Below are 60,948 nucleotides of genomic sequence, written 5' to 3' on the forward strand. Positions count from 1 at the left end.
TGTTTTCCCAATGCATGTGCCTCGGGTGTGTGGCCTCGGCCCTGGGGTGGGCGATCACCGGCCCCGAGGCGTCCTCTCCTCCTCCTCCTAGGAGCGTCGGGCTGCTCATCGATGCCCCAGGCGCCATCTCCCCGACATTAGGGAGATGGTCTAGGGGACCCCGCCCCTACTCGCTCTCATCATCTCCATTCAAAGCATCTGTCGACAGTGACAGCGATGGAGACGACTCCACCAGGAGACAGTCCTGCCTCTGCTGCCGGTGGCGCTTCTCCAGTCCCTCATGCGCAAGGATCTTCCTCGTACGCTTTGCCTCCTTGGCATCCTTCTGCCTCTTCTGTGCCTCGGCGCGCGCCTGGTTCACCGCCCGCTGTGCTACGTCCTCGGGAACAGGTAGTGGGGAGGCTTGCACATCCCTCATCCTCTACAAGAATGGCGAACATGGGTAAGGGAACAGGAAATGGTGAGGAATAGGGAGGCCTCAGGGGCTGCAGCGGCGCATGACTTACCAGGGAGAGGTACCCCACGACGGGCGCATCACAATGGGGGTCAGGCCACCACTCCTCAGCTTTGCCTCCACCATCTCCCTCACCCGACAAAGAATCTCCTCATCAGAGAGGGCAGAGGTAGACATCTGGATGCCCTCGATCGACTCATTCGGTCTCATCTCGAACAGGCACCACTGCCAAGCCATCAATGGCAGCACCCTCCGGTGGTGGAAGGCAGCCACGACCATAACCGCCATAAGGTAGTAGCTCCGTAGCCTCTCTAGCCCCTCTAGGAGTGGCTGTAGCTTGGGCTAATCCTCCTTCAGGACCCCATACTTCCACTTCTTCGGACAGCTCTCCATGATCCGCCCGGTGTAGGGGGGAAGTCCACCGTCATCATTACAGAGATAGAACCAGCTGGTGTACCAGCAGCGATTGGTTGACGCGAGCTAGGCTGGGATGTAAAGGTGCTGACGGTCCTAGCGCACTTGGAGAGTACAGCCGCTGGCCCTCACCGCCTTCCTCGTGCCCGATGTGCCTGTCGGCTTGGTGGTATGCCCCGCCCGGAAGAGGTGAAGCCATAGCTCCCAATGGGCAGCAATCCCCAGATACCCCTCATAGACGGCAACAAAGATGGCCGCCTGCATGATGGAGTTGGGGTTGAAGTTGTGGAGCTCCATGCCATAGTAGTGCAGGAGCGCCCGCATAAACCGGTCCGCCGGTAGGCCGAGGCCACGCTCATGAAAGGATACGAAGCTCACAACATAGCCGTCGCGTGGCCTCAGCTTTGGCTTGCCTGACGGAGCAATCCACTCCGGCCTGTTGGGGTCGGTAACCAGACGGAGAAGGCTGTCGTCAATGAGCGACTAGAGTGTCTCCACGGATACGTCGGACTAGCCCCAAGGGTTCGCCTCAATGACAACAGCGCCGGCCATGAGTGTGATGGAGAATACGACTACGGCGGTAAGCCTCCCTCGCTCCCTCTCTTTGCCTCGCCCTTCTCCCTTCTTCTCCCCGGTGCTCTCTGTTCTAACAATGGCTCAAGGGCGGCAAAGGCGAATGTAGGCAAGGTAAGGAGGGGAGGGATGAGGCTCGTTGCGTATTTATGCAGGAAGGAGGCAAAATGGGCGGGCGACGAAATCAAGAAAGTTTCCCTTAGATCTAGCACAATTAATCCAGATCTGATTTTACCGCCCACGTACCCACCTTTTCCTCATTAATCGCGTGAACAGTTATGTTCCATCCGCTGACACAACGTCGTGTCCGACCATAGCAGCGGTAGGCGCCATTCCACCTCCCCAAGAAAACTGCCTCAAAAGGCACGCCTGCCATTGTCAAACCAATGGGGAGGGGAATATCCCCACCCGATTCCTTTCAGACGAAGGAACTAGGCACCGAGCCTGTTACGGTCTAGGGGTTCGAAGGCTGGGCCTCCAAAGGTTTTGACAGCCGCCTCAGGGCAACAAAGTCAGGGACGACTATGAGCGAGCCCATATGGGGCCAAGCCCCAAGCAAGCGAAATGCTTGGGATGCCCCAAGTCATGTCCGAGACCAACAGGGAGGTCTCCGAATGGGATCCCACCGTAGGGAGGCACCAAGCCACCGAGGCCCATCGAATGGCCCTGGCACCCACTAGAGAAGCCCTCTAGTACTCTTGGAGTGCGTCTCTAGACTGCTAGCTAACCCCTATCGAATGGGGCACGGGCCTCCACTTGGACTTACCCGATAATAGCTCACCGGAAGTGTCACCGCTCGCGCCCACTGAGGGTAGCCTGGCATATTCCACCCCTCCTTCCAAACGAAAAGGATGCGCGAGGGTTGTACAAAAAGCTAGGGGAACCCCTAATGGCCCTCTTGCTCCATGCAGAGGCTAGGGGGCTCTTCCTGCAACCTTGCCAAGACCCAGCGACCTAGGCTCGCACTCGAGGGGGCTCGGCAAACAACCCCTCCTTCCGAACGAAAAGGATGCGCGAGGGTCGCACAAAAAGCCAAGAGAACCCCTGACAGTCCTCTCGCTCCATGCAGAGGCTAGGGGGCTCTTCCTGCAACCTTGCCGAGACCCAGCGACCTAGGATTGCACTCGAGGGGGCTCGGCAAACAAACCCTCCGTCTGAATGAAAAGGATGCGCGAGGGTTGCACAAAAAGCAAGGGGAACCCCTGACTGCCCTCTCACTCCATGCGGAGGCTCAGGGGCTCTTCCTGCACCTAGGACGAAGACAAGGGACCCAAGCTCGCACTTGAAGATTTAGAAAAACGCGATAAAGGGCATCGAGCCCGTTACGGTCCAGGGGTTCGAAGGCTGGGCCCCCAAGGGTTTCAATAGCCGCCCTAGGGCAGCAGAGTCAGGGACAACTATGGGTGAGCCCGCGCATGGCCAAGGCCTGAGCAAATGATTGCTCGGGATGCCCTAAGTCATGTCCAAGACCGGCGGGGAGGTCTCTGAATGGGATCCCACCGTTGGGAGGCATCGAGCCACCAGGGCCCATCAAACGGCCTTGACACCCACTAGAGAAGCCCTCTAGTACTTTTAGAGTGTGTCTCTAGACCGCTAGCTGACCCCTATCGAACAGGACACGGGCCTCCACTCGGACTTACCCGATAACAGCTCACCGGAGATGTCACTGCTCGCGCCCATCGAGGGTAGCATGGCACCCTCCACCCCTCCTTCCGAATGAAAAGGATGTGTGAGGGCCATACAAAAAGCCAGGGGAACCTCTGACGGCCCACTCGCTCCATGCAGAGGCTAGGGGGCTCTTCCTGCAACCTTGTTGAGGCTCAGCGACCTGAACTCACACTCATGGGCTCGGCAAACGCAATAAAACCCCTCTCATGACGTAAGAAAAGCCCCTGGAGGAATAGATCCACTCCTCCAGGCCATTGGGGGCTACACCCGGCGGGTGCGCTCGCGCGCACCCACCGAGGCCTCGAATACAAAACACCATCCCGCCAGGAGCTGCTGTGAGCCGAGTCTCATCAAAACCTCAAGGAGAGCGCTCACACTCTCCCTGAGGCTCGGGGGCTACTGTCGGGTACCACGAGAAGGGGTCCCCTAAGCAATAATAAAAAAATCGCTTAGACCCCATCAAAATCAAGGCCAAGAGACAACTATTGGCTAAACCCCGGCCTCATCCAAGGCCACCTACTCTCTGCTTCGCTAGAGGCCTCGCACAAGAGGCCTCGAATGGCCTACCGAATCTCTACCTCGCTCGAGGTCTTGCACGAAAGGCCTTGGCCGAGGAACCGATTCTCCGTCTCGCCCGAGGCCCCACGCGTACAGCCTCGGACGAGACGCCGAATCTCTGTCTTGCTCAAAGCCAGCTCGACAATAACCCCATCGCCTCTGCCTTGATCGATCTCCCCAATAGAGCGTCGCATCCAATTAATGAGACCAACCACTCCCGCGTTGTTAGACGGACGACAGCTCGACAAGGCAGAGCAGCTGACAAGACGAGAAGTCGCATCAGCACCATATCGTCTAGGACAGGATAGGGCAGGGGTTACCGACCACTGTGCTCGGTACTATACCCATGACCAGCGCCTGTACTACACTGTGCTACCTAACCCCTGCTCCAGGAACAACGTGGCATGCAGAGTTAAGTCTGGGTTACTATAGCCTCAGAATCAGTGTACAAGACCAACTGCTCCCTCCACGCCTCGGCAGTCTTCTTCAGGGTCTCGGCAACCTCAGGATTCGTGCCTGCCAAGCCCCCCATGATGGCTCAGCCTCGGCACCAACTGAGCCTCGGTTGTTCACGCGGTCAACACACAGCAACGAGCACGTCGCTTGCTAGGCCCTGCATCAAGCCATCACTAGAGCTCCCACATCGCACAGGATCGAATGTGACCGATGCGTTGCTCTAGCACTTCAAGGGCAGGACCACTCCATCAACCATGCCACCATAGTGACGGGCTATAGGGCTCGAACATGCCACCTCTGTTCGCACGACGCCACGTAGCTAACACATGTATCACCCCTATCCCCCCTTCAACTATAAAAGGGAGGGATCGGGGCCGTTTCTAAAAGGCCCCAAGCACACGAGATAGATGAACACGTATAGGAGGATAGACTCACTCTCATGCTCACACACACCTAGGCATAGACGAGTTCACAAGGTAGACGAACACACGCTCAACACTCTGTAACGCGCACGCTTCCCCACCACCTGAGATCAACATCTCAAGCAATCCATGCCACTCCGCGCAACGACCTAGGACTAGCTCCCTCTCTCGCCCTACTTGTAACCCCCTACTACGAGCACTTTGGTGCAAGGAATACAAGATCGATCTCTCAGACTGGATGTAGGGCACCTATTGCCTGAACCAGTATAAACCTTGTGTCTCTTTGCATCACCATTCGGGATTAGGGGCACGCAGTACATTTTTACTAGTTGGTTGAGGGCCCACCGGTCCAAAACACCAACAAATACCCCTCCAGCTGGATAGGAATCGATTCGAATCACCATCTCTCCCGGATACTGAGAACTTGACTGAGCAACGACAACGTAGATTCACTAAATTTAAAGATATGGTTAAATGATGATGATAATGAGCCATGAAATACCTGATATGGTTATTATTGTTTGCAACTTAATCAAGTGATTGATTAATACATGTGCTAATATAGATGGTAGGAAATGGCTAAAAGTCACTGCTAGTATAGGTTAATAATGCTAATGATTACTCAAGCTTTTATGCAAAGAGGTTGTCCAGCAAGATCCACTGATAAAGCCTTGCATAATCCTTGGTGTCACTTTATTTCTAGTTTATGACGGATAAGTCTAGCTAAGTACATTCGAGTACTCAGGGTTTATCCCACCATGTTGCAGGTGAAGTTCTCGACCTGTTGAAGATGGTGGCTAACCGTTGATGGGCTCGGTGATTCTATATTTACTTCTCATCTATATGCTTTTGTTATAGGATGTCACTTATGCTAGCAATGTATTTGGAACTTATATTAATGTAATCATTTGAAAGCTATGTTGTTTTCAATAATCGGTTTTGAAACCCAAACTTGTACTATTATTTGTGAACCCATTTGTAATATTATTTCCGCTGCAACTTTGTGTATGTGATGTGTATTTGCTTAATCATATGATCTTGGTTGTGATGTTGATTTACTGAGGTCCTTCATGACACTTGGTGGACTACCGGGTTTATATAAGTGAAAGTATGTGCATGTCAACGTGCTAAATGGGGACAGCCGTACTTGATCTTGTATAAATTGGGCGGTTCTGTCACATTACCAACTTGTTTGCCAGCTTAATAAGAGCTACAAAGCTTATGTTTTTCAAACACAACATCTTTCAAGCCTCTAACCAAGTCATGCTTAACTAATCTATTCAATTGTTTCATTCCAACATGACCAAGCCTTCTATGCCATAACCAATCCATACTAGACTAAGTGAACAAGCATATTGACAATTTGAGCTTCACTCGCATTGAAATCAACCAAGTATAGATTCTCATATCTAAAGCTTTTGAATATCAAGTTAGAGTCATCTACACTTATAATTTCTACATCATCTACCCCAAATATGCATTTGAATCTAAGATCACACAATTGAGCCATAGATAGCAAATTGAAGTTCAAGCACTCAACAAGCAACACATTGGAAATGCTCATGTCATTGAATATTGCAATCTTACCAAGCCCTTTGACCTTGCCTTTGCCATTGTCACCAAATGTGATACTATCATAGCCATTACTATCATTGGTGTTGATTGAGGTAAACATTGTTGCATCACCGGCCATGTGTTGATTGCACCCACTATCAAGAACTCAATGCCTTCGTCTGGCTTTTTAATTGACCTATAAAAGAAGATCAATTCTTTTTAGGTACCCAAACTTGCTTGGGTCCTTCAAGGTTAGTGACCAAGCTCTTTGGCATCCATATAGCTTTCTTCTTTGAGCTCATCCATGGTGCACCAATGAACTTAGACTTCACACCATTTGTACCCTTTGTAAGCATATAGAAAGAATCAAGCTTAATTGAGGATACATTAGCATTCTTGTTCTTGGTCTTGCAAGCATGCTCTTTATGACCAACTTGCTTGCAACTAGTGCAAAACCAACCATTGCTCTTCACAAAACTAGTCTTGTGAGGAGGAAAGACCGCCTTGCCTTTATTGGGGGTATAGCCCAATCCCTCTTTATAGAGAGAAGCTCTTTGGCTACCCAAGCACATAAGCAAGCGGTCCTCACCACCATAGGCTTTGCCAAGGCCTGAGTGAGCTCATTAACCTCCTCCTTGAAGGTCTCATTCTCAACCATTAGTGAGACATCACAAGTGAAACCATCACTACTAGATGAGATAGAAGTGGATGTGCTACAAGAAGGGTTAGTGGGAGCAACAATGATAGGCTTATAGAATGATTCATCAATTATATCACAAGTTAAGCCTACATCACATGTTACAACATGCTCTTTCACATTTTGCTCATCAACTATAGAGGAATGAGCTTTTTCAAGCTTCTTATGAGCCTTGACGAGTTTCTCATGGGCTTCCTCTATCCTCTTATGAGATGCATTGAGCTCATCAAAGGCTTGCTTAAGGGCTTTTAGTTCCTTACATAAGTCTTTGTGTTCCTTTCTCTTAATATCAAAGTGTTCCTTAGCATCATCTAACATGTCAAGTAGTTCATCTTTAGCTGATTCATCATCATAACTTTCATTTTCATTTTCATTATCATGTTCCTCATCACATCCACCATCACAAGTTTGTACCTTAGTGTCCTTTGCCATGAAGCAAGATGGAGTGTCGAAGAGAGAAGGCTTCTCATTGATGGTAATGCTTACAAGAGTCTTCTTCTTGGTGGTCTTGTCATCATCACTATTATCATTATCACTTGAGGAAGCATCACTATCCCAAGTGACCACATATGAATCACCCTTCTTCTTCTTGAAGGTTATTTTGTCCTTCTTCTCCTTATTGTCCTTCTTCTTGCTCTTCTTGTCATCATCATCATTGTCGCTATTGTATGGGCATTGAGCAACAAGATGATCCTTGCTTCCACACTTGAAGCACCTTCTTGACTCTTCCCTGTTCTTGGATGAAGACTTCTTTCTTCTAGCATGGTAGCCCTTCTTCACCATGAACTTGCCAAATCTCTTGACAAAGAGAGCCATCTTCTCATCATCCATCTCATCAAAGCTCAAGTCTTCATCTTTACTTGAGGATTTTTGTTTTGCCTTGCTCTTGGATAATGTGGCCTTGAATGCCACACTCTTCTTCTTCTTCTTCTCATCCTTCTTCTCCTTCTTTTCTTCCTTCTCATCATCATCTCTATATAAGTCATCGGTCATCAGATCTCCTAATACTTAGTTTGGTGTCATGGTGTCCAAACCACTCCTCACTAGAATAGTGACCAATGTGCCAAATCCCAAAGGTAAGCATCTCAAGAACTTATGGGAGAAGTCCTTGTCCTTTACCTCTTCTCCAAGTGATTTAAGATCATTGGCAAGCACTTGAAGCCTATGGAATATCTCTGGCACACTCTCATCTTCCTTTATCTTGAAGCTTGCAAACTTCTCCTTGAGAATGTATGCCTTGGCACCCTTCATGGCTTGAGTGCCCTCAAATGACTCCTCCAACTTCTTCCATGCCTCATGAGCCCTCTCAATGTTCTTGATTTACTCAAATGTTCTCTCATCCAAAGCATCATGAATGGCACTAAGAGCAATATCATTGTTTTAGAGTAGCACTTCTTCGGTGACGGTGGGAGCCTCCTCATTGGCAATCTCAATCTTGGTCACCACCACCTTCTATACCTTTCTATTGATTGACTTGATATATGTTATTATCTTAGCCTTCCAATAAGGATAGTTGGAACCATCAAATTGGGGTAGCTTCTTGGTGTTGTTGATTTGAGCTATTTTGACACCAAAGGTTGTTAAGCCTCAATTCTTGGTGACCATGGCTTTGATACCACTTGAATGGTCCTAATGGCTAGAGGGGGTGAATAGCCTATTGAAAATTTCTACAACAACACTTAGCAAAGATGTTAGACAATTAAATGGTGAAGCGAGTGTTGCGCTATCCTACTAAAAAGGCAAGCCACCTACTACAATTCTAGTGACTATGATCTCTAAGCACACAATGGCTATGTTACTACATTAAGTTAGTGTGCTCTCAAAGACTAACTAAAGAGCCACACCAACCACTAGACCCAACACAAGCTTGCTCTCAAAACAAATTACACTAAAGAGCAAAGCAACACTAGAAAAGTAAATGCACAAGAGAGGGTGGTGATGGTTATACCGCCATGTCGAGGAATTGAGTCAATCACGACATGATTACAATCAATCATAATGAATACCAAGAAATAGTCAGACAAGATGACACACGATTTTTTACCGAGGTTCACTTGCTTGCCAGCAAGCTAGTCCTTGTTGTGGCGATTCACTCAGTAGGAGGTTCATGCGCTAATTAGCATCACACGCCAAACCTACAATCGGGTGCCGCACAACCAACACAAGATGAGGATCACACAAGTCATGAGCAATCCACCAGAGTACCTATTGGCTCTCCATTGGGGAAAGGTCAAGAACCCCTCACAATCACCATGATCAGAGCCTGAGACAATCACCTTCCTCTGCTCGATGATCCTCATTGCTCCAAGCCATCTAGGCGGTGGCAACCACCAAGAGAAGAAAGCAAATCCCGTAGTGAAACATGAACACCAAGTGCCTCTAGATGCAATCACTCAAGCAATGCACTTGGATTCACTCCCAATCTCACAAAGATGAAGAATCAATGATGGAGATGAGTGGGAGGGCTTTGGCTAAGCTCACAAGGTTGCTATGTCAATGCAAATGGCCAAGAGCATGAGCTTGAGCCGGCCAAGGGGCTTAAATAGAGAGCCCCCATGAAAAGAGTCGTTGGACTCCTCACTGCACACCTCTTAGGGCGACTGGACGCACTGGTCGCGCTGACTGGACACCCAGCCCCAACGTCCGATCGCTGCTAGCCATCCATGTGTCCCCCATGTTTGATGTCATCCATGTGATTCCAATGGCTAGTTAGCCTCGTGCCACATGATAAGTCACGACTAAACGTGTTGTACCGAAGACCGGACACGTCGGTGCCGAGTTAGCTCAGCGTTCGCCTGCGCCAAACAACCAGCGACTGGACATGCTGGTGCCCACGGCAACCTAGCATTAGGTCACTTCCCAGAGAGCTCCCTGAGCAACAAAACAAAGATTAGACAAGTCTGATTAGAAGCGACCAGACATGCCCAACATCAGGTCCTCTTCTCGCTCGCTCAACTACTTGCGTCAGCATACGTCAGACGTGACCAGACGCACAAGCGTCGTGTCAGGTCACAAGTTGCACCTGTGTCTGGTCAGACACAGCACCGAGCCTGAGTGCGCCACCTTTCTTAAAATTGACCGAACACTAAAGACCCTGAGTCCGGTCACTTCACCACCTACGTCCAGTCATTTCGCCACCTGCGTCCTGTCACTGATTTTTAGTGAAAATCACCTTCTTCACTTCACCAACTTTCCCACCCTTGCTCAAATGTGCCAACCACCAAGTGTATCACCTTGTGCACATGTGTTAGCATATTTTCACAAACATTTTCAAGGGTGTTAGCACTCACTAGAATCTAAATGCATACGCAATGAGTTAGAACATCTAGTGGCACTTTGATAACCATATTTCGATACGAGTTTCACCCCTCTTAATAGTATGGCTACCGATCCTAAATGTGAATCACACTAGCTAAGTGTCTTGATCACCAAACCAAAAAGCTCCTATCAAGTTTCACCTTTGCCTTGAGCTTTTTGTTTTTCTCTTTCTTCTTTTCCAAGCTGAGCACTTGATCACCATATCCACACCATCATTATGATCTTCACCAATTGCTCCATCTCTTGGAATAGTGCTACCTATCTTATGATCACTTTGATAAACTAGATTAGCACATTAGGGTTTCATCAATTCACCAAAACCAAACTAGAGCTTTTAGCGGTCCTCTCCACCATAGGCTTTCCCTAAGGCAAGAGGGAGCTCATTGACCCCCTTCTTCAATGTCTCATTTTCAACCATAAGTGTGGCATCACAAGTGAAACCATCACTCATAGGTGAAGTGCAAGTGGATGATGAGCTACATGAAGGGTTAATGAGAGCAACAACAATAGGCTTATAGAAAGATTCATCAATTATATCACAAGTTAAGCCTTTGTCACATGTTACAACATGCCCCTTCTCATTTTGCTCATTAAGTAGAGAGGAATGAGCTTTTTCAAGCTTCTTATGAGCCTTGCCAAGCTCCTCATGGTCTTCCTTTAGACCCTCATGATATGCATTGAGATCATCAAAGGCTTGCTTAAGGGCTTTTAGTTTCTTATGCAAGTCTTTGCATTCCCTTCTCTTAATGTCAAAATATTCTTTAGCATCTTCCAACATGTCAATTAGTTCATCGTCAATTAGTTCATCATCATCATCACTTTTACTTTCATTATCATGTTCCTCATCACATCCATTATCACAAGTTTGTACCTTAATGGCCTTAGCCATGAACCAAGTTGATGGATTGTTGAAGAGAGAAGGCTTCTCATTTATGGCAATGCTTGCAAGAGCCTTCTTCTTGGTGATCTTGTCATCATCACTATCATCATCATCACTTGAGGAAGCATCACTATCCCAAGTGACCACATATGAACCACCCTTCTTCTTCTTCTTGAAGGTCATCTTGTCCTTCTTCTCCTTCTTGTCCTTCTTCTTGCTCTTCTTGTCATCATCATCATTGTCGCTATTGTATGGGCATTGAGCAACAAGATGATCCTTGCTTCCACACTTAAATCACCTTCTTGTCTCTTACTTGTTCTTGGATGAAGACTTCTTCCTTCTAGCACGATAGCCATTCTTCACCATGAACTTGCCAGACCTCTTCACAAAGAGAGCCATCTTCTCATCATCCCTATCATCAAAGCTTCAATTATCATCTCCACTTGATGTATCTTGCTTGTCCTTGCCCTTTGATGATGATGTGGCTTTGAATGCCACACTCTTCTTCTAATCCTTCTTCTCATCTTTCTTCTTCTTCTTTTCTTCCTTCTCATCATCATCTCTATATATGTCATCGGTCATCACATCTCCCAACACTTGGTTTGGTGTCATGGTGTCCAAACCACTCCTCACTAGAATAGTGACCAATGTGCCTAAATCTCGAAGGTAAGCATCTCAAGAACTTGTGGGAGAAGTCCTTGTCCTTTACCTCTTCTCCAAGTGCTTTGAGATCATTCACATGCACTTGAAGCCTATGGAACATCTTCGGCACACTCTCATCTTCCATCTTGAAGCTTGCAAACTTCTCCTTGAGAATGTATGTCTTGGCAATGACTCCTCCAACATCTTCCATGCCTCATGAGCCCTCTCAATGTTCTTAATTTGCTCAAATGTTCTCTCATCCAAAGCATCATGAATGGCACTAAGAGCAATGTCATTGTTTTGGAGTAGCACTTCTTCGGCGGTGGTGGGAGCCTCCTCATTGGCAATCTCAATCTTGGTCTCCACCACCTTCCATACCTTTCTATTGATTTACTTGATATATGTTGTCATCTTAGCCTTCCAATAAGGATAGTTGGAGCCATCAAATTGGGGTGTCTTCTTGGTGTTGTTGATTTAAGCCATTTTGACACTGAAGGATGTTAAGCTTCAAATCAAGGTGACCACGACTATGATACCACTTGAAAGGTCCTAATGGCTAGAGGGGGTGAATAGCCTATTAAAAATCTACAAGAACACTAAGCCAAGTGGTTAGATAAAAATAAAGCGAAGCAAATGTTGTGCTAGCCTACTAAAAATACAAGCCACCTATCGACAATTCTAGTCAATTATGATCACTAAGCACTCAAGGGTTATGTCACTACTTTCTACACTAGTTGAGCTAGGTACAAACTAAAACACCTAAGAAGCTAAGCTACACAACTAGTTACAACTACCACAAGCTCTACACAAAGTAAGGCAAGAGAGTGGTAGAGGTGATATACCGTTGTGGCAAGTGATCAATCAATGAAAGCCAAAGAATACCAAGGAGACAATGATGACACAATCAATTTTTTCCTCCGAGGTTCACTTGCTTGCCGGCAAGCTAGTCCCCGTTGTGGTGATTCACTCACTTGGAGGTTCATGCGCTAATAGGCATCACATGCCTAACCCTGCAACCAGGTGCCACACAACCAACATAAGATGAGGATACACAAGCCACGCGCAATCCACTAGAGTTGTCTTTGGCGCTCCGCCAGGGAAGGCACAAGAACCCCTCACAATCACAATGATCAGAGCCAGAGACAATCACCTTCCTCCTCTCGATGATCCACCAATCACCAAGCGGTCTAGGTGTCGGCAAACACCAAGAGTAACAAAATCTTCACCAGCCCAAATTACCCAATTAGTGCCACAAGATGCTAGAACACTAAACAATGCACTAGAGGCTCTCCAATCTCACTCAAGATGAGGAACTCAAGTGTGCAAGTGAGTGGAGTGGTGTGCTTAGCTCCCAAAGGGTGTATGCAGCTATTACAAGTGCCAAGAGAGTGGCCAAGGCTAGCCACCACCTATATTTATAAGCCCACAAGAAAATAGAGCCGTTACCCCTTAGAGCCAGCTTCTATGAGGTCACAGGACATGGCAGTGGTGGCATCGCTCTAGGGGTGCCGGTGCCCCCTAACGGTCGATTCCAATGGCTAGTTTGACTAGCCATGATCACCGGACAGGGTGGCGATGGCACCACCCTTGGGGTGGCAGTGACCACCCAACCAACCCCCTAAAAAACCACCTCTCTAGAAAAAAGTGGCGGTGCCCACGGCGGTGACCAACCCAATTTCCCTCGCTCTCGGGTGAAAAGTGACAGTGGCATCGCCCCTCTAGTGGCAGTGACTAGGTGGTGCACTGCCCTCACTACGGCGGTGTACACCGGTCGCACCGATGCCCGCACTCACTCTATTGCTGCTCAGCCAAGTCTAGGTGGGCACTGCCCTAGGGGTGGCGGTGCCACCAGACAGGGTGGCAGTGCCCCACCAGAACACCTCCTTCTCGGCCTCTCTAGCCAGTCACTGCCACAGGGGTGGTGGTGCACCCGACAGGGCATGGCGGTGCCCCCGTGGCAACACCCCGAGCCCTGCAATGCCTCCTTTTCTTCACCTTTTTCACCACCTTTGCAAATGTGCTAACACTCCAAGTGTTTCACCATCACGTGTAAGTGTGTTAGCATTTTCACAGTCATTTTTCAAAGGTTAATCACTTTCTCACTGAACGTGCACGAGGCCTAAAATGTATATGCAAGTTTTCCAACACCTAGTGGCACTAGATGATCGAGTTGTCCAATAAGAGCTCTCCTCTTTATACTACGACCATCTATCCTAAATGTGATCACACTCTCTATAGTGTCTCGATCATGGAAAACAAAAGCTCCTATCAAGTTTCACCTTTGCCTTGAGCCTTTTGTTTTTCTCTTTCTTCTTTTCCAAGCCTGAGCACTTGATCATCACCATGCCATCACTATCATCATGATCTTCATATGCTCCATCACTTGGAATGTGCCACCTATCTCATAATCACTAGAGCAATAGGTTAGCACTTAGGGTTTCATCAATTCACCAAAACCAAACTAGAGCTTTCAGCAAGTAGTAAGGACTCACTTGTTCCTAAATTGCCACTCCACTTGGTTGTTGGCATTCAATTTGGACAACACAACCTGCCCATTTGTTGCATGCCTCATGAATTGTGGACCTATTGGTGCTGAAGTGAACCAATTCATCTATTAGTAGATACCTTTATGTTGTGATGAAAATGGTCACTGATGCGCTTCCAATAGGTGTTGTTTCGGTCAATTCCAATAGCAGCATCAAGAGTCACCTTGCTATTGCTTTTTTCTCAATCCGGTGGAGATGCTTTAATTCCAATATCATGATCATTCCTTAAAGTGAACACTCTAATCTGACACCCTCTGTGAGCCACCTAACCCTGCTACCGATGAAAGGACGTGTGGTCTAGTGTGGCCCCCCTTGATTCCCTGTGCTCTCTCTCTCTCTTCCTCCTTTTGTTTTTATTTTCTTTACTTTACTCATTTTTTCATTTTTCATAATAATTAACCATTTTTGTTTTTCATTAAGAAGTTTGTTTGGAATAAATTATGCAAAATAATGTGCTAGATAAGTTGTATATAAATTTGTTGAAATAGGTTGAATAATAAAAACTTATATGTATAAGTTACGTTACTAATAAAATTTACTATATAAAAATTATGCGAGAAAACTATGTAGACAGAGTGGAATGGTCCTTCTTATGGAAAATTTTGGGCAAGATGTGATTCATAGATAGGTGGATTGACCTCATAAGGGAATGTGTTACCTCAGTGTCTTTCAAGGTGACAGTAAATGGTGAATTGTCCAGGAGCTTTACACCAGACAGATGGCTCAGACAAGGAAACCCTTATCCCCCATATCTATTCTTGTTGTGTGCGGAGGGATTTTCAGCGCTGTTCAATAAAGCCAAGGAAGAAGGCTGCATCTCTGGAATAAAGATATGTCAAGCGACACCCAGCATTTCTCACATTTTGTTGGTCGATGACTCTCTGATCTTGGTTCATGCAAATAGGGAGGTGGCTGTGCAGCTGCAATCTATTCTGGAGTTGTTTGAAAGATGCCTGGTCAAATGATAAATAGAGCTAAATCTATGGTCATGTATAGCACCAATACAAGGGTCATGGATAGAGAAGATGTGCAGGGTATTTAAAATATTACATAGGAGACAACAAATGAGAAGTACCTAGGTCTACCGATACATGTTGGGCAGTCAAAAACTGATGTGTTTGCATATTTAAACAATCGTGTATGGAATAGAATCCAAAGCTGGAAGGAGAAATTTCTATCATGGACCATGGGCCAGGAAGGAGGTTTTGATCAAGGTAGTCGCATAGGCGATCCCAACATTTGCCATGGGATGTTTTGATCTAACAAAGGATCTTTGTGATCAAGTAAGTGCCATGGTGTTTAGTTACTGGTGGAATCAATAAGGACAACACAAGGTGCACTGGCTGAGTTGGGAGAAGATGATGAAACCAAAGAAGGAAGGATTAGAGGGTTGTGTTTTCATGACATACATGCTTTCAACCTTGCAATGTTAGCTAACACAAGGTTGGCGGTTGATGCACAACCCTAAGTCCCTCTATGCAAAAGTCTTACAGGTAAAGTACCATCGGGGAATGACCTATTTGCAAGACAAGCCAAGGAACAAAATATCATACACATGGTGAAGTATCTTGCGAGGCATTTAGTTAGTCAGGAAGGGGATGATTTGGTGGGTGACGGCAGGGACCTCAACATTTGGTCGGTTCCTTGGCTCTCGCGTGAATGGTCTAGGAAGCCAATCACACCTTGAGGATGAAGCTTAGTCACGCATGTTGATGAGCGTATGGACCCCCTTACGGGTGGATGGGATCAGGATCTTATGCAGGTCATTCTATTTTGGGAAGAGGATGCAAGTCTTATACTGGCTCTACCCATGCATGAAGATCATCCAAACATTATTAAGTGGAACTATGACACAAATGGCAGGTTCAGTGTGTGAAGTGCTTATGAAATTTGCCAATCAGATTTGTTGCGAGCTCAAAGCCGTACTGAAGGGTAAACTAGTAGTGGGAGGTCAGATGAGAAGATGTGGAAGGACTCGTGGAATCTAAATGCCCAAACAAAGTAAAGCACTTTCTCTAGAGATTTGCACTGAATAGCCATCCTCTCTTGAGGAAGAATCTAGTGCAAAGGAATATGAAGATCAAGCCTCTTGTCCGGTCTGTGGAAGATATGATGAGGATAGGGTCATCTTTTCTTCAAATGCAAGACAATCAAGCAAGTGTGGTGCCTACTGAATATGGAGGAGGAATAGGTTGGGATGGTTAGGATGAGTTCAGCAAAGGAGACCATGGAGTTCATTCTATCCACAAGGAATGAGAATAAAATGCACCTCCTAATGACGCTATGGATGTGGTGGGGGGGAGGGAGAAATGTCATAAGAACGGGAGGGAAATGAAGACCCACTGCCATCATTGCCCATACAATATGTGTATGTATGTTGTTGAGCTGAATAACGTAGAAGAAGGAGCAGGACATCCAAAACCTAGGGCACGCTACCGATGGACAAAGCCGCCAATGGGAAAGCTAAAGTTGAACCATGATGCGACTTTCTCTTTGATATCCTGGTCTGGGGGTTGGGATTCATGATCAGAGATGTTGATGGTGAAGTGGTGATTGTAGGATGGGGCTATGTGAAGTTTCTACTCGATGCCTTTCAAGCGGAGGTGATAGCCAGCATCCATGGAGTGCAAAAACCTTGGGATTGTCAACATTATCTTGAAGATAGATGTTGTGCTCATGAAGCAAGCCATTAGTGCCAGAGATTACACTCATTCGATGGTGGGAAGTCTGCTCAAAGAGTTGTAGTGCATGGTGAATTCAAATTTTAATTCTTTTCTTTGTGTTTCTATTCCTAGAGATTGTAACAGACTTGCTCATGAGCTAGCAGCCCTTAGGTGCGTATGTGTGGAAGGTGTTGAGCCATATGTGAACTCATTTATGGATCACATTAATGTAATCATTGCTGATGAACAATAAGACAATGAGTAATATAAAGGCACCCATTCAACAAAAAAGAAAAGAATGTACATAATTTTTTATCATATGTTTGTTCCTTGATGAGCAAAAATTGGGATACAGAGGTGAAGTTGAAAGGAATTAGGCAATTCCTAAAGGGGGTTGTGATGACCTTTATATATAGTAGTGTGTTGTCTTTTGCTTGAACTAGATTGTTTCCCTTAGTTTTCTTCTCAATAATATCCATCTTGAGATCTTTCACGCTACAACAACCATTTATCATCATTTGGACAATATGAACAAACTTCATATTAGAAACCCTTGAATTCCATCAAACAATGTCCCTTTTGCTATATTTATCATACGCTTATCATTTATGCATTTCATCAATAAACCTTGGACTCTTCCTTATTTATGTCATTTGTTTCATAATTACAAGCTCAATCACAATACATCAAACCAGGGGACTAAACACCTATAATCACATGAAATTTATTAGGTCCTTAATCATGTTGTTATTCAATCATCAAAACCCAATTAGGGTATAGATGTACTTTTATAAATTGTTATAATAAATTTTGTTAGTTGATAGTTATGGACAAAAGTTATATTACAAAAGTTATATAGAAAAATTATCAAAATTATATAAAAAAATATATTAAAAAGTTATTATAAGAAAATGTGGTGATAAATCGTTTTGTAAAATTATATGCACAATCATTGTGAGTGTAACATTGTAGCTTCTAAAAAGGAAAGTTACAGAATTGAATCATGCAAAGGTTCGCTAAGTAGTGGGTCGGACATGTCTTGTTTGTATTCAAGCACATTAATTTCAAACACTTTAAACATTTAGATACAACCACACACCTTGACGGCCTGGCCAGCCATCAGTACCCAATATTCTTTATCCTCCCCTCCTCCCACTCTATAGCAGGAGAACCCCTTCTTCCTCATGCCCCTGCACTGAGACACACATTGGTGATGGCGACGACGTTGCGTGTACTCGGTTTGCAGATGCGGATCACCTCTACTGAGGCCACCTAAAGTACCTCCTCTATCTCCATGTCTATCATCTCTTCATTTCTAGTGTGTCTAGTTTCATGCTTCAATGACTCACCTCGTCCTAGCGAGCAACGTTCTGCACTCTCGGGTCATTTCTACCATGATTTCCCCTCTAATTTACGAATAGGGTATGATTCAATGTGGAATTTTGGTGTGTTTGTCTCCTCTATCATGATTTCTAGTATTTGTCCCATCTACAAATACAAAGAGTCAATGTAATATCGTTGTGTTTCTTATGATATTTGTGTTAATTTACACCATTTTGTGTTATTGATTTTGTCACCAACCGAAGCACTTATTCACTGGAAACAGAAATACACAAATAGTGGATTAGTGGAGCTATAGTTTCTAGAAGATTCTAGAGTATTCTGAGCATAGAGATTGGTAGTATAGAAGGAGGAAGAAGGTTTTAAAATTTCAGGTTATCCTCAAACCAATCTAGAAATAATGATATGCTAGGATCCCTATGGAACAAATATCACTCTGGTGTTGATTGTTGTATCAACTAATTTGTTATCCATAATCCAATTTACATATCTAATTCCTACAAGGCTAATGTACTTCCAAGAATAGATTAGCAAGGCCTTCACTTTTGTCTAATTTGAATGCCGATATCTTGTCATGTCTTGAACCAGGGTAGGTGTTGGTCTTCGACTGAACATGAGAGGTCAGAGTGGAGAGCATGATAGAAAGAGTGAGAGGCTAGAGTCCCCCTCCACCTTACATCTCTCAAACTTTTATAGGTGAGGTGGGAGGGAAGGTTTTCATTATTTCCCCTGGTAGGGCTTGTATTTACAAAACAATTTATAGAAGGCTCCAAATGGGCCCCTAAACATTATCTCACAAGCTCCTAATCTAAGTAATTGGGCCATAAACACACTAATGGGGCTTAACATATGATACACCACCAGTAGTAGCCCCTTAGCTATTTAGTTTTGATCCCAATAGCTCAATACAACTAAGTGCGACCCAATTACAACTCAGACTCGACACACAACTCTTGTCTACATAGAGATATATAGGGATGATTTTATCTTCGGCTAGTCTTGGGGTAGGCTTTGGCGGTAGCCTTCACTCAAGACTCTATGACCCTATCTTTGGCAGCTTACTCCTTTGCATGGCCTTGAGCCTTCGATACCTTGTCTTCCTAAGAGAGCCTTCACCAAAGAAATTGATGTAGTCAAAGTAGGCGAAGTAGTTGACATAGGCAAGGTAGTTGTAGATGATCATGACATGTCTTCAAGCTTTCACTCATGGGCGCCATGCAAGGCTATTGTCTTTGGGTGAAGTGGTTGTCCAATATAATGCACTGCTCGCCATCCCCTCTTGGCTAGCGCTTGTGAGAAATTCTTTTGTGTGTTTGAAGTAAAACACAGGCATATTTGTTGTCATAGATGTCATAGATGGCAATTGAACGTGAAGCCAAAGATGTCGATGGTGATCTATCCGCTCCAAATTGATAGCGAAGGTGAAGGAAAAGATGCCGATGGTGACCCTCCTCTCCAAACTGATGGCAAAGGTGAAGTTGAAGATGCCGATGACAATCCCTCCGCTCCAAATTGGTGGTGAAGGCAAACCCAGAGATGTCAATGGTGATCTTCCCACTCCAAACTGATGGAGAAGGCAAAGTTGGAGATGACGATGGTGATCCCCCCTCCCCCGCTCCAAATTGATGGTGAAGGCAATGTTAAAGATGTTGATGGTGACCCACCCCCTCCAAATTGATGGATAAGGCAATGCCGATTTATTCCAAAGCTAATGGCAAAGTCCCTCACTGAAATATTGATGAAAGTGTAGCCAATGATGCCAAAATCAAAGTTGATCCCTCGCTAAAACATTGGCAAAGACATTCTTAATGTAGCTAAAGTCAATGGTGAATCCCCTCGCTGAATGTTGATGAAGGACTTTACAATGATGCCGAAGTCACTGGTGTAAACCCTCATTAAAATGTTAGCAAATGTGTAGTAGATGACGCCGAAGTTGGTGATGAAGCCCCTTGCCAAAATGTTGGCGAAGACAAAGTCAATGACATCAAAGTCGGCATAGGAGCCCCTTTGGCAAAATGTTGGTGAAGGCATAGTGATGACATTGAAGTCAAAGTCGAAGCCCCTCACCAAAATGTTGGCAAAGGTGTTGTCGATGATGCCAGAGTTGTTGGCAAATCCCCTTGCCAAAATGTTGGTGAAAGCATAGTAGATGACAAAGTCCCTTCCCAAAACATTGGTGAAGATGGTGTTATTGATGCTAAGTCGATGGCAACAAAGCCCCTCGCTCAAATGTTGATGAAGGTGTTGTCGATGACGACAAAGTCATTGGCAAAGCCCCTCGTCGAAATATTAGCGAAGGCATAGTCGATGACACCAAAGTTGGTGATGAAGCCCCTTGCCAAAACATTTGTGAATGCATAGTTAATGATACTAAAGTCGAAGTCGAAGCCCTCACAAAAATGTTGGCAAAGGTGTTGTCGATTACACCGTTAGTCTTTGGAGAAGCCCCTCACCGATATATTAGCGTAGATAGTGTCGAGTTTGCCGAAGTCAAGAGGAGAAACCCCTCGCTGAAATGTTGGCATAAACAGTGTTGATTTTTCCAAAGTTGAAGTCAAAATCCCTAGCTAAAATGTTGGCAAAGGCATTGTTGATGACGCCGAAGTCGATGGTGAAGCCCATCTCTGAAATATTGATGAAGGCGTAGTTGATGATGCTAAAGTTGAAGACAAAACCCCTCACCGATATGTTGGCATAGGCGATGTTGATGTTGCCAAAGTTGAATGGCAAAGCCCCTCACTGATATGCTAGCAAGGGCGACGTCAAAGATGCCAATTGATGGTGAAATTAAAATAGTTAAAACAAAGTTTGTAAAACATGGATTCACATCTTGCTTCGGTTGGAGATCTTTTTGGCAACACAAAGTCAATGAGCTCTTTCATTTCACTATGCTTAGCTTTAGCATATTTTTGGCAACGCAAAGTCATTGAGCTCTTTTCATATATCATTGTGCTTCAGTTGCACATATTTTTGTCAATGCAAGTTTCTGAGCTCTTTTCATATCCTTGTGCTTCGATTGCACGCATTTTTGGCAACACAAAGTCACTAAGCTCCTTTCATGTCATTGTGCTTCGGTTGCAAGTATTCATGTCACTTTGCTTCAGGTTGCATGTATTTTTACCAATACAAAGTCATTGAGCTATTTTCATATCATTGTGCTTTAGTACATGTATTTTTGGCAACTTGAAGTCACTGAGTTGTTTTCATATCATTATGTACATAGAGATCAGAAAAGATGCATGCGGTGCTCTGCGACTAGATCTCATCAAATGTTTTTGTGGATATTGCGGAGCCTTACGATGCTAAGGCACACTTTTTGGCTCACAAGTGCTCATGCGATGATTGAATGTTATGGATGAATGCCATGATTCATATAATAGATGCATTCACTCATAGAAAAAAGATTATGAAGTAATACATAAGGTTGCGAAAATAGGTCTCGTAAAAAAAAGTGTTGCGACATGGTAAGCAAACTTGAAAATTCCAAAGGCAAGGAAAAGTTAACTTGCACAGTGGAGGTTGCATAGTACTTGAGATAATAGCAGTGACTATGTGAAACACAAGTAAAATTGATTCGGGGCGCAAGAAGTAAATGACTGAAATGATAGTGATAAGAGAACAATAGTTGAAAAAAACATGGACTATCTATTCGACGAGATCAGACGGTGAAAAAATAGGAGGCACCCAACTAAAAATACCTAGAGATACCAAATAGGTGGGATCAGTACTAAAAATATGTGGGGCAATATCTATTTTTCATTTTATATTTTGTTTTTGAATAAGGGTAAATCGGTCATTATAATACTAGGCAGAAATGGGATAGCTGCTGGATGAGACATGTGTACTTGTATTTGAAGGCATTTCTTCTTTAATTTTCAAATAGAAAAAGAGCATATATGACATCATTTGTGGAGACGGGATATGGACCTTCCCACCCTCATTGCTCTCTGTTGTTAAGGTGAAGCCTCCGATCTACATGAAGTTCTCACCAGGAAGCTAGTGCGATGGGAGAGGCGAAGAGTAGAAAGCGTGGTCCTGAGAATGGCCAGTGCGCTCGCCTCCTTAGCCTCACTGTCGTGTAGTCCACCGTAGTGCGCTTGCCGCTGACCACGCCCTTCACTGGGTCAGTGCACCGCCAGTGAGGCCACCTTCAGGGCCACAGTGCGCCATCGCCGGGGTTATGATACTTTCAGAAGGGCACAGCCTCGATTACTAAAATACCCTTTATAATATATTTCTCAATTGATCGCTTACTTTTTTTTAAAAAAAAAGATGAAAGTACCTGAAGGTACCAAGGCCAACCATTGTAAAAGATCTCTAGCGATAAACCCCGAGATGAAAAGAACTATATGAAAATTGATGGGAGGTGAAATATAAAGAATGCAAACGTAGAGGTTGTCGATACTTGCTTTTATGCCTTGTTGTAGAGGTATGATGATTTGCTGAAGGTTGATGGTCATTGAAATTTGATACTTGATGACAACCAATAAGTTCTGAATATCCATGTACATGGGGCACTTGCTTCAGAAACCAAGCCCCTAAGCCCCGAACATCTGCAACTGGGTGATTTGAGGGGCGACTTGCTGGCACCTCTAGACCCCCCACCCGGCCTATCCTCCGGTCGCCGCCACTATAGCTCTCCATGCGTGCAGCGGCGATAGCCCATGGAGGCGCTCAAAAATGAGTTTCTGTCCATAGTCCTACCCTCCCCCCCCCCACCACCCTCCTCTTCTCCTGCTACTTCGGTGGATGGCGTGGCCAGCGGGGCAGATCTAGGCCCTACGTGGCCGGATGTTGCACCTCCTGCTCCGAATCTGATGAGGATTGGATGCTTGAGCAGGCAGCATCCCCTTCTGTCTATGATCGAACAGTTTTTGGGTGAAAACCCTGCCTGACTTTTTGCTATGGGTCGGTGGCGATGGCGCGGCTTGCGTCATCTACCTTCTTGAAGGCATCGTCGAAGTCTCTGTTCCTTTTGTCGATGGGGCAGGTTTTGGATGAAAGTCCTTGTGCGTTTCGCCCAACATTGTCAGCATCTGTGGATATCTTTCCCTTCTTGAAGGTTTTGTTGGAGCACCTCTGCTGCCATCTCACTCCTCCCGCTAGAGTGTCTCCTTGCTGTGTTGTGCTTGATTGTGCTTCATGCTACTCTTCGCTTTGGTTTGTCTAGTAGTTGGTTAGTGTTGCCGTAGTCAATTGCTTCTTTGTAGCAGATGCTTTCCTGCTATCGCTCTTCTTGGACGGATGCTTTGCCATCATGTTGCTCGGGTAGTTACCTTGCCATTGGTGTCGCTTCGATCTCCGCTCTCAGGCAGATACTTTGTTGTTGTGAGCATTATGGCCCCCCATCCGTGGATGCTTTGCTGCTTTGATGGTCGTCATCTCTGGCGGTTGCTTTGCCACCATGCTATAGTTCTGGCGGATGCTTTGCCGCCATGGTTTCTTCTCTAGTGGATGCTTTGCCACTGCTGTCATACTAGCGCCCTTGGTGGATGCTTTGTCATTGAGGTTGATTGGTCCTTTCTTAGGCGGACACTCTACCAACTCTGCTATTAGAAGCTTGCTTCACCTCCTCTATACGGTTTCACTACACTACTAGCTACCAATGTGTTGTATTCTTGTATTAGGCTCAGTCGGTTGGGGTTTTGAGGTGGAGGGTCTCCCCACTCATGTTTTCTTGTTGTTTGTTTGTACCTGTGGGATTTTGTTGGTAATCCAAGGATTACTTGTGAGTCCCATGTATTACCTTTGTAACATTTGGTTACCTTTCCCCTTAAGAGATCAAATCAATGAATAGTACTTTTGACCAAAACCCGACCCACCCACCCGACAAACCCTAGGGGGCACCCCTGGCGACTGCCCCCAACCAGCCACCGCCACTACCACTGGCCACCATCCTATCGCTGGCGGTGCCCTCCACCTACCCTCTCTCCCCTCACCACCTTGCAAGCTTTGCAGCCACTAGGGCACCGCCGCCGCCGCTCCAATCATGGCCGGGTGGAGCTACGGATGTCGGTGATGGCACAGCCGCTAGGCCACCGTCGTCGATGACGATAGAGATGGGAGGACCTAGTATAGGTGGCGCACATGTTGTGCCACCAAGGACATCAGCACCGCCCATGGCGGAGATCAGCCCCACGTGGACAGGCCATGGGCAGGCGGATCCATGGCTGCTTCCTCCGCTGATGCCTCCCCACGGTCAACTCCTTCCTCCACCGACACCTCCCCATAGTCGACTCCACCTCCAACACCGGGGCTAGATGTCACGGTCGTGACTGCTCCACAGCAATGTGAGGGAATTGGTTCTAGCACCAACGGCGAATGTGACGGTCATTCTATCGTGTAGCCACTGCCACATGCCAAGGACGACGCATTGACGACTGCACCACAGCAACACGAGGGAGCCGGTCTCTATTTTTCCTTTCACCATTTTTTTATGAGAGTGATAATAATAATCACCTATTGCAAGTAACGGCAGGTTACTCACGCTACTGATAGCCTAAGCATAGTAGCTACTCGACCTATGCTAGTAGGACTCATAGGTAGGTTTATCTATGCATGTAGTTTCAACAATAAGCCTGTAACATAAATGCACATCACATATACATATCCAGTCATTATTCAAAATAAGGGTTATGCACCGGGGCTTGCCTTGGGCAGGTGGGGTGTCAGCTCAGTTAGTCAGTGGCTACTCCAGGACCTCCTCCTGTATGAGGATCTCCTCCTCATACTCCTCGATCATCTCCTCGAACTCATGGTCTCCGATGGTCACGATCTCCGCCAACTCATTCTCTACATGCATGCGATGATGATGCAACACTTAGTATTTTAGCAACAACAGCTCCTAAAATAAGAATACACATGGTAAACTACTGAGCTAGCTCTAATGACTAAGATACTAAGCTAACTATCATCTTCATCAAGTAAAGTATTGGGTTCAACTAACAAACACCTAGCTTTACAAATGAAGGATATATCTTTATTTCTACTAATGATTTAATGTATATTTGAAACAAAGAGCATTTAACTACCCTTATGTTAAGTCTATTATAAAGCTACAAAAATTACAGTGAGCACATAATAATACCATGAAACTACTAGTAAAATTTCTAAAGCTACAGCTATCACCATTTTGCCACAAAAAATCCTACAATATTTAACCTAATAATATTAAGCACTCTCAAATGATTTAATAGCTCCTAGGTATCAACATGTATATATATGAACTAAATACACTAACAGATATAGCACAATTTTAGGAACTTAACAAAATTGGTTTCATAATTTTTAGGATACCTACATGATTTTATATGATTTGCCAAAGATCAGCTCAAAATACAAATGAAAAGCTATTTCTATTCTCCACAAAAAAGCAAAACTGATTTCGGCCCAACACGGCCCACATGCGACGCAGCGCGCGCGCGAGCGCACTGCGGCCCACGGTGCGGCCCACGTGGCAATGGCCCACGCACACAAGGCGGCCCGCAGCAAGGAAGCCCACGCACGATGACACATTAGCAAAAATGCCCTCGCATTATTAGAAAATAGTGCGAACACTACAAGTACTATTTCTATAGACAACGACTTTGCAACGAAACCCTTGGATCTTTCTCCTCTTTACAACGGCAAGGCCCCTGGCCCTCCCCACGTGCTTCGGCGTGGCGAGCGATGGCACTGGAGCTTGCGCCAGCCACATGGGACCCACACTGACCTATCTACGAGGCCGACGCTCACCTAAGGTTCAACGCAAAGCGATGGGCGGTGGTGGCACGAATGAGGGTGAAGCAGAGCGGGCTCTCCCCGGCAGCGGGTGACCTGCAATGGTGGCAACTATGTTCCAATGAGCCACAGCGCTAACAGGATGGTAGAGATAGGGGATAAGCACCAGGGGCACACTGCAAACCAGGCCGAAGTGGTGGTTTGACCGGCGACAACCTGAGCAGTGCTGGCCACATGCGTGCGATGAGCACGGCGACGAACCACGGCAGACACGGCCACATCAGCGGCAGCAGGGAGGTGGTAGCACTCCCACTGGCATGCTCATGGTGGAGCGAGAGCCAAGGTGAGCTAGTGGTACAGAGGAATTAGCGTGGGTTGAAGTGGTGGAGGCTGGCCACGACGTGGGCGGTGACGGGCCTTAATGGCATGGTGGCGAGCAAAGCTCCAAAATTGGAGCTTGGCCGAGCCGCAATCAAAGTGGGGTGGGGTCACCTGGAGAGGGGACATGAAGGCAGACATGCGAGCACAAGGAATTGATGAGAGGCGCTCGCTCTGAGGCTCACCGTGACGAGACACGACGGTGGCGAAATAGAGGGAAAAGAGAGAAAGAGAGAAATGGAGCGTGGTAGTGGGCTCGGCTCATCCTTGCCTTAGCAGGACATGAGCGATGAGCTCGGGAGGCCCACGTGCCAGCACTATGGACAACGTGTGCCCACGTCCGACTAGCGTGGCTCGCATGTCACAGTGCCATAAATGGCATGGCGACGGTGGCTCGGCCACGTGCGCGTGGTAGAGACGACACGCACAGGGCCGGCAACAGCATAGAGATGCAGTAGACCGGTGTGGACATGATGACAATGCAATGATAGCAGCAATGTCATGACGTGAGGAGCAGTGGCAGTCATGACGGTAGTGCAACGCGGGACGGGGCAGGTGGCAGCGGCGGCGGCTTCGCGCGGCGGAGCCAACAGCAGCAGCGGCGGCAGCAACCGAGCCATGACTAGGCTAGAGGCGGCCATGGTCGGCCACATGTGGTAGCATGCGCACACACACGTGTGACCAATGCGGTGACGCCGAGCACCCGAGCGTGGTGATCGCGGCCACGTGACCAACTAGCCCAAAACCAGTAACGCGAACGAATTTTAAAGCGCTCAACATGACCAAACGGTTGCTCCTAAACCTAAACCGTCTTCACCCTGTTCAAGATGGCACATGAGACTACCAAATCAAGCTATAACAGTACACCACTCCTTAACCCAATCTCTCACAATAAACTGCTAAACATAGCAGTGTCGAACTGTTGGCAGACTTGAAAATTCCTAAGTTTTTTAGCTAAATTTGATTTCCATTGCGATTTCTAAGCTAGTGGAAATATTAGCTAGTAATATCATTTTTCGACCATAAGTATTTCACTATCATCTATAAAGTTTGTACTTCCAACTTTATTAAGGTGACACATATATGTTCTATAGCATTTTTGCTTAATAAAAATTGGTTTTCAACCTTAAGTGATATAACATGATTATTGAATCAACTTTCGTTTCGCATTTTTGTTGATCGTTTTGAGTTATGGAAATTGATCTACACACTTATCACATGCATTAACACATAAACATGATGCTCATGACATGTTTTAGTAAATGATTTATGGTGTAACACCGAGGGTGTTACAAATCTACCCCCTTAAACAAAATCTTGTCCTGAGATTTTCATGTGCCTAGTGTGGGAAAAGAGATAAGAAATAAATTCCGATCTAAACAATTACCTCGGTGAACTAGAAAGAAGGTGGGGATACTGCTTCAAGATATAACTTTATTGCTTCCCATGTTGCTTCATCCTCTGAGTGATTTTGCCACTGAACTTTATAAAACTTCATCACATTGTTTCTAGTCACTCTTTCTTTTTCATCTAATATCTTGACAGGATGCTCAATATAAGACAAGTCAGGCCAGAGGGGAAGTCCTTCAATTTCCACATCTTCATCGGGGACCCGCAAACATTTCTTTAACTGGGAAACATGGAAGACATTATGCACTGCTGACAAAATATCCTGAGAGCTGGATACGGTAGGCAGCAGAACCACACCGGGCCAAAATCTTGTAAGGTCCAACATAGCAAGGGGCTAGCTTTCCATGGACACCAAAGTGATGCACCCCTCTCATGGGTGACACTTTGAGATACACATGATCACCAACTTCAAATTGTAAGGGCCTTCTTCGCTTGTCCGTATAAGTTTTCTAATGACTTTGAGCTGCATTCAAATGGCTCTGAATAATACTGACTTGCTCTCAAGCTTCTTTGATAAAATCAGGCCCAAAATATCCACGGTCATCTACTTCAACCCAGTTAAGTGGTGTTCTACATTTCTTGCCATACAGGGCCTTAAATGGTGTCATTCGAATGCTTTCTTGATAACTATTGTTATAAGAAAACTCAGCTAGAGTCAGGCATTCATCCCACTTTTTAGGAAAAGAGATGACACAAGCTCTCAACATATCCTCAACTACCTGATTGACTCTTTCTGTCTGACTGTCAGTTTGCGGATTATAAGCTAAACTTCTAAGGAGACTAGTACCAAGACATTGCTGAAGTTGCTCCCAGAAATGAGAGACAAAGACTGACCCTCTATCAGAGATGATAGTAAGAGGAACTCCATGCAGGGTCACAATCTGGTCAAAATACAACTTGACATACTTCTTGGCTGAATACCTTGTATCCACCAAAAGGAAATGAGCGGACTTGGTAAGGTGATCCACAATGACCCAAATAGAGTCATACCCCTTTGTCGTGCGGGGCAAACCCACAACAAAGTCTATGGAAATATCCTCCCATTTCCAAACAGGGATAGGCAAGGGCTATAAAAATCTCGGTGTACGCATATGGTCTGCCTTAACTCTTCCACAAGTGTCGCATTCCGTGACGTACTTGGTGATATCCTACTTCATATTTAACCACCAATATAATTGGCACAAATCATGGTACATCTTGTTACTTCCTGGATGGATGGACAACTTGGAGTTGTGAGCTTCATTCAAAATTTTTCTTCTAAGCTCCTCACTTGACGGAACAACCAATCTGTTCTTGAACCTCACTACACCTTGATCATCAATACTAAAATGTGGACCACACTCTTCGGCAATTAACTCCTTGATATGCGGGATTTCCAAAACATCTTGCCTTTGCTCTATAATAATTTGCTCAAGTAAATCCGAGATGAGCAATATGGACTAGCACCTCAGCATGGTTTTGAGACAAAGATCCTTCTTCAACTTGATACGACTTCTGGCTCAAAGCATCAGCTACCACATTAGCTTTTTCAGGATGGTAATCAACCTCCAAATTATAATCCTTGAATAGCTCCAACCATCTTCGTTGCCTCATGTTCAGCTCGGACTGAGTGAAAATATATTTGAGGCTCTTGTGATCCGTATAAATATGCACTTTATTTCCCAACAAAAAATGCCTCCAAATTTTTAGAGTGTGCACCACAGCAGCCAGCTCTAAATCACGGGTGGGATAATTCACCTCGTGCTTTTTTAGCTGGCGTGAAGCATAAGCTATCACACATCCATCCTGCATAAGCATGCATCCCAATCTAGTCCTTGAGGCATCACAATACACATCAAATGGCCTGTCAATATCTGGTTGGGCAAGAACAGGAGCAGAGGTAAGAAATTTCTTCAGGGTTTGGAAAGCTTCTTCATAAGCCAGACTCCATACAAACTTGACATCTTTCTAGAGCAACTTGGTCATTAGTTGGGCTATTTTGGAGAAGTCAGGAATGAAGCACCGATAATAACTAGCAAGACCAAGGAACTGACGAATCTGATGCACTAACTTTGGAGATTTCGAATTTAACACATCTTGCACCTTGTTTGGGTCCACAGAGATACCCTCAGGTGTCAGAACATGTCCCAAAAACTGCACTTGATCCAACCAAAACTCACACTTGCTAAATTTTGCATACAACTTGTGTTCCATTAATCGAGTTAGTACTACTCGAAGATGTTGTGCATACTCTTCATTATTCTTGGAGTATATCAAAATATCATCAATGAACACCACTACAAACTTATCCAGCTCCGGCATGAAGACTGAATTCATGAGATACATGAAGAATACAGGAGCACTGGTGAGACCAAAAGACATGACTAGGTATTCATACAGCCCTTACCTAGTAGAGAAAGCTATTTTTGGTATATCTTGTGGCCGGATCTTAATTTGATGATACCCAGAACGAAGATCAATCTTTGAAAACACCTTGGCACCAGCCAACTGATCGAACAAAGTATCAATACGAGGTAAAGGATACTTGTTCTTAATAGTTACCGCATTGAGAGGGTGGTAATCCACACACATCCGCAGAGTACCAGTCCTTCTTTTTCACAAAAATAGCTAGGGCAACCTCATGGTGAAGAGCTAGGACGGATAAATCCCTTCTCCAATAATTCCTCTAACTGCTTCTTCATTTCAGCTAGTTCTTTAGGAGCCATGCGGTAGGGACGCCATGAAATAGGAGCAGTGCTTGGTTCTAACTCAATAGAAAACTTCACATCTCTATCCGGTGGCAACCTAGGTAGATCTTCAGGAAAGACATTCGGAAACTCATAGACCACAGGAATAGAGGCAAGATCAGGAGAAGCTTCAACATGAGCAACAACTGGTAAGGCTGGATCTGAGGGCATAAGAAGAGACATCATATCCTCGAAAGAAGGAAGTTGTAACTCAACAACTCTCTACTTAAGGTTCAACACTACCCCATAAACTCGCAACCACTTCATGCCTAGAATTGCATTTATGCCTTGCCCAGGTAGCACCATGAACTTGAGGCGGTAAGTGTGAGTGGCTAGCACTAATCTGACTATGTCCATTCGAGTATTAACACACAACTGTGCATCTAAGTATTAATCATAGCACCAAAAGTCTGGTAGTTCCCTATGTATAGCTCCTTCTATAGACTGCAAGAGAGGCCACGATAGAAATGGTCCTAGCATACTGTGCTAGATGGTTAAACTTGTTCACATAATCCATCATAGACATGCTCCCTTGCTTCAGGTCCAGGAACTCCGTCAACTTCCTGTTCAGCACACCAGCAGGAATATAGTACTCTCTGAAAGCAGCGGTAAACTCCTGCCAAGTCACACGGTGGTCCATCGGCTACATGACATTGAACGTGTCCCACCATGCACTAGTAGAACCCCAATAGCTACTGCGCTACAAAGCGCACCTTCTGTTCTTCAGTTATAGTGAGTAGCAGGAACTTCTGCTCTAGAATACGAAGCTAATGCTCCGCATCCAGAGGCTCAGCAGTCAGTGTAAACGTGGGTGGGTACATCTTCAAGAAATCCTGGTAAGAACATGGCCCCTCGGGACCGTGGGCACCACCCTCGTTCCCGCCATTGCCACCGGGGCCTCCACGGGCAAAGCCACCAATAGCCTGGGCCAGCATCTCCAAGGCACGGGCAGACTCGCGCCGAGTAGCCAGCATCTCCGCCATCATCTCTGCATGGGTTATCGGAGGTGGTGGTGGCGGAGGAGGAGCTAGAAGTGGAGCCTCATGGCTGTCCCCATTGGTGTTGCCAATGCCCTCACCACGACCGTTATCACCCTGGTTTGGCCCAGTGCTGGTACTCCCCCGACTAGATCAAAGGTTCATCTATAAATAGATAAGAACCAACCATTAGGAACAACCCTCCAGATTAGGAACAAGAGACTTAGAGAAATGATAAGACTTTTATTAAAGCATTCTTTTAGGTTATCCTATCAATTCACTAATCCATATTATACGTGTGGGGGAAGTTTAGTTTAAACAAGATTCTCTTTTCATGATGCATGCATCGGCCTACCTGTTCACTCAAGCCAGAATATAGCGGCATTTGCAAAAAAAATTCGGCACATCGCACACTCACTTTCCATACGCTAAACGATTCTTACGCAACATAAGTTAGTGTACCTATAGAAACTTGATTAGAAAAAACCAGTGCCGGCTTATACTTATTTACATAATTTTATCGCATCCAACTTTTCGCAAAACTTTTGTTGGTCAAATTTTAGGTTTTGAAAAGAGTTATGAAACTCAGACTCATTATTGGCTCTGGTACCACCTATGGCAGAACCGCCCGAAATAGCATGCTTTCGGAGGCACTCCTCTTCCACCAGACACTAAGCACCCCGAAAGTAAGCTACATCGGATGGTTCCGTCGAGCACACCCCAAGGGAGAACTCAAATAATCCACGTTTTTCCTCTAGGATCCAATAATGAGAACGATTTTACAATACTTAGTCCATTTCATACAACAAGAGTTCTTAGAAATACATTATTACAATACCAAGTTCAGAGTGCGGAATATAAATAGCAGAATTACAATAAACATCTATGGTAAGATACAAGGATTCAGCTGTGCCCACCAGAAGAATCCTCCACACAACAGCCATTCCTCAAGCTACACCTACAATAGGGGTAAATAAACCCTGAGTACACAACATACTCGCAAGACTTACCCGACTAGTGGGAATAATTTTCTGACTCCAAAGGATATGATAAGCTTTATGGTTTGTTGGGTTCCCTTTTTGCAAAAAAACATTACTAGTAGTGAATCCCTATGTATGTATTTTATTAGGAGTCATGATTAATTCATTAGCTAACCATTCTAGGTAAGCACATGTTCTACTTTCAAGCAAGAGTTGAGCAATTAGATCCATTCATTCCCTTTCATCTTCTAGTTCTTACTACGGTGCTAGATCGTAGACAAGTCGTATCGTATTACATGGTGATTCATGAACCAATGTAGCCCAGCTGGGTACCTCGAAACACACGCCCTGCTTGTACCCTAGGCACAAGCAGGACCAACCCACCACTCTCCTGTCAAGGGGTCTAGGTCCCCGTCCAAACTTGGACTCCAAGCCCCCACACTTGAGTCCCAAACTTAGTGTGGTGCTTAGACCTCCACCATCCCCACCTCTAATCAATCGGTCCGGAAAGAGACGAAAACCACAACAAGAGAGCAACGAGCCTTTCTGCTCCCATAAGCAAGTATGTGCTCTGGATAATAAGTCTGTGACCTGACTAGAATCCAATGCAACGGCCAGTCCTTAACCAACACGAACAGGGCAAACAGTGTGCTAATCCACCAGCGACTCATTCATGGGCTACCAGTGCATGGCAAGGATACAAAAGCCAAAAGTCACCGCGCCCGACGTGTGCCAATCCACCAGCGACTTGGTCCGTGCTCTGGCGCTCGCAAGCATGTTTTCGCTCTGGACACTGACGGCTGGCGCGAGGTCCTATAGCAGGAGCCGAGCGGCTCGGACAGGGCACGCCCTGCGCGGCCTGCACCTTCGGTGGCTTATCGAACGCCTTCTCGCTTTCTGGCAGACCTATATGGGAAGTGCTTCAACTATCTCTTTTCCTCCCATAGGGTGGCAACTTGCAGGCTGCCTCCACGATGCCTATGCTGCAGGGGGTTCTGGCACCTCATGCACGACTGCAAGCTGCGGTGGAGGGTGCCTCGTACTAGTTCCACCACACCTGGTGGCACTGGTGGCCGGTCACTTGCCCGTGACCGTACCTTGGGCACCTAGCCCGCATCCCACGCCAGTCTGGTGGAGTTAGCTGGAGCTATGCCTCTGTCGACTGCCGTTGTGCCTACTAGCCGAGGGCGTCGATGTCGGCGTAGGAGGAGACAGAGATGGTCGGGAGTAGGCACCACCAACTCCTCCGACGACGCTGCAGTCCACGGCGAGCCGACCAACGGGACGCGCCTTCTTGGGTTCGACCCGTTGACGCTGACCACGTGTACTCATGGCTTGCTCCCTGGTCGCGACATCATGCAGGACCCAATGATGGAGAAGTTCACAGCCTCAATCATTGCTAGTCGGATCGTCATGTGCCCTCCACCGGCTTCTACTCCGGTGGCCACCCAGCTGGTGGATGGGGCCACGACGGTGGTGACCTGCGATTGCTGTGGACAGCAGACGTCCCAGCATGCCGGCTTTGAGCTGCACACGCTACCTCCATGCTCCATTCGGTGGGCAACGGATTCCCCCTCGACGTCCACTCAACAGGGGCAGTCACAGGTTACGCCGATGTAGCTGGTGCAGAACGCCAACGTGGGTGTTGATGCACCCACGGAGGACAAAAAGGACATCCCGCTAGGCTTAGGTCCGGTCGACCTCACGTCGGATGCTGGCCTTCCCAGTACGATGCCTGGGGATACCCAGACCGTGGACCACGACGCCTCCTTCAAGCACCATCTCAAAAACTTCACCAAGAAAGTGGTGCGTAAGAGGGTCTCCCCGCTGATTCATGGGCCACCAAAGCCGCCGCCTGCAAAGGCGATGCTGCCGTGGCGGAGCAAGCGTCTAGCGGCTCAAAGCCTCTCTCTGGTGCCTGCATCCAAGCGAGGTGAGGTCCTAATCTTGCAGCGATTGGGTTTGGTCACGGGTCTATCATCGACAAGTGAATCGGCGATGAAGACCTACGAGGTGCTCTACGAGGCTGAGCCAAGCGCTTCCAACGTCGAAGCGCTGGAAGCGCTCTTCCTAGTACAGTGGGAAGGAGTCAGCTCGGCCGCAAGCAGAAGCGCAAGACCTCTTCCTAGGTTGTGCTGCCGGTCTTATCCTGGTTGTCTACCATTTGTGTAATATCAAAATTTGTTTTTGTTTGCTAGGTTGGTCCAGCCCTACGGCTGTAATCCTGTATACCTCCTAGGGTGCTCGCCAGAAACACGTTGTTTGTTTCAAACTTTTCTACCTTAATACAAAGATGCGCAAATCTTTCGTGTATTCGAGAAAAAAAAACCTTTCCTCTTAACGAAAAACGGGTTAAACACCTGATCGAGAAAAAAATCCATGTACATGGGACCAATGTGTAGCGAATGCCAATAATAAAAGAAATCCACCAGTTTCGGTGAAAGCTAGCCAATATTATGAAGATCAATATATGATGAAAACCAGTATTCGCCAAAGGTTAGTGACGGTATGAAAACCATACTAGATGGAGAACAAGATAACTTGTGTACAATGCTGCACTTGAGGAACAAACATGCTACATAATTGGTTATGTGAGAAAGGATGAGAGATACTCACAATGCTCATGTTCGTTTCGCTGAAAAGCCTAGACTGAAAAGTATTGTTCGCTAATTTGTTGTGAGAGAAAAATATTATACCGTGGCTGATAAGGCAGGCTGATAAAATGATGGATTCATGCATGTCAGAAAGGCCACTAAGGCTAAGTGAGAAAGCCGCTTGGGCGATTTTTAATCAACAACAAAAATTGTTGCAATTATTTCTGTCATATTGTCAGGCATTATAAGATGAGTAAGAAGTACTTACAAGGAATGTAAGAACCTGTAAAATGAAGATGGTTACTTTTGGGAACTTAACTGTTAGAAGTTCACACAGACGGAATTGCAACAGGCCTAAAACTAGGGATTATACTGATGTAATAATATGATGGCAGTGAACATATATAGAGATTAAGATATGTGAAGTCAAACTGTTTGTACAAAATGATTAGTAGAGCTTAAAATAAGCGAAAGTGCTCACGAGGAGATTTTCAATCTTTAAGTATGATGTTACCTCGGTTGTGTTCTGCTTCTAGATTTCTGCAATTAATGAAAATCCATTATTAAAAAAAAGAAAGTGAAAACTTTGACGAAAACACGTAGCTCTGCAGGAAGCCGGTTACTCCGATAGTCTATCAGAAACAGAGGTGGCGCTGCGAGAATACTTCGCAGAGGCACCTGACTTGCCGGAGGTACATGCTTATTGCTTACCGCAGAGCCAAATATAAACTTGCCGGAAGAAACCATTGGGAAGGCGAAGCCTTGAAGTCCGGAAAATCCAAATATCAATCGAGAAACCAATTCTGAATTTCTGATAGAGCTGATGCGGAGGATAGGCCAAAAGTTGCCCTGAAAGCGAAAAGGCTGAGCTCAGACCGAAGAAGTGAAATGAAGTGACCTTCGGTAACAGTTGGTGATAAAAAAAAAAAAAAAAGTGGCCTTTGCTGATAACACGAAAAGTCCTGAGATTCCTGAGTTAGCCTCAATATTTTCTAAAGCTAATGGGATACTAATTTAGTGTTTGTAGAAGATACGGAGCATCGTTGCTTGACACATATTTTTATCTATAGCTGATAGTATAATGCAGAGCTAGTGCCCTTCTCAACATTCAGAACCATGACCTTCAACTTCAAACAGCAGAGTAGTTCACGGCTCCTCAGTTCCAAATTATAAGTCGCTTTGACTATGTTGGTACATCCAATTTATTACGTATTTAGATATAATAATATGTCTAGGTACGTAGCAAAATGAATAAACTAAAAAAGGCAAAGTGACTTAGGTCTTGTTCGCATGTCCTTAAATCCGACTTGATCTGCTTCTTTTTTTATTCGAAACAGTATTTTCTTCTTATAAATTTCTCTAAATTTATCCAAATTCCTTCAGAATTCATCCTAACAAACAGGGCCTTATCATTTAGAACCGAGAGAGTAACGGGGCCTTATCATTTAGAACCGAGGGAGTACTCAGTACCTTCGACATGCGCCTGTCCTGCTGATGTAACGGGGCCTTATCATTTAGAACCGGTCGCGGCTCCACGGTGACCTTCGACATTGCAGCGAGTTCATATCCACCATCACCTCCATCAGCCGTAGATTGGCGGTACAGGGAAAGTAGGGAGGGGATGGTGTACAAACAACATGTTTGACTTTCACTCTGTATTTATTGTACACAATATTACAATAATGAAGGAACGTTAACATTCCGATTCTTGACTTTGACCAAATAATCAGTTTATTGGCCGGTTGGTTTCTGGGTTGATAAACTCGGCTGGTGCTAGTTTATTGTGAGAAAAAAATATTATACCATAACTGATAAGTCCTGACTGCAACCAACAAGCGAGCAGACTGAATATAGGATATGCACTGCACTGCACAGGTGTGGTACAACTGCCAAACTGTAAGCCGGTGTGCCGAAAATCTCAACTGATCATATGTTCGTCCTGAACTGAAGAAAAGTCCAGTCACTCGGTGCTCCTCCTTTTATACGCCATTCACACCTTGCATTCCCTACCCTCTGGCATAGGCAGGCTGATGAAATCCTATTAACCTTAAGAAGAAGATGACTAACGCCGTCTCGATAGCTTCATCGACGAAGTGACGCGTAAGAGGGATTCACTATTGATTCGTGAGCCTTCCAAGCACTGCTAAGTCGGTGCTGTCGTGGCGGAGCATGCGGTTGGCGACTCAGAGCCTCTCCCGAGTACCGGCTTCCAAGCGAAGTGAGGTGTTGATCATGCAACGTATGGGCTATACCAAGGGTCTATCAGCGCCATCCACGTCGGAGCTGGAGGCCTTTGACGAGTTCTTCGACGGCAACCTAACTGCGTCCAACGCCGAGGCGCTGGACACGCTCTTCCCGACCGTTGGAAAGGGCTCGTCCAGGCAGCCGCGAAGACATAAGGCCACCTCCTCGGTCGCAAAGCTACATCGGTATTGGTTGTTTCCTTCTATGTAATATCGAAACAAGAGAGCTTTTGCTAGAATGGTCCAGCTTCGGCTGTGTTAGGTCGAGCTCCTTCGACGCTCGATAGAAGCGCGTTGTACGTCTGTTTAAACTCTTCTAATTAATACAATAATATGTAAATCTTTTGCGTATTCGGAAAACTAATTAATACAATAATATGTAAATCTTTTGCGTATTCGGAAAAAACGAGAAGACGATGACTACTACTATATTATATTCTAACATATTTTTTAGATAAAGATTATATTCTACTAACATATTGACATATATATCTTGGCATAGGTACGTTTCTGCATAAATCAACTGCTAGCTCAGTGCTGTTGCGAAGGTTGGTTTGGCTGGAGGCGGACGCGAGACTTACTTCGCTATGGGGCTGCGCTGCTCCCGAACGGTAGCGACAGAGTTCAGAGACCGCTCATTGTCGTTCAGCCGCGCCTAAGATCCGTCTCGACACGATGAGATGCTTCAAGATTGATCAAGAGGGCAATATTTTATGAGCCAGCAAGAGATAAGAAGCACAAGTGCAGAATCTTTTGGTGTTGGCTACAAAAATAGAGGCTACGCTCAGCTGTTATTTTTCCACAGCAGCAGCAGCTGCTGCGTCTTGCAGAATCGCAGTTGCTGCTCAAGAGAGAAGGGGCATTATTGTAAGAGAAGAAAAGGGTGGTGTTAGCCGGGAGTGGAGAGGGAGAGAAGACAACGCAATCCTCTTTCTCATTTGCATGTAGCAGTATCCGTCATTAAAAAAAGTATAAAAGTTCACAAAAAAAATTAAAAAAATATATAAAGACCAGGGCATCATGCAGCATTGGCCGATGATGCCCCTCCAATCTCCGTCCAAACAAGATTTCTTCTTGCACGACATACACGCAATTGTTTACGTATTTGTGTTAATTTGTGAATTGTGATCACGTAGGCTGCTGATAGGCGACCCGGGGGCGGCGGACTCGTGAGGTTTAGGGTTTAGGGTGCGTCGGCGCGCGGCAGCGTCGCAGTGGAGGGCGGGCCGGTGTGCGCATCAGCGCCACGGCCACGGGACACAGCCGCACAGGGAGTCTGACATTGGGAGCCGCACAGCCGCACGGCATCGGCAAAATTTGGTACTCATGGCCGTACTGCTTCGATCTGTGGCGACGAAGATGAGGGGGATGACCGTCTCCCCCCGCGCACGACAGCCTTTTAGCTCTTCTTCCTCTGCCCCTAGCGGCTCAACGCCGCCGCCAATCAACGACAAGGTACGGGCTCTGCTCTTAACAATCTTGTATTCCGTTTCTGTCACTGTTAGACATACCTGGGAGACCGGCCGGGGATGAGGTCGAGGTTGGCGTCGCGGGGGCGAACCACCTAGGCCATCTCTCCAATACCACCACTCGATTTTACCCGTTCTCTCTCCGTTTGTCTCCTCCGCCACAGCCTTCACCGGCGTGGACTCCTGCCGCCGTCTCCGTGCTGTCTCCGGCACGGGTTGTCCAGACTCTCCCACGTACAGTACAGGATTTCTTGATGCCTTCGTTGGAGTCTTAACTTTGCAGTCATCAAATGTTTCAACTGATCGAGAAACGGAAATAATAAATAGAGATATATGTGATTAAAACGATTGTGCTCATGCTTTAGTCAACACAGATCCCTGTAGTTCAGAATCAGATATATAATAGACTGCTGTAATACTGTTCAATTTAATCCCTCTTAAGCTACCCACAAATACTGGTCAAAAACTTGGTTATCTATAACTCTGAAACATTTGTTACTCTCCGAATAGGTAGACTTGTTCATACGAAATACTTAAGATATGTTAGATTTAATAGATATATTCTAATAGAAAAACAAACCAAAGCTAAATTAGAGACTTGTCTTTATGGCTGGTGTATATTACATCTCTTTATTCAATTTCTTCCATTATATGTTGTTTGATGTGTTCTTTTCTATCATCATCATCTTTTCTTCAGAATCTCAGTCAGAACAAGAATGCTCCTGGTGAATTGCACAGGTAAGAACTTCGCTTGTTCCACTATGTGAGAATTTGAGGATATGCAATTGTATAATAAACTAAGGATTTACTGATTCACATCTCACTAAATCATGACCCCTTCACCACATGTCATCAAGACAAAAAACCACAAATCAGTTCCCACTATGGAGAGTCATATCATGAATTATTTCCAACTTTTGGACCTATAAATGTTTTATAGTAGTATCTAATAACAAAAATTCCACTTGCACTTGTGATTTTCAGTGCAAAGCCTATATACGTGAGAATTGCACCCAAAGTGTCTTATTTAACGCTGTTTGGTTCTGCAGCGTTTATCTATTTTTGGGTGAATCCGAATTGAATGCTCTTCGTAGAGAGAGGTCAATCCTGATCAAAGCTGCGGAGGACTGTCGAAGAGAACATATTCAAGCCAAAGGTGTGTTGTCCAATTCTTGTGAAGCCCAAAGCATATTAGGTATTAGTTTTATACACATTTGTTCCTTTTTCTTTTAAGTTGTGCTCACATTTCAATGTGCACACTTCATGACCTTAGAAAAACTGATTGATGCTAGATTTTAAAAAAAAACAATTGATGCTAGAGTGAATTCTTTATGATACGTGACTATGCTAACATTTTGGATCGGCCAAACTTGGGGCGATCATTTGGGTCCCCCACTTAATACTTTTGAAATGTTTTGGCTGGTCAAAGTGTTCTTAGGAAAAAAGTGGCCTCCAACCAAATAGTGGCAAAAAAAATTCATGGGAAAGACCAAAGTTTGTCTTGGTACACTGAGGCCTAGAACTACTTTCCTGTGATTGCGGTCTTGTTAAAAAGATATACTACAAGAGAAAGTAACTATAGGAGTTTTAGTTTTGGAGACCACATAGAGTCAAACTGCACCTTACAACAAGTTGAAAATTGGGAGGGAGTACTAGATTAAGAGAAACTATCAGCGAACAGAATTGACTAGATACCTTGCTATTTTACATCTTGCTATTAGGGAAGAAATTTGCAGACCACTAATGAATGGTTTGATTGTTTACTGTTTGGCTTTTTCGTCTTTTGTTACTCTTGTTTTCGGTGAAAGTTCATCCCTCCCTCCCTCACTCACTCATTTTCATTTTAGCTACTGTGCATTGGTAACATACATGTTGTTTTGCATTCTATCAGTGCAATCGCTAACTTTGATTGATCTATGCTACATCCAGGACATGGTAAGGAGAGTGATGGACAAAAAACTTCTTAGATGATTAAGATGATCCTTGAGCAATACAATAATTGAGCTGAGCGGCAGGCTCTATGGTTGTTTGTTTTTTTCTTCCAGAAAGACTAAACAATGTCATCTTCTTGGTTTTGATATTGTGACATGTTCTTTTAATTGGCATAAACTTTTAATCTAGTACTGCATTATGCTGATTTAGTGTTGGCATGAACTTTTAATCTAGTATTGTATTATGATTTGCCTGTGTTGTGTTGCTACACGTTGCTTCTACACCAATGGTGGTGTAAATTAGTGTTCTTCAGCGATGGAACATTTGCTATAGAACCTGCAACACTAATTTCTACAACAGCAGTGGCGTATAACTAATTTACACAATGAATTTGCAAGTCGAACATTTGCATTTATTTTTCTGTGCATCTTTTCCTTCCCTGAGCCATCATGCGCACTATTAAGCGGCTTCAGCCTTATTGCATCCTGAATTTATTTTTCTGTGCATCTTTTCCTTCCCTGAACCATCCTGCGCACTACATAGATGTTAAGCGGCTTCTGTTAGCTGTTCTGAACTACCCGTATGTATTGAGGATTTCTTCTTCGGTGTACAAACAACATGTTTGACCTTCACTCTGTATTTATTGTATACAACAACATTGCAAGGCTATGTTCGCTTGTCTTATAATCCGTACTTTTCAGCTTGTCTTTTCAACCGAAACAGTGTTTTTCTCTCACAACAAATCAGCCGGAACAGTATTTCAGCTTGTTTTTTCAGCGAAGCGAACGGGGAACATTAGCATCCCTATTCTTGAATTTGGCCAAACAATATAGGGGCTTGTTTGGATGCCAAAATTTTTGGCAAAGTGATATTGTAGCATTTTCGTTGTTATTTGGCAAATAGTGTCCAATCATAGTCTAATTAGGCTTAAAAGATTCGTCTCGTGGATTTCGTCTAAACTGTGTAATTAGTTTTATTTTTTATTTATATTTAATACTTCATGCATGCGTCTAAAGATTCGATGTGATGGAGAATCTCGAAAAATTTTGCAAAATGGGGTGGAACTAAACTGGCCCTAGGATATGCACTGCACAGCACAGGTGTGGTACAATTGCCAAACTTTAAGCGATGTACCGAAAATCTCAACTGATCTTATGTCGTCCTGAACTGAAGAAAAGTGCGTCACTTGTGCTCCTCCTTATATGCCATTCCCACTTTAATATTTAAAGAATCCTCTCTTTCTCAACTGCAGGTAACAGACTGTATCCGTCGTCATTAGAAAATTAAAGATCAGGGCATCAGCATCATGCAGCATTGGCCGATGCCCCTCCACAGTCCATCCAAACAAAGATTTCTTCCTGCACGACACGACATATATACGCAGTTGTTTATTCATGTTAATTAATTTGTGGTACGATCAAACAACACATTCTCAGTTCGCCCTCTCGTCACGTAGGCCGATGGGTGCCATGTGACCGGATCCACCCCTGACACCAGCGGCCGCGCGCCGGTAAGGTCACTGCTGAACAAGTCACGCGGGAAGTTGCTGCCTGCCCTGCTGGTGGCCTGGTAGGGGAGAAGTGCTGCTCCAAGAACAGCTGTTCAGAGATCTCTTTAGAATACTCTTTCCAGCTCCAATTACGCCACACAAGCCTGCAACTCATGTCACTCTCTTGCTGTGTTGAGCTACTTAACCTAGCAGGCTAGCTCTCTAACCCTGCTGCTGCACCAGGTAGCAGGTCATAGTCCTTACCATGTGTGCCTCAAATTACAAGGGAAGTTATCTTGAAAACAACAGCCAAAGTTGGGCGAGAAAATTGTTTAGCTTAGGACCAGGCTGCTGCTACCTTGTGAATGTGAACAAGTTGCTGGCTTGCATTGCAGCTGGAGCACATCACAACACAAGCCAGCTGAGTGCCTGACTGCATGCATCCCTTCTTGGTGCTTGCTGGCTGGAGATTCCTCTTTTCTTGCCTTCCAAGCTCCCAGATGGGTTATCCTATCCCCCCTGAAATAAAGCAGATTCCAGTGCGTGCTGTGCTTTCTGCTTTGCTTGTCTGAACAAAAATCTTAGCCTTGCTACTTGCTTTGCCCTGGCAAAGCCTTGGCATGCTCCTCATTTGATTATTCTGTCTGGAAAGTTTAATTATTTTTTCAGACAGATTTTTCTTTCGACAAAAGTTTAGAATAACTTTTGATCCGTCGACAGTACAGTGTGGCCAAAAAGAGATGGGCAAAAGGAAAAGCTCGTCTAAAATCTTGTGAGAATTGTTTGACCCGTAGGGATTAGGGAATGGGAATTAGGGATGGATGGATGGAAGATGGATCATTATTCTCTCTCTCAGGGAGCTCCACGAGAGCTGCTTGCAACTGTCAGCAAATTCCGTGGTGATGACAAGGACACAAAGCACTTTGTTGATTAAAATACGATTAAAGGACTGGAATCAACTGTTATTAGGGTTTCGGGGTCCACAGCCCTCGCGCGGAATAGTCGAGGTTTCCCGTTATTATCAAGAGCAAAATGAAATACGTATTTGAAATCAAAGTCAAACCACGAACTTTGCATGCATATTGGATAATTACATATACGTATCATATTAGGCTTATTATACCACACAAAAAAGTTTAAACTTACTCCGACAGTACCATGCATGTATTTCGAAATCCAAATTTTGTTATCTTTGACCAGCAAAATGACAAGTTTATTCTGCAAAAAATGGTTACATTGGAATTGTATTTACAAGTATTTTTTACTAATTAAACTTTTGTTGCCATAAATTATATATTATAAGAGAAATTAGTGGTTAAAATGTATTCTTGAAAACTGCAACAATGTTAAATTGCACCAAATTTTTTGAGACGGATGGAGTACAACTCAACTTGTATGCGGAAAAAAAAAGGTAGAATCCCTTGGGTAACTTCATTAGTTTGGAGAGTAGATCAAGCCTAATTTTTGTTTAGGGCCAGCATGGAAAAAGTGGATTTTTTTTGTTTTGAGGGGGGGAAAAGTGGATTATTGGAGCGAGGAAAACAAATTTCAACCTTCAATAGATTAAACTGGTGAGTCTCGAAGTATTTAAAAAAACAAATACATACCTATATGATTTTCATGTTCCAAACTGAATATTTGAAATCAATATTGATAATCAAAACTATAAAAAAAATTGATTAGGTGTTCTCTCGCAACTGCAGGACCGACCGAGTTGTAGCTTCTCGCCGCGCCAGGCGCTCGTGCTGCCTACGCGCCGAATTGGTTACCAGTTCCCTCCATGCAAGAGTATGCGACTGAGCCTCATCATCTCATTTGAATTCAGAAGTCTCGTCAACCTGAAGACAAGGACAAAGCTCCCATCCCAAGAAAAAGAAGAGGCAGCGTAGGACAAACAAACGTGTCTGATTGTAATTTTGTAGTACAGTACGTGTTCCTACGACTACAAGGCCACAGCACATTTGTACACTCGCGATTGCGGCGGTATATCTGTGCAGTGATTTTGCAAACATGTGATCTACTCCGTTAAACTACCGGAAATGCTGGATCAGGGCGTCTGCCCCGGACGCCTTTATTGCCCGTCTGCCGCAACGGTATGAATGACCAAACTATCCTAGATGCCTCCTCCGGTTGGCTGTTTGATAAAAAAAGGTCCTGCTATCTTCTTCACCGACGAGTCTCTATAAACATCATTCTCCAATCCCGACTCGCTGCCGAATTCTAATTTCGTGCTCCACCGTGACTGTGCTCCCGCGACTCTCTCGACCTCCATCTCCACCACACCTGAGCACCGCCGGCCGCCTTCCTCCCTCTCCACCGCAATTCACCGACCATCGCGCGCCTTTTGTTCGTCGCGCCTGCCCGACCGCTTCCATCCCTCTCCGACGGCACCTCGGGCCGGAGTGACGACTAATCAGCCTCCTGCCTCTCTTCCTCTCCACAGAGTTCGGTCCGCATCCTCCCGCGGCGATGGCATCCAGCGATGCGGACGAGATCGGGCAGGGGGCAGGGCTGCCCTCCTGTGTTGGCGCTGGTGGTGCAGTCGTGCACCTCCGGTCGGTCCCCACCGACCCAAGGGCACCCAACCCACGAAGCGCGGCCCGTGCTGGTGGTGCTCATGTGCTGCCGCATGGCGCTTGGCTCCCACTCCGAGGCCGGAATCAACCGGCCCTGGCCTCTCCCTTCCCCCTACTGTTGCAAATGTATGTTTTTCAAGCGTTTCAGATGTTATCAGAGGTATGTTGCAAGTGTTTTATATGGATGTTGCAAAAAGTAGATCGGGATGTTGCAAGTGTTTCAGAGACATGTTGCAAGTGCTTTAGAGGCATGTTGCAAGCATTTGTTCAAAATATTTCATTTGTGTTCAGACGTATGTTGCAAGCGTTTTTTATTTGGATGTTGCATATGTTTCACACACTATGTTGCAAAAGTATGTTCGAAATGCTTCACCTGTTTAGTAGTATGTTGCAATAAGTGGTTTTGATGTTACCAGTTGCAAAGTGTTTTATCTGGAATATTACATATGTTGTAAGTATTTCTGTTTCAGAGATATATTTCACAGAGTCATAGGGGTAGGGGCCCGCTGCTAGGAAAAGGGGAGCAGCGAGCCTGGGGCCATCAGATGGTGCGTACGGGTGCGCCTGGGTTTCCTATGGACGTGCTCATCCTCATTCGGGCTCCCAGATCCCGCCTACGTGGAGAGAGGAGGGGGTCCACGGGAAGGAGGTGGCGGAAGCAAGCCCGGGAGCTCGTGCGGGCAGGGGCGAGGCGAACGGGAGCAGGATACGAGTGCGGGTTAAAGCGAGGCAAACGGGGACCTGAGTACGTGTGCAGCAGCAATACTGCACAGCGGCAGACGCGGACGTGCGGCCTGGGATAGCGCTCATCTGCTCCGGACGTTTCCGGACGCTATATTTCGATTATCGTGAAGAAAAACTGGTGACCAAATTTATCCGTGGCCCAGCAAGCCGGCAAGACGGCTCTGTAAAAAAAAGTCTCCGGTTCCCAATAGCGCGTCCGGAAGAAGCGATGGCGAGTAGCGACTACGCGCGATTCGCTTGCCTATCCCGCTCTGAGGAGCCGTCACTAAAAACCCACGACTCCATCGCAACTGCCAACGCAAGCAGCAGCAGCGACCGCGGAGGGTGGAGACGCTCTCTCGCCAATCGCCCATGGCCACGGGCACCGGCCGACCGTGGTGGGCGCCGCCACCGCCGTCCGCGGCGGCTCCCTTCGCCCCGCGGTTCCCCTCCCCGCCGTCGTCGTTCACGGCCGACCCGCCGGCGGAGTTCCTCTGCCCGATCTCCGGCACGCTGATGGCGGACCCAGTCGTCGCGCCGCCGGGCCAGACCTTCGAGCGCGCCTGCATCCAGGCCTGCGCCGCACTCGCCTTCTCCCCGCCCGCCGTCGCCGCCGACCTCTCCGGGTCCCACTCCTCCTCCTCCTCCCCGCTCGTGCTCGTCCCCAACGTCGCACTCCGCACCGCTATCCTCAACTGGTGCGACCGCCTCGCGCTGCCGCACCCGGCGCCGCTGTCGCCGGACACCGCCCATGACATCGTGCGCCGCCTCATGCCGCCGCCGCAGCGGCAGGAGCAGCAGCGGAGCTCGCTGGCGCAGCCGCAGCGCCCGCAGACGCAGGTCGCCTCGTCGGTTCGGGTGAGGAGACCCAGCGTCGTCGTCGACGGTTCCGCGCAGGCGCAGGAGCCGAGCACCAGCCAGAGGGGTGACGCTCTGGAGGAGGAGATCATGGCCGCGCTCGGGACGGACGGCGGCGCCACCCCCGCGGAGCAGGCGTCGGCGATGGCCTTGCTGCGGCAGGCGACGCGGGAGAACCAGGAGGTAAGGCGGCAGCTCTGCACGCCACGCCTCCTCGCCGCGCTGCGCCCCATGCTGCTGTCGCCCGACGCCGACGTCCAGGTCAACGCGGCGGCGGCGGTGGTCAACCTGTCGCTGGAGCCCGAGAACAAGGTGCGGATCGTGCGGTCCGGGGCGGTGTCCCCGCTCGTGGACGTGCTCCGCGGCGGCCACCCGGAGGCGCGCGACCACGCCGCGGGCGCCATGTACAGCCTCGCCGTGGAGGACGAGAACCGCGCCGCCATTGGCGTGCTCGGCGCCATCCCACCGCTGTTGGAGCTGTTCGCGGGCACCGCCGGCGCCGCGGGGCACCGCGCGCGGCGCGAGGCCGGGATGGCGCTGTACCACGTTTCCCTCTCCGGAATGAACCCGTCCAAGATCGCGCGCGCGCCGGGCGCGGTGCGGACGCTGCTGGCCGCCGTGGAGGCGCGGGACCGCGCGAATGAGGGCGATGCCGCCGCGCTCCGGAGGCTCGCCGTCATGGTCCTGGCCAACCTCGCGGGCTGCCCCGACGGGCGCGCCGCGCTGATGGACGGCGGCGCCGTGGCCGCGGTCGTCAGGTTGATGCGCAACGGCTCCGCGGCTCCCGGGAGCGCGGAGCAGGAGTACTGCATATCCACGCTGTACGGGATGAGCCGTGGCAGCATGAGGTTCCGCGGGCTCGCGCGCGCCGCGGGGGTCGAGGCCGCGCTGCAGCCGGTGGCCGAGGGCGACGGCGGCGTGGGGCGAGACCTGGCGCGGCGCACGCTGCGGGCTATGCGCGGCGAGGACGACGAGGCACCTGTCACGGCGACCGGACTACTCGGACGGCAGTGGGACGACGGCAGCGTCGTGTCGGAGGGGCTTGTCTCCATCCGGCGGCCGCCGCACCGGAGCAATTACGCCGGGCCGTCCGGGTCAAACACAACCCAGTTCTGATTGAAAAAACAAAGTCAAAGTCTTCGTTTTCTGCACGCTGTTCTGCCGTCTCCATTCAAGTCTTTGGAACTGTATTTGGCTACCATAGCAGAAAAATATTGCAAGGTCCTTCTTGTCTTGTATAAACTGTAAGGTTGATTCTTTTGTTTGAATTGAAATGTAACTTTATTGGATTTGTGCAGTGCTTTTTGGCTCAATTACTAAAACTGTAATTGAGATCAGGGAAAGGGAATTGTGCTGGATTTGTGATATTAATATCAAGTTGACCAAATGCAAATTTAACCCTTATTTGGAACACGAGTAACTTCCTCGATTCAAGCAGCAACAAGACTGGTTCCTATGAAATCTATGTTCCTTCCACTACTTTTGTGGTTCACAGATGCTGAAGGACCTTACAGACGTGCATAGCCCAGCTGTGTGTCAGGAACAAATATTTGGCATGACATTTTGCATTGACAAGAGTCTGTTTCGACTCAGAAGGCTCAATGATTAAGTTGATTCCATCACTTGAAATGTTGATCTATTGCCCATGACCTCAACCAGATCTGAAGTCAACTCTTGCTATGTTTCCACTAGTAGAGACAATAAAATTTCCTTGCTTGCAAGAAAATATAAAGAAGCACAAGGACAGCGTTACAATATGTGCATCAACACGCTTGTGACCATGGAAAAGACCCATCCTGTCGAGTCCAATGCCATTTGATTACTCAGATCTTGGAAGCTAAGTTGCAGACCAATAATGCATAGCGCACACAATGACACAAAGACTTCTTTTTTTTTGTCAAGTAACTGCTCACGAAGATGTGATGAACAACAATATCAACAACTATAACACTAAAAGTTTATTCTGTTACAATATGTGCAATATGGATTTCATTTTTAAGAAGAGCATACACAGACGACATATTGATCCTCGAAGCATTCTTCGCTTATGAGGACATCACTGAGCCCTGATTCCTGAATAAATTCAAAGCATGTTAAATAAAATGGTTCTGCAGCAATGCAGAACTACGGATTGACAAAAATCTCTCTTTGTATAGAGCAGATGCACAGTAGGCTCATATTTTTAAGATTTTTGCATGCTCACCTTCCGAATTCAAGGTATTGGGAGGGGGATATCGGTTTAGGACCCCCAAACCAATCAATCAAGAATATGTTTTCGATTTCCAATTTGAAGATTTTGAAATGATGATTCTTTGGCCAATCTATCAAACAATAACATATGGTTATTTGGATAACACATGGTAGATAACCTCTCTGCATGCTGCATGATTAGAAGTATGAATTTACCCTTCATTTCAGGATGTTTGGTGAAAAGTGCTAACTTGGCCAAATCTGCTTCAGATGACTGAAGATCAACCATCTTCAACTGCAAAAATAGCAAATGCCACTTCATATAACAACTTCTTATATGAGAGAAAAAAAGAGTACAGCATGGTGGCATCCACAATACATAATAGTTCGTAAATCATGTGCTATATACTTATATTCAACCTATGCCAATTGTGGGAGAGGACTAAAAGAAGGGATTTCATCCTCTGCTGAATGGTATTTTATTAAATCTCACATGTTATGACAAAAAATTACTCTTTTCTAGTATTTCGTCATAAGAGATAATTTAAGAGGACACAGCCTCAAATACATGTTGTTTGTCATGATTGCGGAAATTAATACCACCGAGTTCTCGTGACAATTATAATTTATAAGAGTTTGCTACTTCCATGTGGTTGCGATGGGATTTCCCTTCTTTTTGTTGGAAACTCCATGATCCAGTCAAAAAGTTTATTTATTAGAAATACAAAAGGCATTACCATTACTAGCATGAAATGGGAACACATATGCATCTATAGGTATACAACTCATAGCCCAAATAGTGACAAGTTTAAGCCCATCAGGAAGTATTCATTTTATAGAAACATCACTTGTGAAATTTATAGATAGAAAACCAGTTCAAGCCCAAATAGATCACTGTCAGTTAAATGATTCAATCACAACTAAACAAACAGGCTAAATGGATATAAACAGCAAGTCAACGGTCATCTTATCATGGCTGTAATTTTTTAATACCTTTCCATTAAGAGTAAGTTTTGCACAAGTGGGGCTTTCAGGATCTTTTTTCCCACATGTCCCCAGAGGGAACTCACTAAGGGTAAAGGAGGTCCTTTCATCCTCCAGTGCATCTCTTGCAGTAGGATCCAGAGTTGTCAGATAAAAGTAGGGGATTCCACTGCCCTCGCCGGGAACTCCATCACTATATGAAACTACATTGCTATATGTAAAAGAAGCAATGAATCAAGTTCATCAGTCAGAAAAGTGTATATGCCAGCTGTTTGCAGCAGTGAGACAAGAAGGAATACCCAAATGGAGCTCCACTTAAGTCACTTGATATTGTGCTGCAAATGAAATATTCAAGTATTGATCAGTAACCAACCAAACGGAAATTGATCTACAATAACCTGAGAAAGGAACAGAATTGAATATATTTACTGAATTCAATTCTGCAATTCACTGGTAATATGTTCACTAGTAAACTGAACTTATTGACTTGATGCCTCGTGAATACAGTGTACTTTTAAGTCTTGAAGAGTCTGTCTCTGTACATTTCGCGTATCAGGGTAGTGACTTCTCCCGAATCAGTCTTAAATTTTGGGCATGTATCATTAGCGGAATCAATTTGGATGCCTGGTGTGCTAGGCACAACCAAAATGCCACTACATCAGCAGGAAGCAGTTCTATATTTTTCACATTATTAGTTGGGAGCAGTTCTTTATTTCAACATTCAGCCAACTATCACCAGCCAATTAGCATGTGGAGCCTCTTGTCAATATCAGGAACCATCATTGTTTCACCATTGGGTCCAACTTGGAAGCAAGCAGCAGTCAAAAGCAGTAAGCTGAGACGATTAACTCCTAAATTTTCAACTATTGATTTCACTGCACTTCCAAATTTTATTACGAAACCACCTAGAAATTGAAGCTTTATATGTACGGTTCAGATTTCAGAAAAAGTGTTGAACCTTCGAAGATGAACAAGGACATTGTACTTTTAGACAGAATATAAGGTCAAACTGTAATTTTACTTAGACCTTAGTCTTTTTACTCTCATGCTCAGTCAAGTCATGGGAGACTAAAATCATGTGACATTTAAGCTATGTATTATACGATTGAACTTGTATATGCATGATTTATATTTCACCGTTTAAGTAATGAATTGAATGAGTGTGGTTTGTTCGACCCGTGTGCTTTGTGCGCACCTGTAGCCAAATTTCTAGCTCCGCCACTGGCATCTACACAGGCAACACAGCGCCCCAAACTACAAAAGCAAGAAGTTCGTATGCAATCACAAAAATTTCTCGAAGCTACAAAGCCTCAAGCAATTTCTAGCCACTCTCAGCACTTATCTCCACTCATCGATTCCAAATTTGAAATCGACAATTTTCTACTGACGCCGGCAGTTGCCCGATTCGATCGAACCAACAAGTGCTGCTGACCCCCTAAGAAGGACACCTGTTGCTAAGGAACTAGCTCCGGCACCAAATCGCGGGGGCAAGAGCACGGGAAGAAGGGTTTCGGGATGAACTGGAGGGAACCTGAGGACACCCCACGTGTTCTGGGCGGCGAGCCACCTCGCGGTGGCGGTGGCCTCGGAGGGGGAGGGCTTGCCAGCGAAGATCGGTCGGGCAGCAGCGGCAGGCGCCGATGACCGGACGACGATGAGGAAGGCGGCGGCGAAGGCGAGGTGAGCAGGGGAAAGCATGGCGATTTCTTGGTTTGGCTGTTAGCTACAGCTAGCTAATCGTGCTGGTGTGGGAGTCGATCGGTGCCTCGGTATTTTGTAGCGAATTTTCCTCTGCTAGATGTGGATAGGGTCGGAGGAGCCAGTCGCAGTCACAAGGTTAAAATGGGATTGAGGATAGTTCAGGCTTACTGTGATTATTATGACAATTAAACCGAAGAAACGACCGTACTGATGGAGACCGAGCCGACTACTAATTCGGTAATCGGATTTAACTAACCAAAACTATTTCAGGTAATTCGGTCTTAGGCATCGGATATCTTAAGTAACCTGAATAATCGAAATAGTCGTTATTTGTTTTGAATTATTGTTTATAAGTATTGTGTTTGAATCTTAAACGATTGAATGTTTATGTTTAATTGTAACAGCTATATTGGTACTTTGTGTTATATGTCATTTACATTTATCTTGTGATATTTTTAATGTTAAGGCATGCTTTGAGATAGAAAATTGGTGGTAAAATTTACTGGCAAAACATATCCTAAAACTATCATGTTAGTTCGGTCTAGACACAAGATCAAACCAAAATAACCAAAATGAATTACTCGATTTTCAGTATTATTTTGCGATGTATTTTGTTCTTCATTTTATATGACTGAAACCTTAGAAAACCAAAAGACTGAACGTAATTCTTCATGACCAAACACACATGGGCTTCGAAAGAGATAGAACACCTAGAGCATCTCCGTCAAATTGACTAAAAGAGATCATCTTTTCCTATATCCAGTGATAAAGGAGATTTGGCGAAAAAAATAACCTCGAACAGATCTTCTTATTTTTTTCGTTTGAGAAAAACAACCCCTCAACAACTTAAAAAAGGGAGAGAAACATGTCATCTTTTCATTTCCACGCGCAAAAAATCAAGTTTGCTGCTATGTTGGGGCGCCATGATAGCCCGCCATGCCAGGCCTAGCCGTGCCAAAAAGCAAGCACTGTCGGGGCGCCCTGGCATCCACTGTGCCGAGCAAGCAAGCCCCGGGTGGGCCTCGCTGTTGCACCGGGCGGCCGAGAGAGCAGAAAGGGAGAGGAAAGAGAGAAGGGAAAGAAGAAAAAAAGATATTTTTAAGCATTGATATGTGAATCTAATATAATAAAGAGGAAGAGTTTTCTCGGTCTGCTATAGCCTTCTGTTTTCTCAATCTCTTATAGCAATTTATAAGAGAAAGAGGAAAAAGAATTTAACAAAGACACTCTTAGTTTTAATTTTATATGTGAGTAGATTAAGTGCTATTTTAAAAAGAGGATAAAATATACTTTTCCTTTAGTTACAAAAGTAGAACATTGGTTTATAGGATTAAAAAACCAAATAGTGATTACTTTTCTTATGTGAAAACAAGAAGGGAAAAAATAAAAGGAGAAAAAAAAACAAGAAAACTCCTAGCTCCTCCCAAAAAAATAATACAATTCTAAGTGTATTCTTAATTAAGGTGCCTAAAGTTTAACTATATATATATATATATATATATATATATATATATATATATATATATATATATATATATATATATATATATATTAATATTTATAACGCCAAATAAGTATATTAATTATGAAAGTAATCTAATAGTTTTTATTTAGCAGCATAAATATTATTAATTTTTATATAAATTTAGTCAAACTTGATATATATTTACTTAACACATAGTACTACTCTCTCTGATTTCCTAAAGGATGTCGTTTTGAGATTGTCTTAAGTTAAATATTTTAAACTTTAACTAAAAATAAATTCTTTTGAGTTAAGTTTGAAAATATAAAAGTGACGTAAGTAGATTCATCTTGAAATGTAGTTTTCATAAAAGTATATATTGACTATATTTTGTAAATATTTTATAGCAGAAAATAACAATCAAAGTTGTTTTTTTTAGATGACGTCGCACGACATACTTTATGAAACCGTGGGAGTATCCCATTTTAGAATTGTAATTTCTTACCGGAGGGAGTACGTGGATTCTGAGTCCGAGGGACAACGACCGCGGTTGGCTCCGAGCTGGATTGAGGGAATGGGATGCTCCGGAGCCGGCTGCTGCTAACGGTGGAAAAAGTTTTATTTGTTTTTAATAAAATTATTGAAAACAGTTAAAGATAATAAATTTGCTTCTATTCTTTGTTTTAAAGTTGAAATTATCATAAATTTGAAAACGTGATTTATTAGGAATGGTCGGAGATGCTTTTATATACGTACCAATTTTTACGGGCTTTCAGACGTCAGGATAGACATCCATGTCCGGACATCGGTGCCTGCTGCTCCATTCACGCACGTCTGTGCGCACGTAGGAGCCCGTGCCCCCCCCCCCCTCCGTGCCTCACCGTCCGGACACCCGAGCCCCATCCCGCTTCTCGCCTGCACTCCCTCCCCTTTCCGCACGCGCATGCCACGTGGGGGCCGCCTGCGCCCTTCCCATCCGCTTCTAGCGTAAGTTTCTCTTACTGCCTCGAACGTCACCAGCATCGGACAGAGGAGTAGGGGTGCGGAGGATGCCCAGAGGAGGAGGAGACACCGGAGCGAGGTAGCAGAAAAGTGACGAGGGAGATGCAACACCCGATTTACTTTTGAAACATCGAGATGCAACACTTGCAACATACGTCTGAAGGCAGATAAAACAGTTGAAATATGCTTATGAAACAATTAAAAAAAACACCTAGAAAACACTTAAAAACCATTACAAAATATACGCAATATCCAGATAAAACACTTACAACATATGTGTGAAACGTATACAACGTCCAGATAAAACACACTGGCAACATACATCAAAAACATATATGAAACATTTGAAATAGACCTTTGCAACATATGCAACATCTCGATATTTTTTTACAACATCCACATGAAACAATTGCAACATACCTATAAAACACCTCAAACACATAAAATATACGCTTGCAACATGTATTTTCAGCACATCATAACATCTCCTTGCTGCTTGGAAAAATGGAGGCTCGTCGGCATGTAGAGTTCACCGGAGGCAGCGCCCTGGCGGAAGCAGGTGTACGAGGCGGCAGGGCATCAGCCACGCGACGTGGCATGGAGGCAGAGGACATCCACGGTTCAGAGGCAGCTGCGCGCCGCGCCTGGCAGGTAGGGCCAGCAATTCGATGCCCGAGCGCTGTGCCTGGCAGGCAGGGCCGGCAGTCCGGTGGCCGAGCGCCGCTCCTCGAACGTGGCAGACGAAGCGGATAGGAGCGACGAACATTTTTTTTAAAAAAAAATTAGAAACGGGCGAATTTGAGGTGTTATCGGGGCGATCTACTGCCCATCTGGAGGCCGCGTCCGAAGGGGCGGGGACGGACGGATGTCCTGGCCCAGCGTTATCGAATTTTTATGGTAACGTACCCAGTTGACGTAGTATACTATACGGAACCGCTGAGGAAATACTAGCGTTTTGCATCTTTGGATCCCATCCTCTGTGAACCCCACAATAAAAGTTGACCCAGCATTTTCAGCTCCAGAAGTATCCATGAGCGCACGGCTACTACAGCAAGTCATAAGCAAGAAACAACCACGCGCTCCAAATCTTGACGCCACAGTCCAGCGATCCGCTACAAACAAATGCTGCACAGCCGCAGCCGCTGCAGCAGCGCTCGTCGCACGAACCGCCGTGATCACCTCTCCGATTTGTTCACCAACGCCAAGCTCTTCACTGCTCCAGCATGGCCTTTCAGCACGGCGAGACAGGTGTAGCTCGCCCCCTGCGCCGCCGCTGTCGCTCCTCTCCTCCACACCCTCACCGTCCTGTCCGCCGAGCCACTGCACACCACTTGCTCGGCGGCGGCCAGGCAAAGTACGGCACCCGTGTGGCCCCTGAGCAGTGGCGGTGGCGGTGGCGGCCACGCTCTCTCCTGCACCTGCACGCTCCCATACGATGACCGTCTTGTCGCACGCGCCGGAGTAGAGCACCCGCCCGGTCGGCGCCCAGCGCCAGCGCGTTCACCGCCGCCTTGTGGCGCTCCATGGTGGCGACCAGCGCTAGCTTTCCCTCCCCCCGCCCCGGCTGATGGCGCCTCCACGCCCTGTCGGCCGAGCCGGTGTACACGTGCGCGTCCGCCGACACATCCACGGCGTTGATGGCGTCGCCGTGCACGGGCGCGACGGACTCCACGCAGCGGAGGCTCGGCAGCCGCCACGCCTTGAGGATCCGGTCCCACGACACGGAGTACATCTCCGCGCCGCCCGGGGACAGTGCGAGCGTGGCGACCGCGTCGACGTGGTGCACCCAGGTGCGTCGCCTCCAGGTGCCGCCGGACCTCCACGTAGTTGCTGGGGAACAGGAACGTGCGCAGGCAGTCCGCGGCGGTCGGCAGGACGGCGCGCAGGGGCAGGGCGAGGTAGTCGCCGCTGCTCCCGTTCCTCCGGCCGGAATGCCACACTCTGATCTTGCCATCCTGGTGCGAGCTGACGAGGCCGCCGTTGCTGGTGGCGATGATGCTCTTTATGGGACTGTTGGTGGCTGCAACCGTGGTGGTAGACTGCTCGGCTCGTTGCACGTTCATGGCCATGGCCATGTCCAACGGCCAAAGCCTGATGTGCCCATCCGACGAGGCGACATAGATCGAATCGCTGTGGAAAACGATTCCGGAGACGTAGGATGAATTGCCTTTGAGAGTGGCTAGGCAGTAGGCACTGACTCAAGTTTGGGCTCTGGGAATACTGAAAGGAAGAGTGACTCGGATGCGATGGGCATAATATGGTTTGTTCCTCGAAGACATCCTGATGAGCTTGGGTTTCCCCTTGTCTACTGGTAGAACTACTCATGGAAATCCAGCATCTATCAGAGACGAGCTCACTGCAGTACTGCAACCTGCATGGAAGCAAAGAAGGTTATGATGAGCATTCAGTAATACAGTGGGCTATCTTTATAGTAAGTAAGTGACCTCAAAAATGAGGACGCAGTGCAAAAAGATCCAGCTGACAGGTACTTGACTACTTGAGTAGGGGAGAAGACAGTCTAGTATGCTTTAGATTATGGGGACAAGATTATTGGTAAAACGTCTGTGTCAAGATGGCTGCATGCATTCATTCAAACATCAAAGGTAAAATTATGAATTATATCAATTAGCTTTCATCTGATAATTCACGAAACAGGTAAAGGTGGAGATACAGTCTTAGCAAGATCTGTCCAGCCTTGCCGTGTTCAGAGTCCATGCAGCTTCCTTTTCTTTCTCCCCACTTTCCAACGTGCACATTTTTTCCACCAAAGGTTAGATAGCTTGCAATTCTCACTCGAAAGTAATTTGATCCGATCTCCATATGCAGCTCATTTCAGACTTCAGTGATTCATCGTTACTGGTTTTGTAAACTTTGTTGCAGCATATATCCTTGCAAAAATACTAAAGGATATATTAATGATTTGCTATCTCAACTTGACATACATCAATTCCTCGAATTACAGAGATGCCCCAAATCAGACAGGTATGACAACTGCTCCCTCCCTACCAAGTTATAAGTCGGTTTACTTTCAAAAAAAGTTATAAGTAGGTTTGGTTTTATCCTGAGTCGAACTTTTTTAGCTTGACCAAGTATATAAAAAATTGCCAACATTTACAACACCAAAATTAGTATCCTTTAACCTACCAATGCAATGAATATGTTTTGATAGAGCACTTATTTGGTAAATTATAGGTGCCAATATATATGTCTATGAACCTGGTCAAACTTATTACATAATTTTGACTTAAGACAAAGCCAAAATCACTTATAATTTGGAATGGAGAGAGTACTACTGAATGAGGAGTATCAATTTGGCAATTATCTCACACTCAAACAAGTTCCAGTGAGTCAGTGACAAAGGGGGTGATGAAAAGATATGGGGATCATGTATCAATGAGTGATTCAATGCCTATTTACAGTCCACGTACAATTCAGCAATACTCGCCCCGTTCCATTTTATCTGGCGCAAGTTAGAATGACACGCTCTGCTAGATTACACTTTGACCATTCATTTGCTTTATATTATATTATTTATGCTTATAAACTTATAATCATTGGATAGTATAATTCCTTACAAATCTAATCATATAAAGTTTCTATTATAATAGTTAAAAAATATTAACCTAATTATTGGTCAAAACTTTTAAAGTTTGAATCTTGATATACGTATGCGCCAGATAAAATGTAACAGAGATAGTAATATCTGAGTGTAAACTTTATTGGTGTTTTTTCTTGAAAACCATTGATGGAAATGTATGCCACACTCCCTATATATTCAGCCTCACTCAGAACCATTTGACTAAAGCATACGGCCACCGCCTCCAAAACAGGGAAAAAAGCACACGGCCACATAATTAAAGCTAATAAAACTGCAAAGGTTCTGCCCTACAAATCAAAAGAATTCTCAAATGCAAAGACGTATCCCAAAGATAAGGAATAAGGATAGCTACTTCAAATCCCTAAAAAAATTCTTGGATACTTAAAGGTCTTGTGTCTGACAAAAGAAACGAGTTACCAAGGAGCAAAGCTCAAAAGAAATAGCTTGATTGTGAGGAGAATAAAAGTCCTCTAGCCTGAGGAAATCCCACTTGAGAAGCCCAATCAATATCTAACAGCGCAAGAGGCAGACAGGCACTGTTAAAGCTACATGAAAGGCCAGTGCATCCAGAGCAAACAAGCTGTGTGTTCAACTCTCACATTTGAATTCTTATACTCGACAAAAATAAAGTTCATACAAGAGGAGAGTATGAAGTTAATCAGAAGGATTTGAATGGCCAGGTTTACCAACTACTATTCTACTAAAACCTTGGGTCTACTGACAATTCCAAACTGACACTCTTTTCAAGACAAGGAAGCACATATTTTTCTCAAACATGCAAGAGAGCCGAGCATTATTTCATTAAAGAAAAGAGAGAAACTATGGAATATGGATGAAAACCCCAGCACTACAAAGACCCAACGCACACCCAAGTCCACACCAAAACTCACCCAAACGACAGAAAAAAAAGGTTAGAATTTGCCACAGAAACAAAGAAAGTGACCAAAGGACCCAGGGACAAGATTAGCTGCCCCCTGCGAAGGACATGGAAGCCCCTAGCTCCAGCCAAGCACCACAGGACAAATTCATTTGCAACAGCTTGTAGCACCGCCGTGACCCTCAGTTCTAGCGTCATATGAGTTATGAGATTAAATGATTCAGTATTATTTCGAGCTCTTGAGGCTCAGCAGTGAATAAAAATGTTGACTTGGGTGTGCATGCAGATCACGATGCATAGGATGGTAAACCAATCTACTCAATTTAATCAAAGTACAATCAACTAGGACGTATAGAAAGTGCACATATGGGAGCATTCTAGAAGAACTTCTGCAAGATTAATGCAAGAAACAAAACCACGATGCTTGTTGATCCAGTTTAGTGTTTGGTCTAACAGTAACTTCTAATGCAAGAAATAGCACAGAAGATACATCCTTAAGAGACATCAAGCAGCCTAAAAGGACTAAGAACCTTATTATATATGTTCAGAAAAGCAGAAATGCATATATTGTTAGTCGCTGAATTCTTACTCTTGGTAGTAGCTGAATTCTTACTCTCATCGAGAGAGGATGCCACTAGGAGTTGGGGCAATTTTCTGGTTTATTTCCAAATGACATGCTAACCTGAGGAGTTGGGGGTACATATTTATAGGCTGCTAGCCAGCCAAGCATATGCTAAGATGCTAGTCTAAGATGTTGTCCTAGATGCTAAGATGTTGTCCTCTAGTCTAAGATGCTGTCCTCTAAGATATTGTCCTCTAGTCTAAGATGTTGTCCTAAAAACAGATCATGCAGCCACAAAGACCATGTGACCAGCACAGCCCCACAAAGACCAGCCCACACATGAGACTTATCCCATCATTTTCTCCCTAAGTCTTGTGCGTCGTCCTGTGGGAAAGTTGAACCATCCCGGTTCTAGAGCAGAGCTCAAGGAACTTGATCCTCTCAAGGGGCTTGGTGAGCAGGTCTGCAAGCTGGTCCTTAGTGTTGATGTAGCTCGCCTTGATGCTCCCTTCCTCCAAACAGCCTCGGATGAAGTGGTACCTCACCCGAATGTGCTTGCTGCGTTCATGGAACACGGGGTTCTTTGCTAGGGCCAGAACGGACTTGCTGTCCACCCTGAGCTCCACCGCTCTAGTGTCTCTACCGAGGAAATCACCGAGTAGTCAGGCGAGCCAGAGCGCCTGAGTCGAAGCGGTGGAGGCCGCTATGTACTCGGCCTCGCAGCTGGACAAGGCCACCACCTGCTGCTTGACCGACTGCCAGCTAACGAGGCACTTGCCGAGGAAGAAGAGGATCCCGCTCATGCTCTTGCTGGTGTCGATGTCGCCAGCGTGGTCGCTATCGCTGTACCCGACGAAGTGTGCCGCCCCAGGGCACCTAGGGTAGTACAGGCTGTGATCGAGAGTCCCTGCAACGTAGCGGATGATCCTCTTCACAGCCTGCTGGTGCTTCGTCGTCGGTCGCTGCATGAACCGACTAACGTAGCCGACAGAGAATGCCAAGTTCGGCCGTATGTGGGCGAAGTAGCGAAGGCTCCCCACAAGACGCCAGTACTGCGTAGCGTCCACCTCCTCCGTCGTGCTGTCGCGGCTCCGCTTCAGCCTCTCCTCCATCGGAGTGAGAGCTGGGTTGCAGTCGGTGAGCCCAGCTAGCTCAACGACGCGTTTGGCGTAGGCGGTCTGTCGAAGCGTGATCCCAGAGTCATCCTGATGCACCTCGATTCCCAGGTAAAAGGAGAGAGGCCCCAGGTCACTCATCTGGAAGGTGGCCTTCATCTCTTCCTTGAATGCCGCCACCTCCACATCCTTGGTGCCGGTGATCACCAAGTCATCGACGTACACACCCACCAGCAGAGCATTTCCTCCACTGTCCCGTCAGTAGATGGCCGCCTTGTGCGGTTTTTGCTCGAAGCCCATCCCCTTTAGCGTGGAATCCAACTTGGTATTCCATGCCCTCGGTGCCTGCCGTAAGCCATAGAGGGCCTTGCGCAGGCGGAGCACCTTGCCCTCCTTGCCGGAGATCACAAATCCCGGCGGACTGGTGCACGTAGACCTCCTCCTTCAAGTCGCCGTTAAGGAACACTGACTTGATGTCCATGTGATGAACACGTCAGCCCTCCTGGGCAGCTAGCGCAAGGAGGAGTCGCACGAACTCCATCCGTGCCATGGGAGCAAAAGCGTCGTCGAAGTTGACCCCCTCCTGCTGCACGAAACCTTGTGCCACCAAGCGAGCCTTGTGCTTGACGATGGCGCCGGCTTCATCCCACTTCAGCTTGTACACCTACTTAAGGGTGATTGCGCGGATGACCACGAGGAAGGTCAGCAAGCTCCTAGGTGCGGTTCTTCTCGACCGCATCCATCTCCAACTGCATCGCGGTGCGCCATGCCTGTGTGTCTCTCGGCCTCTGCAAACTGATCGAGGCTCGCTATCGTCACACGCAAGGTGCAACTGTGCCTCCAGGTCGTGAGGCACCGGTCCCAGCACCGACTGGTCGTCGAGAAGGTTCTCCATCGTACTGGTACTGCAATGGCTCACCGTCGTGGTACGCTGTCGATGCGCTCCTCGTCGTGAGAGAGTGGAGTAGCGAGCTCAACCGGGCTGTGCTCGACACGAGCTGGTGTTGGAGTAGACGTGCCCGGAGAGGTGCCTGTCGGTGCTGGAGTGCGTGGCGGTGCCGGCTGTGGTGGAGCCGGTGAAGGACTCATCGCAGCCGAGGTCCTAGGCTGGAGAGCGTGGTGCTGTCGGAGTAGCAGGCACCTGGGGTCGGATGGAGGCTCGGGGATTGTGGTAGACGCGCTCACCGAAGAAGAACT

General features: G+C 46.1%; 3 protein-coding genes and 1 pseudogene across 4 annotated transcripts; 2 read left to right on the forward strand and 2 right to left on the reverse strand.

Moving 5' to 3' along the window:
• The first annotated feature begins 38,361 nt into the window (after window positions 1–38,361).
• Window positions 38,362–40,860, forward strand: LOC136525331 (uncharacterized). 2 transcript variants are annotated; one of them, XM_066518334.1, is made up of 4 exons: window positions 38,362–38,668; window positions 39,380–39,420; window positions 39,732–39,877; window positions 40,612–40,860. In XM_066518334.1, the coding sequence occupies exons 1-4, from the start codon at window positions 38,540–38,542 to the stop codon at window positions 40,647–40,649; spliced, it is 354 nt and encodes a 117-aa protein (XP_066374431.1). In that variant the 5' UTR covers window positions 38,362–38,539; the 3' UTR covers window positions 40,650–40,860. The 2 variants fall into 2 exon arrangements, with proteins under 2 accessions (XP_066374431.1, XP_066374432.1); XM_066518335.1 differs by having other exon boundaries at window positions 39,732–39,838; window positions 40,612–40,858.
• Window positions 40,861–45,670: 4,810 nt separating this feature from the next.
• On the forward strand, window positions 45,671–47,647 carry LOC136528318 (U-box domain-containing protein 39-like). Its single transcript, XM_066521266.1, has one exon. The coding sequence runs from the start codon at window positions 45,775–45,777 to the stop codon at window positions 47,374–47,376; it is 1,602 nt and encodes a 533-aa protein (XP_066377363.1). The 5' UTR covers window positions 45,671–45,774; the 3' UTR covers window positions 47,377–47,647.
• A 533-nt stretch (window positions 47,648–48,180) lies between these two features.
• On the reverse strand, window positions 48,181–51,211 carry LOC136528099 (uncharacterized). The gene is made up of 6 exons (XM_066520997.1): window positions 50,966–51,211; window positions 49,734–49,769; window positions 49,444–49,645; window positions 48,667–48,745; window positions 48,464–48,581; window positions 48,181–48,333 (listed from the first exon to the last, which is right to left on the reverse strand). The coding sequence occupies exons 1-6, from the start codon at window positions 51,130–51,132 to the stop codon at window positions 48,306–48,308; spliced, it is 630 nt and encodes a 209-aa protein (XP_066377094.1). The 5' UTR covers window positions 51,133–51,211; the 3' UTR covers window positions 48,181–48,305.
• A 3,433-nt stretch (window positions 51,212–54,644) lies between these two features.
• Window positions 54,645–59,604, reverse strand: LOC136525873 (protein JINGUBANG-like; annotated as a pseudogene).
• Window positions 59,605–60,948: the final 1,344 nt, after the last annotated feature.

The sequence above is a fragment of the Miscanthus floridulus genome, chromosome 19, assembly GCF_019320115.1.
Source record: "Miscanthus floridulus cultivar M001 chromosome 19, ASM1932011v1, whole genome shotgun sequence".
In the NCBI taxonomy this organism is placed as follows: domain Eukaryota; kingdom Viridiplantae; phylum Streptophyta; class Magnoliopsida; order Poales; family Poaceae; genus Miscanthus; species Miscanthus floridulus.

Bases quoted from the DNA above. Each gene is read 5' to 3' on its own strand.
- LOC136528099 (XM_066520997.1), bottom strand. From the start codon at position 51,132: ATGCTTTCCCCTGCTCACCTCGCCTTCGCCGCCGCCTTCCTCATCGTC. The intron at 48,746-49,443 runs GTATTAAAAAAT...CTATTTTTGCAG, and splicing joins AACTTACTCTTAATGGAAAG to TTGAAGATGGTTGATCTTCA. The intron at 48,582-48,666 runs GTAAATTCATAC...ATTGTTTGATAG, and splicing joins CAAACATCCTGAAATGAAGG to ATTGGCCAAAGAATCATCAT.
- LOC136525331 (XM_066518334.1), top strand. From the start codon at position 38,540: ATGGCCGTACTGCTTCGATCTGTGGCGACGAAGATGAGGGGGATGACC. The intron at 39,421-39,731 runs GTAAGAACTTCG...TTGGTTCTGCAG, and splicing joins GCTCCTGGTGAATTGCACAG to CGTTTATCTATTTTTGGGTG. The intron at 39,878-40,611 runs GTATTAGTTTTA...TGCTACATCCAG, and splicing joins TGAAGCCCAAAGCATATTAG to GACATGGTAAGGAGAGTGAT.
- LOC136528318 (XM_066521266.1), top strand. From the start codon at position 45,775: ATGGCCACGGGCACCGGCCGACCGTGGTGGGCGCCGCCACCGCCGTCC.